We start from the raw sequence: 61414 nt of genomic DNA on the forward strand, positions 1-61414 counted from the left end.
GTACACGTTGTTTTCGTACTCATACTACACTTCTGTGCATTTTTGTTGCACATGTATATGTAACTCTAGTGGCCTACTGCGCGCAGCAGCACGAATGATTTGGGGACTAGGTGAGTTGCATTATTCGAGGCAACCCGCAGCTAGTATAGTCCCTTCTAGTATATTGTGTTTACTTTCTGTCCACTGTATTCCGGACGGATGTTGTATTATATTATTTCTTAGAAATTGCTCATGTACTTGTGACACCGGGTTCTGGGATGTATTTGGGTTTATTCATAAATTTTAAAGGTTGTTAAATGTTTCATTATTTATTCGGAGGAACTTACTATGTATTGTTTTACATGTATAAAAGAAGTGTTTTCGGAAATATTTAAATGAGAATTTGATTAAGTAGTTTGATTGGCTTGCCTAACAGCGATGTCCGGCACCACCACGACCCTTAGTGGATTTGGGGTCGTGACAACATGGTATCAGAGCACTAGGTTCCTAGGGTCTCACGAGTCATGAGCAAGTCTAGTAGAGTCTCGCGGATCGGTACGGAGACGTCTGTACTTATCCTCGGGAGGCTGCAGGACTGTTAGGAGTATTTCCCTTCTTGATTCCTTATCGTGCAATTTGATCCTTGGAGGCATATGCCTTTAATTCATTCTTACTCAATCTTACGCGACGCGAACCGCTTGTTATAAATCGAAAATTGAAGAACCGTAATGGTACTACAGATGTGATACGGGATGTTTCTCCCGGTATAGCTGATCGGATTATTATCATCGCTTTATGGAAGAATATTTTATTGTTTCAGCCCAGTAGCGGTACTTCTGAGGGCTTTGAGGCTAGGCACAAGTTGCCATGATGCTTATGAATGATTGTTCCGCAGTAGTGATATGATGGTAGGATGTTTGCCCACGTGTCGGGGCAGTGAATGACTTGAAGGGAGGTTTACTCAGTGTTTAATCAAGAGATTTAGTATTTTATTCCCGGCAGGGGAAAGGCAAGCGGACTAAGGATGGTGAGATGTGGGCTGGTGGAAGTAATGAGACTTGGTATTTGCAAGCGTAGTGGAGCTTTCTTCTATGATGGGGTGTCGTTGTCCTAATTGAACGTACTAAGTTTATCGGTGTTATGATCTGCTACAATTCGCCTTTGGGGCAAGATATTGTGAAATAGTATTGGAGATACAACTGTCAGATATCGTAGGGTGCGGTGGTTCAGGATTGAATTAGTATTTCTAACGTTGACGGTTCGATAAAGATGACCTTCGGAAAGGTTTAAAGTTAGCAGCAATTGTGTGTTCAAGTGCCACGAAGATAGATTTTATTAAGACAACAACTGAGCATCAAAGGATGAGAAAGACATGTGGGAAGTGTCAGGCGATGGCTAAAATTTCTAGAAGGCCGAGTATAAGAGGCCAAGGTCGAGTAGTCGACTAAAGGGGTGAGTTTCGCCAATGTGGAAGAGTTTGGAGTGATTTGGGAATTTTAGTGATTGGTGGTTTGGGCCTACGGATTAATTTGAAGTATGGGCTATTATGCGGCAGGAGATTTGATATAACGGGAAGGAGCTACTTGAGTAAAGAAAGATACAACATAGCTATGAATTGGGAGGATGTTGCCGCACACTTAAGCGATGTCCACGAGGGATAAAAGGACTTGTGTAACTAGAGAGTGAGCTCGGACTCAGGATGGGTTATTGATGTCGTAGTGATTGTACCCGGTGCAGCAGCATTGGAAGATGCCGAGGAGCGAGTTCCACAGGTGGGTTATTCCCTGTGAGCAGGTTAGCGGTCGCGTGGTTGGCGTAGCTTCTGCGAAGAATTCTATTGGTTATACAGCGAAGGAATTGGTCGTGCGAATGTTGTTAATGATTTCTATAGTAAGATATCGAGAATTTTGGTGGTTGATTGCGCAAGGTTATGTCAATAGGAGATTAAGAATCCTAGGAAATTCCAAAGTTGTATAATAGTGGCTTCGAGCTAAGTGGGAGAGTCCCACCGCCTATGATGGGGTTGCATGGTTAACTACTTGCGAGGTTTCTAGTTATTAGCATATCGATGGGCTATTTCAGCTACGGGAAAAGAATATAAGTGGTAATTTGAGCAAGGGAACTATTAGGTGTGTTATCGTTGGTCTTATTGTCCCATGTTCAGACTTGGGGAAGGATTCAGGATTGTGCTTTTTAAAGATGCGGGCTCCAAGGGAAGTGATTCTGCCAGGTGCTTCACCAAGAGGGTATTCATGTGATAGAAGACTCATGGAGTTTATTATATTCGGGGCCAAGTCAGGGCGGGTGGCTCTCAACAACGGTCCTAGTGAATTCAAAGGATAAGGTGTGATGCCTAACGATTTCGAGCCTATAGGTACGATTAAGAATCAAGCTTGATAGCAGCCTATGAGAAGAGACACAAAATGTCTATGATGTTTTGACTTGCGATGTAGCAATTGGCAGGTACGAAATGGTTCGTGGGATTTGAGACAGCATGGTCTCGTGATTTAGGGTCACTCGGGATGAGTGCGGATGGAGCGTGTTAAGTGTTGAATAGAGTTATCATTGTTTCTATGACAATTAAGGATAAATTGGAAGAATAGGGATTGGTTAGACATAGTCGGAATGGCGTGTTGCTGGTAGTGAGCAGTTCTTTCAGCGTGATCAAGTTATGCAAGTGAATTATGACGGTGCGTGCGAGGCTTGTCGGTCGCCGTAGTTAGTGTTATTCAGAAAGTATTCTACCGTTGTGGCATGTTACGTGTAGGCGGATCCCGGAAGGGTTATGGTGGGTTAGACCACTACTTAGAGATTTGCATATTCTACGACCATGAGAATTCACCTGTGTGCTGTTATGGTTCTCCTGAAGTGAGTTAAGCGGAAAGTTTTATATGATGAGGTGTTAACCTAATAGTGGTTCCGAAGCTATGATGGAAAGCGTGTTCTATCGTATGTTGGCATGTTGGGTGAAGTGAGTGGTATGGAATTTTAAGTGGAGATCAAGGTAACAGTTCGGTATGGACAGGGATGTCACGAGCTCAGATGAGCAGGAAAGGAGTTTCGATATTTAAGGTAAGTTGGTATTGTCTTCAGCGTCACCTGAGATCGGTGTTTTGTGAGGCTTTGCATCCTGGTTAATGATTTTTTATTGCTTTTCAGCGTTAGTGCGGCCAATGGTTTGGAGGTACGACCCAGTTATTTGTTATGGTAGGTTGTAGGAGTGTGTCCCACAGGAAGATTGTATAAGTGTGGTAGGTAGTCACTTGATTGATTAAAGATTTAAACCAAGTATGAGGATTGTGGTAATATCATTAATTTGAGAATTTATGCCCATAGGGCACTCTATTTATTGGGTTATGGACTGTGGAGGTTAGTTTCGGTTATGAGGGTTGTTCTTATGTGTTATGAGAAAAGGGGAGTTATTATGGACCTTTAAAAGGTTATTAGCCTAGTTGGTGCAATCAGAAATCGGCTTGAGATCAGTGAATTGATTTAAATGTGAACAGGGGCTTTATATCAAGCCAGATGTGTTCATCTCATCAATACGCTCCTTATGGAAGGGTGTCGGGGTGTCATTTCGTTGTCAGCTATTTCATGTAATGATGTATTGCGTCGTGCGAGTTATGAGACGGCTTGGTGAATTTCTTATGTTTTGAGGTTCCGCATAGAGATGAGGTTATATGAGCAGGATGGCTCTTGAGATTCAGATCATATATCGCACTTCAGTTGTGCTCGAGTTGTGGATTATAGTGTTATATGTCTCCCCAGGGATGGAATTATGCACTTAGTGTGCTTGTGACCGATATTCGATATATTATTGAAGTGATCAATCTAGCTCGGTGCGTATCTCCTTATGCGAGTTTTATGGATGGATCGGGTGGCACGCCGCCATGGTTATGTTGTTCGGATCGGGTTGCGCACCGCAATAGTGTGAAGCTGAGTACAGTTCCCCGTATTTGTTTTCATGTGTTTTGTTTCCTATTTTATGAGGAAAGCTTATATTAGCTAGGTGCCCGCGTCGCATGTATGATTCGCGAGCGGGGTGTTTGTTTAATTAAGTTGACCGCGTCGCATGTATGATTCGCGAGCGGTGTAGTTGAATTTCCTTCTCAAAGTTTGCTTTCCTTTATATCGCGTTCGATATGGTAGCCTATTGGTACATTGTAGCATCATAGGGAACTTTTGATTATGTCGAGGTGGCTTATTGCCTGAGCAGTTCGTACTGGGTGAGACGAGATTGTTGGATTTAGGATCAGTGCAATCTGATTACGTGAAATATATTAAGGAGCAAAGATCATTATTTAGTTCAGAATGAGGTAATGTTTCTTGTCAGAAGTATAGACTCAATGATTAGGTGACTCGGCAGTTGATTATGAATTTCTGCACATCTCTTCCGTTGTGGCGGCATTGTAAGAGTTAGAGTAAGACCTGTGTATGTCATGGGGTGCAATGGGAGCATCAGATTCGTGGAATTTCGACTAAGTTGATCAGAAAGTGTTATTGTGGTCTGGTGAGTAAAGTGATGCTAGGTGTGAATTCAGCAAAGTTATGCAGCCATGTTTGGGTACAGCGTGTAGTGATTGATATGGTGATCTTATGTTGGAAACAGGTCGGGCATAGAATTTCGGATGTTGGAATTGGGCTCTAAGGCTTATTTGCTTGAATAAAAGGGAATATCTTCATAAATTGATCGAGCTGATGTGCTCAACTGAGTTGTGGTAGCACGGGAAGGTGCATGAGAAGTTAAACAGTGATTTCAGACTACTTCAGTGTAGTTCTCAGCACGTTCGAGGACGAACGTATGTTTAAGTGGGAGAGAATGTAACGACCCGACTGGTCGTTTTGAGCTCTATCACGTCGTTCAGCAGTCTGAGGCCATGAACAGCTTCATTTCAGGTATTATGACTTGTACGCGTTGTCGAAATTAAATTTCGGGAAGTTCAGAGTTGAATTGGAGAGAGAATTCTCATTTCGGAAGCTTAAAGTTGAAAGAATTAACTAGGATTGGATTTTTGAGTAAACGACCTCGGAATCGGGATCCGAAGGTTCCAGTAGGTTCGTATGATGATTTCGGACTTGGGCGTATGCCCGGATCGGGTTTTGAATGACCCGGGAGCGTTTTGGCGCCTATTGTGGAAAGTAGTATTTTGAAAGAAATTTCATAAGTTTGGGTTGATGTGCATTTCAGTGATATCGATGTCCGTTTGGGGATTCCGAGTCTAGGAGCAGCTCCGTATGGTGATTCTAGAGTTGGGAGCGCGATCGGAAGTGAATTCGGAGGTCCGTAGGTCATTTTGGAGCCATTTGGCTAAAGATAGAAATTTGGAGGTTTTTGAGAAGTTTGACCGGAAGTGGACTTTTTGATATCAGGGTCGGAATCCAATTCCAAAAGTTGGAGTAGGTCCGTAATATCGAATATGACTTGTGTACAAAATTTGAGGTCAATCGGACGTGATTTAATAGGTTTAAGCAACGAAAGTAGAAGCCGGAAGTTCTAAAGTTCATAAAGCTTGGATTGGGGGTTGATTCATGATTTTAGCGTTGTTTGATGTGATTTGAGGCCTCAAGCAAGTCCGTAACGTGTTTTGGGACTGGTTGGTACGATTGGTTGGGGTTCCGGGGGCCTCGGGTGGATTCCGGGTGATTAACGGATCGAAATTTGGAATTTTTGGACAGCTGAAGGGTCTGGTTGTTGGTATAACCGCTTCTGCGGTGGGTGAGCCGCAGAAGCGGGAAAGGGAGCCGCAGAAGCGGATTTTGGTCAGGGGTTCGAGGACCGTAGATGTGGTCAAGGTTTCGCAGAAGCGGGACCGCACCTGCGGAAGGCCGGTCGTAGAAGCGGAAGAGGAGCAACTTGGAGTGGACCGCAGATGCGGTCAGGGTTCCGCAGAAGCGGGACCGCATCTGCGGGAGGTATGTCGCGGAAGCAAAAAAAAGGCGGCCTAGGGAGGACCGTAGAAGCAGTATTTTAACCGCACCTACGAAACCGCAGAAGCGGTCAAGTGACCGCAGGTGCGGAAATAGCTGGAGGCAGAATTGTTTTAAATGCGCGATTTGGCCATTCTTCTCCCATTTTTCGCTTGGCATGGGCGATTTTGGGGAGCTTCAAGAGGAGATTTTCGTCATCAACGTCAAGGTAAGATATCCCCCCTATTTTGAGTTAAATACATCAATTATGTATGGATTTGAGCATGAAATTTGTAGAAAAATTGGGGGTTTGAGGGAAAACCTAAACACTTATTATTCTTGGAATTTAACCACGATNATTTTGATTATGGAATTTAGAGAAAATTATATATTTGAGTTCGTGAGGTTATGGGTAAACTTTACCTTCGAGAAATTTCGGATTCCGGGCACGTGGGCCCGAGGGCGTTCTCGTCAACTTTTCGATCGGGGTTAGGAATTGTTATAAATCGGATTATAATGAGTACCTTAGGATATATTAATGGATTTACGTAATTATTGGCTAGTTTTGGAGCGTTGTGCATCGATTCGAGTCTTCGAAAGGGCGTGGAATGCCGGTTATGGATCTTCGTAGCGAGGTGAGTCTCCTTTCTAACCTTGTAAGAGGGAATTATCCCCATAGGTGAGTTAATTGGTTATGTGTTCCTATTTGTGGGGGGCTACGTACGCACGAGGTGACGAGAGTCCGTGCGTAGCTACTATTATGCTATTGTCCGGGTAGTTTAGGACCCAAAGCATGCTATATTTGGAATATTTGTAACCTTATTGACAGCTTGAATTGCTTAAATCACATTGAATTAGTAGATGAACTTCTAAAAGGATTAAACTTCATTTTCTTAAATTGTTAAAAGAGAAAGTGGCTTTTTATTTGAATAAATATTCCCCGATAAATTCTTAATTGGCTATCTGAGCTTGTATTTCTATGTGTACATGCGTCGCATGTATGGTTCGCGAGCAGGGTGATTGTTTATCTTATGCTGACCGCGTCGCATGGATAGTTCGCGAGCAGGGTAATAGATGCATCTATGGTTCGTGTCTTTCGACCCTCGGCAGTGCACAGTTTATTTTCTGTTGGAGCGGGCCGTACGTACCACGGTGTTATTTGCGCATGCTTGTATTGCTGCCTTGAACTTATTGAAGTTGTTATTGCCCCTTCATGGCTTGAGAAAATTTGGATAATAAACAAAAGAATTTTGGAGATTTCATATAAAAGAAATAATTGTTTACTTGTTTCCTTCTATTGGATAAAAATCATGTCTATAGAAATTCACGATTTAATGTATTATTGACATCATTATTGGACCATTAGTAAGTGTCGAAGTCGACCATCTCGTCTCTATTTCTTTGAGATTAGGCGGGATACTCATTGAGTACACGTTGTTTTCGTACTCATACTACACTTCTGTGCATTTTTGTTGCACATGTATATGTAACTCTAGTGGCCTACTGGGCGCAGCAGCACGGATGATTCGGGGACTAGGTGAGTTGCATTATTCGAGGCGGCCCGCAGCTAGTATAGTCCCTTCTAGTATATTGTGTTTACTTTCTGTCCACTGTATTCCGGACGGATGTTGTATTATATTATTTCTTAGAAATTGCTCATGTACTTGTGACACCGGGTTCTGGGATGTATTTGGGTTTATTCATAAATTTTAAAGGTTGTTAAATGTTTCATTATTTATTCGGAGGAACTTCCTATGTATTGTTTTAAATGTATAAAAGAAGTGTTTGCGGAAATATTTAAATGAGTTTGACTAAGTGGTTTGATTGGCTTGCCTCACAGCGATGTCCGGCGCCACCAGGACCCTTAGTGGATTTGGGGTCGTGACAACATTAATAAGTAAGAAGACAAAATATTATTGAACTTTGAACAGTGTACATCATAAGTTTGTCAGAAAATTTGTCTCATTTACAATAGCTGTTGAGCTCACTATTTTTAGTTTGCACCTAGAGAACAAAGTCCTAGGATCAAGACCCTCTTAAATGACAATTATTAGGGTTATTGAAGAATGTGTAATGGTAGGCAGTGAATATCATATTCTCTGTAACGGATTACGTACTTAATTCTACAGAATATTCTCCATTAAATGTTACCGGGTGGCAGGCATTTATTTCGCTTTTATGATCATCATTCCTCTCAGGACAAATGTGATTGTTGCCTTCGGACCTGATTGCCTTCTTCCTTCGCATCTAGGTGTCGTTTTATCATGCGAGGATTTAATATGAACATATTTTACCCTATATAAATACTATGAACAACTAGTGAAGTTGGACGCGCTTCGCGTAGGCATACAAGACATCATCATTAAATTTATAAAATGATAATTTTTGACTTCTTATAGAAGTGAAAAAATTTCATGTAACCTTGACCGATCTATAACTAATTTGAATTATTTATTTCTTTTTCACTTTGAGTTATAAGTTTTACTTTAATATACATTCCATCCAATATAATTTGAACTATTTAGCTATTTTTGTTGTTTTTGTTTTGAAGGCTACTTTGCTACTTGAAACAAATCTACTCGTATTTGTTTCACAACTACCTTAAAGATGAATCTTCTTGCCAAGATATAATATATTTTATATTGATAAAATGCCTAGTTTTATTTCTTCAAATAATAGGAAGCTGGTTTTTTCTCTTTGATTGATTGCTATTCAATTGGAATATAATTTCATTTTTAAGGAGAAAAAATTCTCTAAAACTTTGAAAATTAATTAATAATATAGATGATGGTCTTAGGTCTCTATAGAATTAAACTTAAAAAGATCAAATTAAATAAGATAGTGACAACAACTAAACTAATGATAATATATGATATGTAAAATATTCTTAGTAACATAAAATAACAGAAGAAACTTATGATAATTAAAGTGATTTTATGAGATAAAATCCAGATATGACCTGCTGCCTTAGGGATTTTTATAAGAAAATTAACATAAATAGACATTCATCAATCGCTTAAACTTAAAATAGCCCGTATATGTATAATATAGAAATAATCAACGTATAATCATCATCCGCAAAAAAAAAAAAAAAAAAAAAAAAAAAAAAGAGGAAAGAGAACAAAAGAAAAAGATGCAAAAGAGAAAGAAAAAAGCAAATAAATCCCACAAATTAGACATAGCAATAAAGATGAAAAGTGGGAAATTGAGAATACATGAGATAAAAGAATGGTCAGGCATCACCTCTTTGGGGAATGCAGTTTTTCAAGAGGATTGTGGAGCAGACTACTAGAGTGGCTGCAAATGCAAACTCAAATAGGACATATATGGACTGGACTCTTCACATGGATAATGCACAAAGCTAAAGGGAGAACAACTGCAGCAAAGATTATCAAAATGACATATGCAGAGTTCATACATGCAATATGGAAGGAAAGAAATAGCATAATTTTTAAAGGAGAAGCGATCAAGAGAGCATAGCTAGAGAAATATCATGTGTATGTAAGATTAGAGGCACGAGCAACATGAGGAACCAGCTACAGAAGTTGATCTTTTAAATATGCAATCCATAGCCCAGCTTTACATGTATAGACTTAGACTGCTGATAGAAGAACCAATAGGAGATAGCTTATTTTGTTTTACTCAAAGTAGCTAGATGTGTGTAGCTATGCTTGTTTTGTAATATTTTCTGGTGATTAATATAAAATTATAATTACCAAAAAAAAAAAAAGAATGTTCAGATATGCAATAATCTATATAGTAGTAGAAAAAGCATCAAATATCAAATACTGCTCAAATTATAAAACAAAACGTATTCAACATCTAGTAACAATGCAATATTATTAAAAAAAGGGAGTAAAAGATCCCTATATCAGTGGTGAAAAATGACAAAAATAAGTTAGCCACAATAACAAAAAAAATCAATAACAGAGATTGAAAGATAAAAAAGTGAGAATGCAAGATATTCTAGGAAGAAGAAATTTTGAAAGCTACAAGTTTAAAGTGAAAAATCAAAAGGCAGAAGAGGTAATAACGACTGTCTGGTTTCTTTTCGTTTTGCTGCTTCTGGACTTTGGTCCCTTCATAGCTATTGTTGTCTTCCTACAGCTTGTCTTCAAATCATCATACCGAATAGGTTCATCTCGAAAGGGTTCTAATGGATTCAAGACTTATATGTGGCAATTTGGAATTTTCAGGATTTATATATGGCTAGAATCTGAGATTTACATTGGATGGTGCCCGGAGTCGCGGTATTTTTATATCATTATGGATTATACATTTTAGTATCAGGAAGGTAAAGGAAATAACTTTAGACTCACAGAAGGTCTCTTCAGAGTAGGTGTCTCAGTTGTGGTACTTTTGGGGTGCTTAAGAAGGAATACAATGGCTTATGGGCCCTAGGGCAGTGTGGTTTTATGCTAGGGTTTCATGTGGTGAGTTTTGGTTGAGGATCATGGTATTATGGCAAGGAGAAGTATCAATTTGAAGGCAATTCGGAAGGAACTCGGAGAAATAGAATAGTTTAGTAATAGGTTGGATCAGCACAATAATAGATATAATCGGTTCTTTGGGTACTTATTATATAATGAGTTTCTACAGGCGTTTTGTGGCGATACTCTTGGATTTGGAGAAAATCGTGGCTTGGTTGAGTGAGGAAGATTCAGTTCTGATAGCTTGGTTATGTGCAAATGGGTTTCGAAGAGTCCTCGATGGTTTCTACCACGTTTTGAGATGGATATTTCCTACCGGCATGGGGAGCATGTTGTGTATTATGATTTTTCTCCTGGATAGGATCAAATGGAAGGTTTCTGATTGATCGAGTATGTATTCTGCTGGTGACTCAGAGTTGATCATGAGTTTCTCGTACTTTTCATATGATAGCATGATGGATGCGGTGTGTGTGTAGGATTGAGATTTACGTGTGCAAGGTCACGGTTCAGTTTTGAAGGGAAAGTCGTGAATCTTGAACAATATGGACGGTTTCAGATATTTAGATGAATGCTATAACTACTTGGTAATTCCTGAGAAGGGTGTGCATTTCAGAAGGCGCAGTATTTTGACTTACGGATGCTTCATTGATATTCATGTGCTCGTTTTGTTGATCAACTGCTAATATACAGATTTTGCTATGTGGCACGGAAGAATTATAGAAGTATTCCTCGTGGGACGATCGTGTATGAGAGATGTGTTAGACATTCAGGCGGTGGAGTTAGGATCAGATATGGTGATTCGTGTGTTCTATGGATTTGGAGACTGGGAGTTCTCATAAGCAGACTGTTTCGTGATGGTGGACTGTGAAATGTGGCCAAAGCTAGCCAGATGATAGTATGTGTTAAGGTTAGGTTGCTGTAGCTTTGGAGGGCTATTTGTCCATTCGGGGATGATCGGAGTTGATTTGGGGGCCCATTGGTAGGCCCAATAAGGATGTGTATTCTACACCGGGTCGGATTTGTTGACTCCGAGCTGCTATTGTTGAGGGATGTGCCATTCGGTTAGAATTGATTTTATTCGTATCTAATATGTTCTATGTCTTACTCTTCCATGCTACGAGGGATGATTTGTCGGTTATATGCACACATGGTGCGGTTTTGTTTGGGCCTTATAGCGGAATTCAAGCGAGATGGTGATTGGGGTGTGGAATAGTTGATTGCGCCTTAGTTATGGTCTTTCTGGGTTATGGTATATTGTGTTATTTGCTTCTCCATGGTTATGGTCATGCATTTCGTGTACTTGATGTCAAATTGCATGTGGTTGTTGATTTTGCGCATTGGCTTGAGGTATTTCATATGGACCAGTGTTTGGATGGGGTCACGCATTGCAGCTGAGTTATGTTGGGATATGATCCTTTTGTGATAGATTCGTGTGTCTTGGTTCTACTATGTGTGATGGGTTCATAACATTGCGTTTGTAGTGGCACTTGTTGACCTTGTGGGATGGCTCTCTCATTTGAGTCATTTTCCATGTTTGAGTACATTTGAATTGTTGCTTGTTGGTGCACAGATTGCATGGTTGTGACTTTAGTTTGTATTGGTGTGTCATGTCAATAGAATAGTTGTGTTTGATGAGATAAGGTCATTGGACCTATAATAGATACTATCGAATTTGAGTACGGTATGTTTGGAAGAATAATATCGGAAGTCGGCTAAGAATTTGGCTTTGGTTCTAGTCGCACAAATGAGAGAGCTCCATGACTTGTCGATCTGATGAGTGGTTATGAGTTTCTGTGTGTTTCTTTCATCATTAGTAGTGTATGAAGGTTTTGAACGAGTTTTTAATTGATATGAGGTTTACTACCGGTATCAGGTTTATTTGAGCAGCTATTGTGATTGGGAATTATTGATACGAGTATGCGAGTTGTGTGGTATGTCATATGATTACATCTTGGGTTATGGTTATGGATTGATACAGCATGTTTAGACTCATACAGCGTGTAGATGCGAGATTCGAGTCTTGTAAGGAATTCCGAATGTTGAAAATTGGGTTCTAAGGCTTACTGACTTAGGTTAAAGTAATGATCTTCAATTATGATGTGTTGTCAGGCTTACATGGATTGGGGTGACGTGGGATTACCCCCCGATATGTGCATGGTAAGGTTACACGGTGATTTGATGGCTTTGGAACAACTCTTGGCACGTTCGAGGACAAACGTATGTTTAAGTTGGGGAGAATGTAACGACCCAGTCGGTCATTTTAAGCATTTGCATTCTTTTCAGCTATTTGAAGTCTTGAGTAGCATCGTATGATGTATTATGACTTGTGTGAATCGTCGGTTTTGGTTTTCAGGTTATTCGGAATTGATTTGGAAAAATGATTCTCAACTATGAAGCTTTAAGTTGGAAGAGTTGACCAAGTTTGACTTTTTAGTACTTGGCCTCAGATCGGAGTTTTTATGGTTCTGTTAGGTCCGGATGGTGATTTTTGACTTGGACGTATGCCTGGATTCGCATTTGGATATTTTTAGAAGGTTTCGGCACTAATTGGCGAAAGTTGGAAATTTGAAGGTTTGGAATGTTCATGAGTTTGACCGGGAGTTGACTTTGATGATATCTAGTTCGGATTGTGGTTCCGAAAATTGGAATAGCTTAGTTATGTAATTTGGGACTTGTGTGAAAAATTTGAGCTTATTCCGAGTTGATTTGATAAGGTTCGGCACGAGCTTTGGAAGTTGAAAGATTCAAAGTTCATTAAGTTTGATTTGAGGTGCGATTCATGGTTTTGATGTTGTTATGCGTGATTTAAGGCCTCGAGTACGCCCGTATTATGTTAAAGGACTTATTGGTATATTCAAACGGGGTCCCGAGGGATTCGGCTGAGTTTTGGATAGGTTTGGGTTGTGTTGCGCTCATTTTTTATGTTTCAGCGTCGTTTCTCAAGCATAAATGGTACCACATTAAGTAAAATAGCTCCAATTTATGTGTTGATTGAAGCATTAGATTTGTATCATAATTTTAGAACCATAGCAACTGGAATCATCAAATTTCGACATCGTATGCGGAATTTATGATCATTTTACTAAGGATTGAGTTGCTAGATTTTTTCCAGATTAATTACTAAATTGCCACTGAATTCGTATTTTATATTCTGCACTATTTTCAAATATTAAAACCAACATATCTCTTTCATTATAAGGTCAAATGGAATGATTCAAAAGCCTAACTTGTCTGAAATTTCACAAAAAATCCATTGGAGGTATCAAAAGTGAGTTTCAAGATCGTTTGGCACACGAAACGAGGCAGAACAACTGGGCAAAAATATTTAATATCGAGGGTTTGTTCATTTGGCCATATTTTGAGTTGAGGAGCTGAAATTTGGGCAATTTTTGAGGCAATTTTTACCATATGGATTGGAGTAAGTGGTCTCTACTTATTTTTGGTTATATTTCATGAATCTATTTTCGTTTTTTGTAATTAGATTGTGAATTTTAAAGAGAAAATTGAGAGTTTTTGTCCAAAGTTTTATAGAGTGAATTTTTGAGTTTCGAACATCGGTTCGGAGTCGGATTTGAGTGAAACTAGTATGAATGGACTCATAATTGAATGGACTATCGAAATTTGTAAGTTTTGTCGGATTCGGAGGTGCGGGCCCGAGTTTGACTTTTTAGCTGATTTTGGGGTTTTGATTAAAGATTCGACCTTTATCATTTGGAATTTTTTCTTTAGGCATGATTTGATGTTCTTGAGTTGCTTTTGGCTAGTTTTGAGCCGTGCAGAGGTCGGTACGCGCGGGATGGCATTTTTGGAACATCGCTTGGCTTGCTCGGTATTGGATTTGGCTTGTTCGAGGTAAGTAACACTTCTACACTTGGTGCTGAGCGTATGAACCCCTGAATATTCGTGTTATGTTTTGGTGATGAAGTTCCACACACGCTAGGTGATGGGCGTGTGGGCGTGCACCGTGTGAATTGTGACTCAGCTATTTCTGTGGTATTGTGTAGTTACCTAATCTTATTTGTATCCATGAAATCTCTACGTGCTAGAGTAATTAAGCTGTGATCCATGTTAGAAACCATGTCTTGGTTATATGCTTATCTTGTTGGGACCCACTGAGGTTATTTCTCCTGTTGAGTTATCTGACTACATTGAAATTACTTACTCAGTCATACGCATTCATTTGCATATCATATCTTAGTCTCTGTTACCATTTATTGATACATTACATCATTATTTTTGGGCTGATTTTTCATGCCAATGTGAGTCCGAGAGATTGATGACTAAGTGAGGCCAAGGGCATGATTGTTAGGATATTGATGGGATCGGCCTGCACATCGCAGCAGGTATTGTTGATTCATGATGGGATCGGGTTACACGCGCAACATATATCAATTATTTATGATGGGATCGGGATGCATACCGCAACAGGTATTATTGATTCATGCCATGATTGGCGTATTATAGCGCTTGGGCTGGAATTGCCTTTCCGGAGTCTGCACATTTACAGTGAGTGCAGGTACCTACTGAGTGCGAGCGCGAGTGCCGAGTCATTATGAGGACTGAGTGATTGTGAGGACTGAGTGATTAGGAGGAGTGAGTGCATTGATACTCCGAGAGTATTGCACATGGCTTTGTCACCGCATTGCATTACATTTGGCATGCAAATTTGACATACATGCATAGAGATGCATTTCCTCATGTTGTACGATATAGTGACACTCATGACATTCATATGCTCGTTGATATATTGCCATAGAGATGCACTTTTCTCATGCCATCCGATAATTAGACTTCTTGACTATTGTTGAAAGTTTTTGGGAAAAATCACAGTTTTCAAACTTACTCATATTCTTGGTATTTTAGGTGAAAGATTTGGGATTTACTATTATACTTGAAAAGCATTCCTATTTTTCCATAACTGTGAATAGTTGAGCACCATATGTCTGAGTTATTTCTTGTACCATTTTGTTATATGGTTAAGAACGGTTGTTGGTTATTGGAGTTGGACTCTGACCTTTGCCCTAGCTCGTCACTACTTTCAACCTAAGGTTAGGTTTGTTACTAATTAAGTACATGGGGTCAGTTGTACTCATACTACACTTCTGCACCTTGCGTGCAAATGTTGGATGTTGTTGCTGTGTATGGTGGGAGTTGGATTGGAAGATGTACCTGTGTTCCGGTCATAGCTGCCTCTTGTTCTTGGTAGCTTTAGAATTTTTAATTTGTTCTTGTATATTTCAAGCAGATGATGTATTTATTTTATACCAGCTTTGTAAACTCTAAATCTTAGAAGCTCATGATTTGTACTACTAGTCCTTGTGAAATGTATAAGTTTAAGATATTTTATCATTTATTTATCTCAATAAATTGGATAGTTGTTAATTGACTTACCTAGAAGGTTGGGTTAGGTGCCATCACGACTAGTTGAATTTTGGGCCATGACATTAACCCATTTATAAAATACTATCAATATTAGCCAATTTCTTGAACAAGAAATTAAAACTCCATAAAACCCATTTTCAAAACTTGAAGTGGATTTAATGAGTTCTGGTTTTAATATGGGATAGAATTATTAATTAAGGAGATATGGTTCTTGGAAAGTGAAGAAGATGGGCCAGAACTCTATTGGAAGCCATTGAAGGTTGGTTAAGCTTAAGTTCAAAACTTTGAGTTTCCGAAATTAGAATTTGTTTCAAGTGGCTGTGTTGGAATAGAATGGAACATATTAAGGAGTTTGATTCTCAGTTTTTGGATGATTTGGCGGAGTTTTGAGGTGGTTTGAACTAAAAAATCAAAGCAGGAGATGAACGGGAAGAAGATGATATGTGTATCACATTGTGTATCATTATATATTACATATGTATCGTATGTTATATCACATATGTATATATCCTTTGTATATTCATGCATACTTGTGTGTGAGATACATATGAGATATATAGGAAAACTTTTAAACTCGAATTAAACTAAAATTTTTGACTTCAATCCAATCCAAATCACTTCCAATATTCCTCAAATTTTGTATACTGCCTAATATATAGATTTTTAACATATTCCAACCATAACCATTGAGAAACCTCTTTTTTATTTTGCCTAGTTTTTTTTGAATGCTGTATATTTATATGAGTTTATCATATACACCTCAATGCCTGGCTAGAAGAAAATAAGAGAAATAATGCGATAGCTACCACGGAATAAGAGTAGTGCCTCGCGATAAACATCTGAAAGAGAGCCATCCTAGTCATGTATGCGTGTCACATGTCATACCTCATTCTTAAATATGTAAAGTAAGCCTACTCATGGAGAAGGGCCCAAGAGGGCTAAGTACATCATCACATACTCAGTAAGTGTCATAGACTCTCTCTAACTTAAGTGCATTGGATAAATTTTTACAAAAACTACGCAATCAACGTATGGTATAAAGTGATAGACAGTTATATTAATTATGCTCTTTATTATTTTTAAATAAAAAGACAAGTAAAATGTAAACCATGATATAAACTTTCAAAATATTTATATCAATTTCAAGATTTTAAGAAAATAATACATAATCATTTCAATTTCATTAAGTCATTGTAATCACTTTCATCTCCTTAGGACTAAACATAAGAATGTCCTATTTTACCTTTCACAAGGAATATTATACTAATACTGACATAATAAATAATTACTAAGTGATCAACAAGTATTTGACCCTACTTGTTCCGGCGACTTTCATGGTGCCGTTCGAGTCAACTTAATCTCATTCTTTAAGTAATGATTATTTGCCCTTACAGTTAGGGACTTTTATCTTTCAAAGATCAGGTTAACCTAGGAATGTATTCCTATACAAGTACATGTGGTTCCATGATTATGAACTCAATACGAACTAATCTCTGTGGTCTTCACTAGTAACTTCCAAAATATTTGTATTCCAAAAATAGATTCATGGCCTAATAGTCTCAAACGATCCGTTTTTATCAAATCATGGCATTCATGGCCAAGCCAAACCAAATGAACAAATATCAATGCATAATCTTTTAATGTTAAAGCCTTTAGCAATTTAATATCAATTTTTAAAAGATACAACATATGTTATTTCATTTATTAAGCTTTTAAAAAGAACTACTTTTCATGAAAACGCATCTATAGTGATCAAACATTTATGCTTTTATCAACAACATAAGTTTTTAATAAAACTTATACGTTAACCTCAAGTGTCATTTTACCAATAAATTTTTAAAATAAGATTCTTAGAAAACAACATTACACTTCCAATACAACACATTATTTTAGTATATGGAGATATCTGCACCCGTTTGTCCCCACAAGCACGAACACACATTTATAAAATAAATTCTCAACCCAAATCATGGTTTTAGAGAAAATCCGTCAAGAAGAGTAAGTCTTAATCAACATACTTCGTTTTCGCTTTAATATCATTCATAAGCTCTCAATCCTCTTCTGATATTCCAGCATTGAGTAAAAACGCGATCTATAAGTCAATATCTATAATTAGATATCCAGTTACATTAAAATTTACTATTTTTATAAATATCAATTAGGATTCACATCCTTTTCAATTATCCCAAATTATCCAATATATTCACTCATTAGCCTATAAAATTTCAACTATCCCAAATTATCCAATAGATTCACCCAACATTATCAGGTCACTATTCATTGTCTTCTCGAACAAAACTCAAGTTCAAGAACACATTTTAAGAACTAATGTTATTTCTTATCCAAATGGTGATTATCACTTTAATTCGTCCATTTAAGTCATTAAAATCTATTGGAATCATTAGAAACTAAAAATAATTTCATTTATATCAACCCACTATTATTCACTCTCTTCTTCACTCACAATATCATTTTAAGACTCATTTATAGAGTTCATACAATATACCAATACAATTTCGAATAAATTTTTTAAACATGTTGATCCATACTTTATATCATATATATGAAGTTCAAATAAAGAGATTACCTCTTGGCGAAAGAATCTCACTTTTTCTTTTTTTGGTGTTTTGAAGATTCAAACCATTTTTATGGATTTTGATCCATGAATGATGTTAGATCAAGTATCAGATGATGTTTTACAACAATAGATGTATCATAAATTCATACCTTGAAGTGTATTTATTATGGAAGAGCTCCTTCTTTTGTTTGGAATTTAATTTTAAGTTCAAGACCCAAGTCTTTTTCTCTCTTTAAACCCATGCTTCAGCCCTTTCTAAAAGCCAAAACTGAAGGCTGAGTAGCTTGTTGACCCCCTGTGTAGGCTTGGTGCGTAGGCTATACATGACCAGGCCTTTCCTTTCTTCTTTTGGCAAATTTTTGAATTTGCCTACGCCTGTGCGTAGACTACGCTATGCATGTTGCGTAAGTTACGTAGAATTCGCATAACTACATGGTTGCTCTACTACCTTTTACTAAAAAAATTATAACTCCTTGTAAAAATATTCAAATAAAGAATGGTTTTATGTCTTGAAAAATAGACTCATACACCTTTCATTTGATAGGTCCTGTAGCGACCCGACTGGTCGTTTTGAGCTCTAGTGCATCGTTCGGCGGTTTGAGACTCGACGGGATGTTCGGAGTTGATTTGGAGAGAGAATTCTTATTTCGAAAGCTTTTAAATGGAAGAATTGACTAAGGTTGGATTTTTGTGAAACAGACCTCGAAATTAGGATTTGAAAGTTCCAACAGGTTCGTATGGTTATTTCGGACTTGGGCGTATGCTCGGATCGGGTTTTGGATGACCCGGGAGCATTTCGGTGCATATTGTTGAAGTTAGCATTTTGGAAGAATTTCATGAATTTGGGTTGAAGTGCATTTTAACATTATTAATGTCCGTTTGGGATTCCGAGTCCGGGAATAGCTCCGTATGGTAATTATGGTATTGGGAGCGCATCCGGAAGTGGATTTGGAGGTCCGTAGGTCATTTTGGAGTCGTTTGGCTAAAGTTAGAAATTTGAGTTTTTTGAGAAGTTTGACCGGAAGTAGACTTTTTGATATCGGGGTTGGATTTCCGATTCCGGAACTTTAATAAGGTCTGTGATATCGAATGTGACTTGTGTGCAAAATTTGAGGTCAATCGGACGTGATTTGATGGGTTTCAACATCGAAAGTAGAAATTGAAGTTTCAAGTTCTTTAAGTGTGAATTAGAGGGTGATTCATGATTTTAGCGTTGTTTGATGTGATTTGAGGCCTCGGGCAAGTTCGTGTTATGTTTTTAGACTTGTGGGGGTGTTTGGTTTGGAGCCCGGCTCAGGTGAGTTTCTGGCGTTCGGGAGGATGAGAAAAACTCCAGTTTTTCTGGTGTTTCTTGGTAGCAGTTGCAGGTCTCGCAAATGTGAGAATTTGTTCGCATTTACGAACCTCGCATTTGCGAGAAGGGCTTCGCAATTGCGATTGAGCCTGACTTGGGGCAGAGTTCGCATTTGCGATATTTTGGTCGCATTTGCGACCTCAGCAGAGTCCGCATTTGCGACTCATTGGTCATATTTGCGACCTTGGCAATGGAGACCCATGTTCGCATTTGCGATGTTTTTGTCGCATTTGTGACCTTTACATTTGCGAACCAGGTGTCGCAAATGCGACATCTGAGGCTTGTGCACAGCTTATTAATTGCGAGACTTAGACCATTTAGCTCCATGTTTATTAAATTCATTTATTTACTCTGCCTCACATTTATTTACCTCTTTAATGTACCTGATGTTATTGGACCACTAGCAAGTGTCGGAGTCGACCTCTCGTCACTACTCCTTCGAGATTAGACTGGATGCTTACTGGGTACGCGTTATTTTCGTATTCATACTACACTTGCTGTACATTTTGTTGTACAGGCACCTGTATGTTTAGTGGCCTTGTGGGCGCAGCGGCGTGGTTGATACGGGGACTTAGGTGGGCTGCATCTTATGAGACGAACTGCAGCTAGCAGAGTCTCCTTCAGAGTACTTGTACTTTCTTTCTTGTCCAAATTTGTATTCCGGACAATTATTGTATTTTTATATTATTTCCTAGTAAATGCTCATGCACTTGTGACACCGGGTTCTAGGATGATTATGGGATATTCAGTAATGAAATTAGAAAACATTGTTATTTATCCTATAAAGTTCATCTTTTACTGTTAAATTGGAGGAAATTTATGATTTCAATAATATCAAAATGAGAATTTAATTAACTATTTAGTGTTGGCTTGCCTGATAGTGGTGTCCGGCGCCATCACGACCTTTAGTGGATTTTGGGTCGTGATAATATGGTATCAGATCACTAGGTTCACTTAGGTATCACAAGTCATGAGCGGGTCTAGTAGAGTCTTGTGGATCGGTACGGAGACATCTGTACTTATTTTCGAGAGGCTACAGGGCTGTTAGGAGCACTTCTCTTCTTGATTCCTCATCGTGCGATTTGATTGCTTTGAGGCTTATGCTTATATTTCTTCTTATTCCATCTTATACGACGTGAAGCTCTTGCTATCGATTGATAATTGAGGAAATTGTAATGGTACAACAGATGCGGTGCGGGATGTTCCTCCCTGCGAGTTGATTGGGCTATTGTCGTCTTGTGGAAGGATATCCCGTCATTTCAACACAGTAGTTATACTTATGAGAGCTTCGAGGCTATGCACAGGCTGTCTGATGCTCATGAATTGTTATCTCACAGTATTGAGATGATGGTAAGATGTTTGCCAATGAGTCGGGGCAATAAATGAATTGAGAGGAGGTCTACTCAGTGCATGATTCATAGATTCGGTATTTTATTTTCGGCGGAGGAAAAGGCAATCGGACTATAAATGTTCAGGTTTGGGTTGATGGAGAACGAGACTTGGTATTTTTGAGCGTGGTGGAATTTTCATCTGTGATGTGGTGTCATTGTCCTTGATTGAATATGTTAAGTTCGCCGGCGTTATGGTTCTCTTCAATTCGTCTTTGGGTGGAATATTGTGAATGGTGCCGGGGAAGCGGCTCTCAGAGATAGCGGAGTATAGCAATTTCAGAATCAGTATTTCTAATATTGACGGCTCGAGGAAGACGACCCTCGGAGGGGTTTAAAGTTTGTAGCAATCTATTGGTTCAAATGCTACAGAGATGGATTTTTGATTTAAGGCAACTACTGGGCAGTGAAGGATGAGGAAGGACATGTGGGGAGTGTCATGCGATGATTAAATTTCTAGAAGGCCAGGTGTAAGAAGCAGAAGTCGAGTAGTTTCTTAAAGGAGAGGGTTTGACCAAAGTGGGAGAGTGGTAGAGTAGCATATGAGTTCAATGGTAAGATAACTACACGCCTTGAGGAAAATTTAGAGTGATTTGGGATTCATGGTGGACGGTGACTGGGTCTATGGACTAAATTCGAATTATTGGTTATTAAACGGCGGGAGATTGGATACGACAGAAAGAAGTTGCTTGATATGAAGAAGGATACAACGTGACTTCGGATTAGGATGTATTGTCGCACCTTTAGTTGATGTCCATGAGGAGTGAACGGACTTGTGCGGCTGGTGAATGAGCTCGGGCTCAGGATGGTCTACTGATTTCGTAATGATTGTACCCAGTGGAGCGACGTTGGAAGATGTCGGCATGCAATTTCCACAGGTGGGTTATCCCCTGTGAGCAGGTTAGCGGTCGTGTGGTGTTGACGAAGCTTTTATGAAGAATTCTACTGGCTATCCAGTAAGAGATCGAATATGTAAATATGACTAGTAATTCAGAGTGTTCATGAAGGGTTTAACAGAAAGATTTCGAGAAATTTGGCGGGTTGATTGTGCAATATTATGCCAACGATGAAGAAAGAGCCTAGGTGGGTTCCAGGTTTATGTAATGGTAGCTTCAAGCTAAGTGGGAGAGCCCCACCGCCTACGATTGGATTGTATGGTTATCTACTTATGAGGTTCTGGTTATCGGCATACTGATGAGTTATTGCGACTAAGGAAAGAAAACATCAGTGGTAATTTGAGCAAAGGATTTGAGGAATGTCATCCATAATTGGTATTATCGGCTCATGTTCAGGCTTTGGGAAGACTCAGGAATTATGCTTCGTGTAGAAGTGAGTTACAAGGAAGGTGATTCGATCTGGCGCTTCTTTGAGAGGGTGGTCATGTGCTAGTGGAGCCTTGCCGTTGATTATAATTGGGACTAAGTCAGAGTGGGTGACTCTCAACAACGGTCCTAGTAGATTCAAAAGTTAAAGTGCGGTGGCTAAGGATTTCGAGTCCATAGTATGGCTGAGTATCGAGCTTTTGCAGCGGATTATGATAAAGGAACTTGGGGTGTTCTGTGTTATCTCCGATCTGTGGTGTAGTATAAGAAGAATGGGAGGAAATAACTTTGGATTTATAAAAGAATTATCAGAATGGGTGTACCCGTTGAAGACGCGATTATGCGTACAAAGAGGGTATGAAATGGTTCGTGGGTTTTGAGACAATGTTGTCTCGTGAAATGGGGTCACTCAGGACGAGTGCTGATTGAGTTTGCTATGTTTTGAATGAAGCTATTATTATTCCTAAGGCAAGTCTAGGGTAAATTTGAAGAAGTCGAATCGGTTAGAAATGGTTGAATCGGCATGAGGATGGCAATGATCAGCTCCTTCAGCGTGTTGAGTTACTTATGTGATTTGTGACGGTACGTACGAGGTTTGACGGTCGCCGTAATTGATTTTATTTGGAGGCTTTCGAGTATTATGGTCGGTTGTGTACAGATGGATCCCGGAAGAGTTATGGTAGTTTAGACCACTACTTGAGGTTGGTATTTTCTACGGATATGAGAATTCAGTCACGTGTTGCAATGGTTCTCTTGAAATGAGTTAAGTAAAAGGTTTTTATATGATGAAGTGTGTACCCTATTATTGGTTCAGTAGTTATGATGAAATTCCTGTACTCTTGCGCATTGGCATGATTAAGTGCATCGAGTAGCAGGGGAGTTGGAAGTTGAGGTTCAAGGTTGCGGTGTAGGTGTCGACAAAAATGTCACCAGCTCGGATGAGCAGGAAAAGGGATTCAGATGGTTAGAGTAAGCTAGTATTGTCTTTAGCGTCACCTGAGATCGGTATCCTATGTAAGAGGCTTTGAGTATTGATTTGCGAATCCTTGATTCGCGTTACAACATTAGTATGGCCGGTGGTACGGGTGTGCAGATTGTTACCTGCTGTGGAAGGTCGTGGGCACGTATCCCACAGGAATATGGTATAAGTGTGACAGGTAGTCACTTAATTGATTAAAGATTGAAAACCATGTATGGATATTGTGGTACTATCGTCAATGTGAGAATTTATGCCTAAAGGGCGCTCGGTTCATTTGGTGTTGGACTATGGAAGTTTGTTCCAGATTTGACGGTTGTTCTTGTGTGTCATGGTAAAGAGGGTCATTGTGAATCCTTGAAAGGTTACTAGCCTAGTACGGTGCGATCAGAATCGGCTTGAGGTCCGTGGATGGATCTAGACATGAATGTGGGCTCTATATCAGGCCGGAGGTGTTCATTTCAGTATAGCACTCCTTGTGGAGGAGTATTTGGATGTTGGACGTTGTTTCGTCGTCGGCTATTTCATCTAATACTATATTGTACTGTGTGAGTTGTGAAACGGCTTGATAAATTTCATATGTGTTGAGGTTTCGTGTAGTGATGGTGTTATTTGAGCAGGATGGCTCTCGAGATTCAGATCATATGTCGCACCTTAGTTGTGTTTGAATTTTGTAGCATATGGCGCTATCTGTCTCCCCAGGGATGGTATTATGCACTTAGCATCGTTATGGCCGATATTCGAGTATGTTGTTTGGATCGGGTTACACGCCGCAACAATGTGATGTTGAGTACAGTCCCCTATATCTATTCTTGTGTGTTTTGTTTCCCATTTTCTGAGGAGGTTCATAACACTTTTTCGGTTGTCTAATTAGTTGCGTGGGTTGAGTAGTCCTTTCCAGAGTTCATATTCATTATGTATCACATTCGAGTTGGTAGCTTGTTGGCATATTGTGGCATCATATGAGGCTTTTGGTCGTGTCTAAGGTGGCTTATTGCCTGAGCAGCTCGTACTGGGTGAGACGAGAATTATTGGATCCGGGATCAGTGCGATCGGATTATATGAAGCATATTAAAAAGCAAATATCGTTATTTGGTTCATAATGAGGAAATGGTTCCTGTCAGGAGGAGAGACTCAGCAAATTGTTGACTCGGCAGTTGATTATTAATTTCTATACATCTCTTCCGTCGTGGAGGTATTGCAAGAGTTGGGACAAGACTTATATATGTCATGAGGTGCATTGTGAGCATCGAATTCGTGAAATTTCGGCTAATGTTATCAGAGGATGTTATTATGGTTATGTGAGTTATGCAGTGCATAGTGTGGATTCAGCAAAGGTATGCAATCATGTATCGGTGCATCGCATAGAGATTGATACGGTGTCCGTATGCTGGAAGCAGCCCTGATAGAGATATTCCGGATGTTGAAATTGGGTTCTAAGGCTTATTTGACTAAACAAAAGAGGAATCTTCAGATTTGCTCGAGCAAATGTGCTCAACTGGATCGTGGTAGCGCGGGTAGGTGCACGAGGTGTTAAATAGTGATTTCAGACAACTCCAACGCAGTTCTTAATACGTTCGAGGACGAACGTATGTTTAAGTGGGAGAGAATGTAACGATCCGACCGGTCGTTTTGAGCTCTAGCGCATTGTTCGGCGGTTAGGGCCCATGAATAGCTTCACTTCAGGTATTATGACTTGTACGCGTGGTCATAATTGAATTTCGGGAAGTCGGAGTTGATTTAGAGAAAGAATTCTCATTTCGGAAGCTTTAAAATGGAAGAATTGACTAAGGTTGGATTTTAGTGTAAAAGACCTCAGAATCAGGATTTAAAGGTTCCAACAGTTTCGTATTATGATTTGGACTTGGGCGTATGCCCGGATCAAGTTTTGGATGACCTGGGAGCATTTTAGCACCTATTGTGGAAGTTAGCATTTTGGAAGAATTTCATGAATTTGGGTTGAAGTGCATTTCAATGTTATCCATGTCCGTTTGGGATTCCGAGTTCGGGAATAGCTACGTATGGTGATTCTGGTATTGAGATCGCGTCCGAAAGTAGATTTGGAGGTTCGTAGGTCATTTTGGAGTCGTTTGGCTAAAGTTAGAAATTTGAGTTTTTTTTTGAGAAGTTTGACCGGAAGTAGACTTTCTTATATCGGGGTCGGATTCCTATTCTGAAAGTTGGAGTAGGTCCGTAATGTCGAATGTGACTTGTGTGCAAAATTTGAGGTCAATCGGACGTTATTTGATGGGTTTCAGCATCGAAAGTAGATATTGAAGTTTCAAGTTCTTTAAGTTTGAATTAGAGGTTGATTCGTGATTTAGCGTTGTTTGATGTGATTTGAGGCCTCGAGCAAGTTCGTGTTATGCTTTTAGACTTGTGGGGTGTTTGGTTTGGAGCCCCGAGGGCTCGGGTGAGTTTCGGGCGTTCAGGAGGATGAGAAAAACTCCAGTTTTTCTGGTGTTTCTTGGCAGTAGTTGTAGGTCTCGCAAATGCGAGAATCTGTTCGAATTTGCGAACCTTGCATTTGCGAGAAGGGCTTAGCAATTGCGTTTGAGCCTGACCTAGGGCAGAGTTCGCATTTGCGATATTTTAGTCGCATTTGCGACCTCAGCAGAATCCGCATTTACGACTCATTGGTCGCATTTGCGACCTTGGCAGTGGAAGCCCATGTTCGCATTTGCGATGGTTTTATCGCATTTGCGAACCAGGTGTCGCAAATGCGACATCTGAGGCCTATGCACAACTTATTAATTGCGAGACTTAGACCATTTAGCTCCATGTTATTAAATTCATTTATTTACTCTGCCTCATATTTATTTACCTCTTTAGTGTACCTGATTTTATTGGACCACTAGTAAGTGTCGGAGTCGACCTCTCGTCACTACTTCTTCGAGATTAGACTGGATACTTACTGGGTACGCATTATTTTCTTACTCATACTAAACTTGCTGTAGATGTTGTTGTACATGCACCTGTATGTCTAGTGGCCTTGTGGGCGCAACGACGTGATTGATACCGGGACTTAGGTGAGCTGCATCTTATGAGACCAACCGCACCCAGCAGAGTCTCCTTCAGAGTACTTGTACTTTCTTTTGTGTCCAAATTTGTATTCCCGGACAGTTATTGTATTTTTATATTATTTCCTAGTAAATGCTTATGCACTCGTGACACTGGGTTCTAGGATGATTATGAGATATTCAGTACTGAAATTAGAAAATGTTGTTATTTAACCTGTAAAGTTCATCTTTTACTATTAATTGGAGGAAATTTATGATTTCAATAATACCAAAATGAGAATTTAATTAACTATTTAGTGTTGGCTTTCCTGACAGTGGTGTCTGGCGCCATCACGACCTTTAGTGGATTTTGGGTCGTGACAGGTCCACTACATAACTCTTCATATCATGGGAGTTATTATCGTTTGAAGTAGGATTTTTTTTCAAATTCATTTGAAACTTTAGCTTAACATATAGTTTTCAACGTGGCTTGGTCTTAGGACTCTTCATAGACCCTAAATCATTTTAAATACACCGCGTACGCCTATTATCATATTCAAGTGATATCCTTCATATTATTAGCCTTCATCCATACACGAATTTATATAATTAGCACATGTAAATTTTCTTAAATACTCCAAAAAAATTTAGGGTGTTACATTCTCATCCACTTGAACATTCGTCCTCGAAAGTTTTATAAGTCATTATTAGGCATTGGGCTATCCTCCTTTTACCTTAACCATCATCCTTAATCATCCCTGACTTCATATGGGTCTTAGATGTTCTTTTAAATTTTAACTTCTTTAAGGTCCCAAAATTTGACGAACTCTCCAAATCCTTAAATATTTGACCGAGTATCCCTAGTAACTAGTACAATCTATGTCCTGAACAATCCCCAACACGAGCACCAACATCAATATAGTTCAACAACTAAAGATCTACAAAATAATACAATGTTTAGGCCCCACATGGCTGCACATACATTCTCAACGCGCAACAACAAATTATCTAAGCCCCTCTGTCACGCCCCAAACCTGGGGAGGCGTGGCTGGCACTCGGTGCCGTACTGGCCCGAGCGAACCATTCTGTAATTCGTTTTTTCTGTGACCATCGTGGGCTAACATGGAAACAACTCGTAGTGCATAACTGTAAGTGGGTGAACACTGTATCAATAAACTATCGTTCTTAAAACATGAATACATATCGGCCTTGAAGGTCTCTGACATACTGTACAAAATGAACCTCTGTCTACAAAGCCTCTAAGATTATTTGACATCAAATAGGACAGGGTATCGGCCTACCCATAAGTCTGTAGCAAAATTCTGGCACGATGACCCATAGACTCGGCTGCACTCCGAATGAGGTGAAGCCTTACCGATCCTTCGCTGAATGCTAATCTCGTCTACTATGAGGGCTCGTCAAACTGATTATCTATACCTGCAGGCATGAATGCAGCGTCCCCAACAAAACAACGTCGAATAATGTACTGAGTATGTAAGGCAGAACTGAAACATAACCATAATTGAACATTAATTAAAGACATATAAGAATCTACCTGAATCTCTGAAGTGCCACCGTATATGCATACTTATTATACTTACATATATATATATATATATATATATATATATATATATATATATATAATGCTTCTCTTTGAGACTATTATCCATATTTATAATGCATGACTGCCCAACTGATCAGTGGTAACTGCCCGACCGGCCGTAGCGCGGTGGTAAATGCATGACTGCTCAACAGATGGTAAATAATGATACATATTTGCCCAATCGGTGGTAACTGCCCGAATGACCGTAGCCCGATGGTAAATGCATGTCTGCCCAACCGGCCGTAGCACGGTGGTAAATAAAAATGCATGACTGCCCAACCGGCCGTAGCACGGTGGTAAATATGTAACTGGCTAACCGGCCGTAGCTCGATGGTAAATGCATATGCATGAAGATGCATGTATTACTATAATATGAACATTAACATCTTTATCAAATACCTCAATAGAGACTTAGGAACATACATAGACATGCTTGAATATCACTTTACAGGAATGAATAACATAGACATCCTTAACTGCTAAGAGTAGAACCACATATGGAATAGCATTACATTTACGTATCGTTACTTGGATCATGCCAAAAGAAAGAAGGACTAGCCTTAACATACCTGAGTCGATTCTCTTGATAATCCCTCTAACACACGTTAATTGCGATAAAACACGTGACAGCAAGATCCGAGTAGAGGAAAATCCGTATGATATTCTTGAGAAAGATTGCACTGTACTCCCTTATAATTGCAAAATCTCATGTTGCTTAAGATGCTATGAAATCTCAGGTTTTGAAGTGTTGAAGATACTATGAAATCTCACATTTTGATTTCTTGAAGAACCTTGAAATCTCACGTTTTTAAGTGTTGAAAATCCATACTTTAGCATTTTATATATGCTAGAGTAGAGAGGCCTTATATTGAATGAGTGTGAGCCCCACTTCTTAGCCACATAATCCATAATTTTGCCACCTTATCATAATGACTTTAAGAGTCATAAATGGGGGTGGGGGGTGCTTCCATGTGGAGGATTAGTCTTATCCAACTATTCCTTAATTAATTAGGTAATTTTTCGTTACCCAATAATTAATCAATTACCACTTAATTTAGAATTATCTCAAATTACTTAAAATATTACTCACTTTTAATAAACTTTATACATCTTACTATTATGGTCATGTGGTACCATATAAAATCAATACATACACTATTATTTCATTAAAACATCCATGTAAAAAAACACATATTTTCTCAACTTCTAATTTTTCAAATCTCATATAAATAGTATATATTTTCGTACGTTAATTCTTAAAATGGTAAAAAGATAACCTTTTTTTCTTGTGAGAAAATAATTTCTATCTTTACAATAAAGAAATCTCATAAACTTTTTCATATTATGTGTATAATTTAAAGCATATTCGAAAGTAGTAATATTAATAACTATATAAAATCATATTTTTTAAACTTCTTTTACAAAAATATTCCACTCCAAATACCATATCAAATGTATATAACGGTATCAAGGTTGTTAAACTTACGGTCTTATAATAACATAGTCACAAATCCTGTATAATCTCATGAATGGTCTTAATCTCTTCAAGCTCATATGGATTACTATGACTTATCCTAATATTAAAGTACGGGATGTAACACCCTCATGGCCTCAATTATACCAGAAGTGTATCGTATGTAAATTTTTTTCAATGTGAAATCTATTTTTTAAGGGTAAAACAAGCGAATAATATTTTTCTATGAGGTTTATGCTATAGATTATCTATCTATCTATATTATTATAAAAGCATGAATATAATGTCGGTTTATAAAAATAACCTTATAATATTAAGTATAATAACTCATAATAAAATGGCATAACCGGAATTCTAAATATTAGCCTTATAATCCTATTAGTTTGAGGACATAATACTACACGTTTGTAGTCCTACATGATTATCTTTAGGAATCATATTAGTATAATTACTTTCGGCTGTCTAATTCATATAAAATTGAACAAGTAAATATCTTTAGTCATGTAATCCTATTACTTTTAGGATGTACTCCTTAAAAATTCATATTCTAATTTAATTCGAAAATGTATTATAATGTCATATTACAAATTTAATTTGTATTATATTGTCCAAATTCATTTAGAAAAATGAGAGCCTATATTATTATAAAATTATAGTATAAAATTAATATACCAAAATAGCCCTAAAATATATTAAACAGAAGAACTCATAGGTAAAGGGCAATAACTTATTTTTTGGACTACAATACATTTTATGCTAATTTTTAATATTTAATATTTCAAAATTAATAAAATTGTCTATTAAATTCTTATTAAAAATATGTAAAAAAGTTTAATAAAATCAATCTTATCAGAATCCTTTGTATTGGCAATACATTACCACTCCATAATGTCCAATACCAAAAAAATTAAAAGTAATATTAAATGAACTGCATAAAGAGTTAAAATTGAGAAAAAAATATTCCCACAATAATATATTTTTATATTATATTTATACTATTTTCCTACTCAAATAATATCTTTTTATCAATTTTTTGCGTAATATTAAAAAAAAACTCAATTATTAAACAACAACTAAGAAAATATTTAAGAATATAAATGTGTGAGAAAGAGAAAAAAATGGTTGGTAAGAGTTAATACCACTAATAATTCTACAGATATAAGGATCTAAAAGTGAAATGTCATATCAATCTTTTACTGAAAATAAAATTTATGGTGGATAACATTATAATTAATATTAAATATTTAAAACAAGAGATGAACTAATATTAAGATCTGAATCAACATAAAGTAAATTATTTTTATGTTAAAATCAAATAATTAAATATTTTAATTAATTATTTAGCAAGAGAATCCAATTCAATTATTTTTTTAATTCATTATATGAGTACTTCTTATTGAAGTTTTTAAAAAAAGACTTAGGGCACATAAACTTATTCTATAAAAAAGAGCGTTAGAATAAAAGTAAAAAGATTAATATATTATTAAGAATCAAAATGCTATACAAGTGTCTGAAGAAGCACAATCAGAACTAAATCCAAAACAAGAACAAGCTTTCAAGACTATATTATAAAGAGTTGACTCTTCTATAACAGAATTATTCTTTGTAGATGCCTCCGACGGAATCGAAGTAATATTTCTATGTCATGCATTACTTGCAAATATCATATGACATGATACTGTTAGCAATAATAGCAAGTGGTGTACCCAACAATGATTTTATTGTGAGGCCACCCACTTTAAATTTCATATACCTCTTCAAACAATTTAAATAAACATCACAAATATATCAAAGCCAAGCAATGATGCTAAATTTATAAGGAAAAAATTGAATGAAGCACTTATGGCTAAGTGTCAAACGGAGTTCTAGAGATATTGGACATTAATGAACCGTTTGGTAGAATATTAATGGTTTGGGAGGTAATTTCTGTTAAGTACTACCAGTAGTAATTCCAATTAATCGACAAAAGCAAAGACTGTAAATGCTAGCTTGACAAAGTTATACTTCTAGCCTCAAATGAAAAAGATTAAACTGACAAGAAATATAAAGTAAGAACAGATCCAGTATTCAGTGTCTGCTTGCTTCGTATCAGAAACAAATAAGAGCATCCAATAAAAGATGATTTGGTTTTTCCTGAACACTTGGTTATCCATCCCAATGGTAATGGTAGTGCAATTAATAAGAGAAATATTTCTATCATTATATTAAACCGCAATTTGTGCAAATCGCATAATAGAATTAAAAAGATATCCTAACTACCAGAAATGAATATGTTGATCAACTAAATAAAAGGTTGATTGCAAAATTTTATAGTAAAAATAAAATATTTTTTAGTTTTTGACTCAGCAGAAAATGCTACCAATAATTACTACCAAGAAGAATACTTGAATGGCCTTCTACCGTACATGTTTGTTGTCAAGTTTATTATTTCTTACATATGTTAGTGTCACCTTATATAATAGACTAAGTTAAAATTGATATTCTATTGTATAGGTTAATTTTGAAAATAAATATGTCCCTCATGCTACTGAAAAACTTAGATATGCCAAATAGTTTTTGTAATAACACACATATGGTATATAGAAGTTTTGACAATAACGCTATACATGCAAAAATTATGATACTTGTCAATGTGCTTCTAAGTATATTATTATCCCTGAATTCAACTTTTGTCTTCCGAAACTAAGGAATATCCTTTTAAATTTGTGTGAAAATAATTTTTAGTATGTTTATATTTTGCAAATAAAACAAATAAAGCACAAGGACACATATCCTAAAATTGAACTATTTTTACCGCAATACATTTTCTTGCACAAACAATTGTATGTTGCACTTTCAAGAGGGATATCAAGATCGACAACAAGAGTTTTGGTTAAGACAGAGCAACCAAAGCATTAGGAAGAAACAAACACAAAAAAGTATTGTCCACAAAGAAGTGTTCGTTAAGATACCATTACATTAAATACTTTTAAACTATAATACGTAATTATCTAACTAACATGACAAGATTGATCATTTGTGTAAGTTTTGAAGATGTCCTTTTATTTTAAATTCATGTATTATGCTAATGTAGTAATATTTTTCGGAATTTGAATGATTGTTGTATTATTATACATAAAATTTCTCGCGTTAATTAAATTTTATTGTTCCTTCATATAAATAAATATTTAAATCATCACGTGCCATTATTAACGTGCAACGCACGTTCATAGATACTAGCTTTATATTAATAGTGGGAAGCCTTTAAGTTAAAAGTTAAATTACTAAAATGCCCACTAAAAATTAAAGACTTTTTAATAAATATATTGAAATAAAAAAGATTATTAATTTGAACTTTGAAGAGTCCTTTCCTGAAAATGTTGCCTTTACAGTTGAAACAAACGTTTCCTTTTAAAATTGGTGTCCATTCATCAGCAACCTAATTATAAGAAGATGCTCTAAAGGTTCTGAGCAGCCAACGCATCAGAATAGACGAAGAGAGAAATCAAAGCATTCTTCTTTCTGCCAACTTCTCAAAAGTTCACTACGAACGGATACATTTTGGGTGCTCTTTAGATTTTCTTTTTCTTTTTCAAGATTACCTTCTCCAATAAAATATGTGAATTTATATAATTCAATATTATAACTTTTGAGAGACTTCCAAGATCAATCTTGAGGTCTATTCAACTGGACAAATTGAAGATAGTATCCCTCATGATTAGAATTTAAGCAGCAGTAATTTGTTCCGATTGTCCGTGATTAGAACACTGTAACGTAATGAAACCTTACCTATAAATGTGGAATCCATCAAAATTCATAGTGCGTGCTGTAAGATTTACGTCAATGGTCATAATAATGTTAAGCACGCAGGAAACTTAGAGTCCGACTCTTAAAATGAGCCACATCCATAATCAAAGATGATTTTGTAAGATTACTTTATGCAGAACTCCATGTCCATAGACCATGATATATTCGTTTTCAATACCTCTTGAATTAAAGAGCTTAACGTTGACTTTGAATACTGCTATTTCTACTGCTTGAATTTGCTTATATACAATACCCTTTCTTTTCTATCCTCCGAAGCGTTAATTTACTTTAGATTTTATTTTCCTCATGCCATTTACTCTTGATATATTATAATCCTACAACAATACCGGATAATGCTTACACATGATGTTGATGTGTTCAAGAGTAATCAAATTTTCATTTATTTTCGTCCCGATTCTAGAAAATGAACATGTTTTATATTTATGAATTAATATATGATGTAGATTCTTATAATTTTGTTTTCAATATGATAGAATCACTTTTGTATTTTATTCGTATATTAATTATTGTACCTTTAGTCTTAGTTTTTTTCTAATTTAAAGTCCAATTGGCCTATTCCATACTTGGCTAAAATAAAAAGTTCAAGAATAAAACAATTCCTTAAGACCTTAACTATCGACTCATTTCTTCTTTGTTATTGACATTTGACTCTTTCTTTTTTATCTCTAATATATAATATGTTTAAGCTTCTTTATGTGAAACATGAATACAAGATAACTCTAATAAAGTGTCAAAAAAGCTTAATGAGAAAATATTTTGTATCATAAATAGCTCAAGCATATGCATGCATGTCAGCTGAAAGATGTTGCCATATGAATTATAACACTGCTAATATTTGCTTCTTGCTCTTGCGCCCATATATTTATATTGTTGGCAAGTGCTTGTAATTAATTTTGACAGTCGGGCCAAACGAGAATGTATGTCATTTAACATAACATAAACGTTCCGAGAGACTAGTATATATGATGAATATAGATATATAAATATTTCCTTTTCATAGAAGAAATAAAAATACAGTCTTATCTAATTGTCGCAGGTTAGGACTTTTGGACCGCGGGTTGGGCCCATTACTCGTACCGGAATCAAAGCCCCAAAGCCCATGATCATACTACTCTAGGGTTTCCTTTATATACCACCAGCCCTCCATTCCCTTCATTTAGTGCCGTATCCTCTTCATATCGACAGCTTCGCTCTGGTTAGGAAGTAAAGAGTAGTCCCTTAAGTCGTAGCTGATTCACCATGAGAGCCAAGGTGTGTGGACATATACATCTCTTCTTCTGTTTTTGTTTGTCCGTTTGTTTTCATTTCTCAGATTTATACAGATGAATCTAGAATTTTGAGTCAATCGACGCAGAATAATACTGCAACTACTTACTGATTTATGACAGTGTGTGCGTTTTTTTTTTTGTGTGTGTGCGTGCGTGCGTGTGTGTACATTTCTAGTTAGTGTTCATTAATGTTTTAATACTCACTTTATGAACGGGTGCGTTTTTTTGATTTTCAGTGGAAGAAGAAGCGTATGAGGAGGTTGAAGAGGAAGCGCCGAAAGATGAGGCAGAGATCTAAGTAAAGGCCTATTCCGCACGACTCAGCATTCTTAGCTTTTGGCGTATCTTCTTTGCCTTAGGTTATTGCGTCTTTTTGTTTCCTTTTTCAGAACATTGCAGTTAATTTCTCCTAGTGTTTTTGTGCTAATGGCACCTAATGTACTTCTGCTTTTGAGGTATATTGAAACTCTTATAGCCATTTTCGCTTATAATTTTATGATATTTACTCCTTAATTTAGTAAACTTCACCAGATTTATTTTATTTTGTTCTTCTTAATCCTTTTTATTTTCACGGCATCAAGTGGTTTCCGTTTGGCCTGCCAATTTTGTGTTATGAATATGTGGCAATTTCCACAATAGTTTGAATTACGACGGTTGGATAACTAAATTCAAGCTTTTTGCTGCATCTCTAGTTTAGGTTGTCGGCGTTCATGTAATATTTTGAAAATTGGCTCAAATTTCTATATACAAGTTGTGGATACTAAATTATAAAATTGAGGTAGATAATGATATCTATTTAGCTTTTATCTTGCGTTCATTATTTAAGTAAAGAGAACCTATATCTAATTGAATTCGAAAGTAGATGGATTCTTGGTTTTATATTGAAGCTATGCATGAGAGATTGTCAAAGCAAAAAATAGTTCAGTTCTTGTGCCATCTGGTGGACAATGAGCAGCACGTTATGGTCAACATGTTAATATGTTTGTGGATAAAAGGAGATTTGCTTTGTATTACAAAATTTGGATAAAATCCTACTTTTTCCTCCAGTCCATTTTTTCAGCAACGAAAAGTTTATTTCTTCTGGGACATGATCTGGGAGTTTTGTAGGTGTCTCGACTGGTTCTGACTTGATCTATTTTATGCATTGCTTACAACTTGTTTGGATGTTTGTTACCCCTTGTATCGTATTGTATTGTTATCGCAAAGCAATGTTTGTTTTGATTGTTTCTTTAAAATTAATTGTATTGTATTGTTAAATCTATTGTTCCGGAAAAATAAAAAGTCCTATTTTTTAACAGCGTGTTTGGATTGTTGTTCCCCATTGTATTATATTGTATTGTTATCCTAAAACAATGTTTGTTTTGATTGTTTCATTAAAATTGGTTGTATTGTATTGTATTGTTAACTTCATTGTTTCGGAACAATGAAAAATCCCCTTTTTTGAAACAATCGATTTGTTATGGTTGAATCGTTTTTTATTTTTCTTTCCAATTACGCCCTAACTTATTAATCCACAATTCTATTTTACCCTTTACTTTTTTTTTCTATTTTAACTCCACATCTCCAACCTATAACCTACTTTGATTTTTTCCAGTACTTTTGCAGCCAACGTTAAAGGTGTTTTGCTGCCTTCTGTTTTATTTTTTCTCATAATTTGTTTTTAACTCAATTTTAATTAATTGTGCTCCTCTGTGTTGTCTTCTTCTGTCTCGCTCCTTTGTTCCTTCTTCTATTTTATTTTTTAATAATTATTTTTATGCTTAATTTTTGATAAATTTAATATTTAAATAATTGAGGGTATTTTAGTAAACTTATTAGTTACAGTACGATACCAAACCAAAATAGCAAAATATTATTTAACAATAGCAAACAATATAATCTATCCAAACATTGTATTCATAAAATGATACGATACAATATAAAACGACGGGGAACAATGATCCAAACAGAGTGTTAGTCAATTCCAAGACCTAATATCATGCCTTAATTCATCTCATAGTTTAAACAGTTGAACATTTTTGTAAGCAAATGCCACACTCTTAAGCCCTTTATGTCTAGTGGTTGGTTTTGTGTCTGCATTGCGTCAAACACATAATTTAGGCTTCAAAATCTTATATGCTGAAGAGTAAATATTACATGCTTTCTAATTCACATATATACTGGTCTGTTATTTAGACTACAAGGCTAATGTGGTTGAATGCTATAACAGAGAGAAATAGAGAGATTCGACTTTCACAGATAATTTGCCGACTGTGTAGTTTCACCGCAAGCTATTTACTAACTGTTTGAAATGTCAAATCTTAAATTTAATGTAACTATGAAAAGCCTCGTTTTTTAACTTCGTCAGGTCCAATTTTCAGAGCTTCCATCCGATGTTCAGGGTCTTGTTATTGTTTGTTAGCTAGAGTACATCTTTTAGCATGACCAGGAACACTGAGTAGAATGTTTAATCAACCGAGTGAAACTATAGCAAATAGAGCCATGTAATAATTCCAAAAATCCATTTTATTAAATGGTAAACAGCTTTCTAATTGCTCGAAACTTGAAAGAAATCTAATACTCTCGAGGCATGAAGAAAGAGCTAGCTTGGGTGCGTGCAAGTTGGCCTCAACAACGCCGTTATCATTCTAGATAAGATAAAACCAGACTCTTGACTCATTGAGGGTTTGGTGGACGGCCATTGGCAGAACACACCCTGGAACCCCATTCGAGCAGCTCTTTGCTAGTATCATCCTTGTGAACAATAACTTCAATGAAGCATAAACAATCCTTCTTCTCCCCAGTTGCAGTTGCAATTGCTTCTGTGAGCTCCTCTTCAGTCCTTACCTGCAATCCAGTCAGAAACAATTTGAAAACAATGGCTTATTTATCAATGTATGGATGAGTATTTCTATACAGTAACACTCACCTTCATGGTCCAGCAATTGCCTTCACCATTGTGAATAGCATCCACTAAGCCAGTGTAGTTCCAGTTCTTGATCACATTGTATGGCCCGTCATGGATTTCAACCTCAATGGTGTAACCACCATTATTAATCAAGAAAATTATGCTCTTCTGCTCACAACGGATCATTGTTGACACGTCTTGTGCAGTAACCTGTGATCCAAATACCATTTAGTTCTACACACGAGTAATATTGTTGTACTAACATATTGGGTGTTTTTGGTGTCATTTTCCAGGAAAGTGTTTGCCGTTTAGTACCTGAAAACTTCCATCACCGATGCAAGATATGACACGTTTTTTAGGTACAGATTGCGCATAGCCCAAGGTAGCACCAACAGACCAACCAATGGAGCCATATTGCATCTGGAATTCATACCTGCAACACGAACTTTTTTCTTCTAATGTCTGTAAATAAAATGGATACCAGGCTGATAAGCTGTTATTAGTCACATACCCACATCCTTCTGGTAACTTAAGCTTCTGGCAATTGAACCAAGAATCCCCTGTCTCAGCAATCACTGCTGTTTCATCTGAAAGCATCTTCTGTATATGCTGGAACAGAACATTTACTCTTAGTGGTTCATTAGGCTCCGATTTTAGAGGTGTTCCTTCAGGCACAAATATCCGACGATAGTTTTCATAAGCAGTTTCATTTTTCTTTATTTTCTTTGATAGTTCAGACAGGAAATCTTTCATTAGGACACAACCAAAAGCTGGTCCATTGCCAATTACAACTCTATCAGGCTGCACGATGATCGATTTCTCTTTCTTGATCAGAAGTGAATATCCAACAGAGCTGTAGTCGTTAAAGATTGGACCAGCAAACAAGTAAGCATCAGCTGATTCAACAATTTCTGCGCAATAGGATGTGCCTACTGCACCCCAGTAAGTGCCAATGAAGTGAGGGTGTTGTTCCGCGACTAGCCCTTTTGCTGATGGCATCACTGCCATTGCATAACCAGAAGAATCAGCCAATTCAACAAAAGCATTACAAGCTTTGGCTACTCTTAGCTTTGGCCCTCCAATCATAACTGGTTTCACTGCCTTGCTTAGAAAGGTAACTGCTGCATCCACTGCAGCTTCCAATCCCCTCTTGTTACTTAACCTGTATCAGTAATTTAGGATTGTAAGTTACAGAACATTTTCTCATGCAACAGTAGCATATCCTTGACTTATCAGTGGGTTCTGCTCTTTATATTTTTTTTACACTCATATATACTCGCTGCGTCTAGTCTAGATCTGACACTGTTGAGTTCTGATTATGAGTTGAAGAATAGATCTCATGCAGCAGTGGCGAATCTAGGATTCAGAGTCAGCTGAGATCTGCTCGTTAATTTTTATCACACGCACATATAAAGTCCGAGCTAAACACAATGAGTTATGTCGAACCTGTTGCTTCTAGTCTAGACCCGACACTATCAAAAATAGATAATAAGGTAATGGTCATACCTAGGTGAAAGAGAAAATGGGATGGGATCCCTGCTGAAAGTTGGATGAGGAATGGCTGGCAAATTGCAACTTATACTGATGTATACTGGTTTGCTTTCTTTTAGAGCAGTGGAAATGGCTCTATCAATTTGTTCATGTGCATCATCCAAGTTGTTTACAACGGCCTAACACAAAAGCAAACAACAAAACATAAAAATATATTGTTGGATATGTAAGGTATTGTATTTCTATTGGAAAAGAATTATTCAAGTCTCATATAAAAGTCTTTAAGAAAGAACTAGATGAGTCTCACCCATGGCTAGATTTCTCCCATTATATATTTACTGGTTGTCATTAGCTTATGTATAAACATTCAATTCTACCTTTCATTACAAATTTCCAACATTGCAAGAGAATATATATTTTAACCTATTTGCCTCATTTACCAAGTTAATAGTCTCACTTATTAGGGACAATTATCTTTTAGGTGATCGTAAGAGTACTTTTACACTATCCGTATATAGAAGTTAAACTCAAACGGAAGCTAAGTATGAATTTTGTAAGATTTAGGCACGGGGTTCAAAAGCTAGATCTGATACCTGATAACATGTAACAGTCTGAAAACATCTTAATTCTTGGCTGAAATCAGGCAATCCAATAGTATGATGCAGTATTCTATTAGTTCCATAATCATTAGTATTAGGACCTCCCACAATGCAAATAACAGGTAGGTTTTCACTATAAGCACCAGCTATTGCATTAAGCACACTGAGCCCACCAACAGTAAACGTGACAACACATGCACCAACTCCGCGAGCTCGTGCATAGCCATCAGCAGCATATCCAGCATTGAGTTCATTGCAACAGCCAATATTCTTAAGCCTTGGTTCAGCAATGAGGTGATCAAGAAGTGTGAGATTGAAATCACCAGGCACTGAGAAAACATCTTGAATGCCAATTTCAACTAGCCTACGTGCCAAATGGCGCCCGAGAGTGGCATCAGCGTTCCCGATAACAGAAGAAGATTGAGAATCTTGGATACAGGATGTGCCTTTGGCTACTGAGCCGTCCATGTTATGAATTTTTTATGTAAAAGGAAAGGTTAAAATGGTAGTGAGAGAAGTAATGCAGAGGAAAATGGTGATGGCTAATGGTTAAGATGAGGAATATATATGTAAGAACAAAATTAAAGTCAGTTTGTTTAGATTCGAAAAGGTAGGAAACATTGATTGAAGAACAAGGTAGTGGTTTCTCGTATTGTTTTCTTGGAGAGGTGGTCAATTTTTTTCTTTTCTTTTACTGCTTCAAATATCAGGGAACCCAACACAGGGCGAATGTCTTGGCTCAATGATCGGAGTTACGGTCTAATTGTTGTACCATTTTAATTTATATCATTTAGGTGTAATATTTCAGCGGGTCATGTATATCTATATTATATTATAAGCACGAATGCCCTTAGCGAAATGTCGTTCATCTTTTTTATCCTTCAAAATTTATTTTCACACTAGATAAAATAATAAGTTAAGTAAGTTTTCTAGTATTTAGGAGTATACATAATACATTTAATTATTTACCTAGATTTTTAGGACTTCCTCCCTTTCCTTTTAAGTATATAGGAGTCTTTTTTCCCTTATAATAAATGAAACCTACTAAACTTAAATAATTGCATGAACTATAAAACATATCCATGAGTTTCGGATTAACGCCGCAATGGTTCCTAAGTTGCATGTTCACGTTTTGGCACAACAGGTTAGTACTATATATCTCATCAAAGAATAATTGATAGCAGATTTTTTCTGAAGGTTGATTAATTAAGAATTTTAGACAATAATTTTTCTTTAATCATGGTTAATATTTTTTAAACATTACTTTCTTCTTTTATTTTGGTGTTTAATCTGCATAAGTTTCATAGTCATACCAATCCACACGTTGACCATAATTCTCTCTATATGAAGGATCATGTTCTACTGATAATTTTATTTTCTTTATTACAAGAATTCGTTCTCGAAAATAAATTCCATGTTTCTGTTTCAATCAAGAACAAACAATGAGATTTGGTATGCCTTCTTGCTTTTGTTATATTATTTATTATTTATCCTTCTTCACACTCTAATATTATTGCATTGACTAATAATAGGCTTTCTCAATCATTGTTGCACGAGAATGTAAACAGTCTTTTTAGAAATATTTTAATTCGTTTTATCGGTTACATAAATTTTCTTTCAGAAATAATTTTGCGTATCTTAGTGGAGAACAATTAAGCCAACGTCTGCGGTTGTAACGACCCGACTGGTCGTTTTGCTTTCTAGAACCCCGTTCCCCTAAATAAGACTTTTCGTACTTGCTTTTACTGATTTATGATTTGCGGGGATGGTTGGTTCGGGATTTGGAAGAGTTTGGGTTGAAATCAGAACACTTGGTTCCTTAAGGTTGGCTTAAAAGGCCAAGTTTGACTTCGATCAACATTTTGAGTAAACGACCTCAAAATCAAGATTTGAAGGTTCCAACAGGTTCGTATGATGATTTCGGACTTGGGCGTATGTCCGGATCGGGCTTTGGATGACCCGGAGCGTTTTGGCACCTAATAGTGAAAGTTGATTCCTTAAAGATTTTTGAAGTTCTTTAAATTTGGTTTGGAGCGGGTTTTTGCGATATCGAGGTCCGAACGGGATTTCGAGACTGCAAATAGTTCCGTAATGTCATTTAAGACTTGCACGCAAAATTTGGTATCAATCCGAGTAGTATAAGTGTATTTCGTCACATTGGAAGTAAATTGAAGAACTTAAAGTTCATAAGTTTGAGTCAATTGGTTTTAGGGTGTGATTCCTGGTTTTAATGTTGTTTCCGGCGTTTCGAGGGTTCGATCCGTTTTATCATTTCAAACTTGTCGGTATGTTCGGGCAAGGCTCCGGGGGCCCCGAGCGTCAATCGGACGAGGCTCGAGCTAAGTTGAAAATGTGAGAAGGAGCTGAAGCTCCAGGTTTCTGTCATAACCGCACCTGTGGTTGGCCAGCCGCAGGTGCGAGCCCGCAGAAGCGTGTAAGCCATCGCAGATGCGGCCATGGGTGGCTATCCCAGAAACCGCAGAAGCGGCCTCCTTTCCGCAGAAGCGGAACCGCAGAAGCAGTTGGCGTTTCGTAGAAGCGGCCCAGTGGAGTTCCGCAGAAGCGGACACATTTCCGCAGATGCGGTGGGCGCAGGTGCGGCCCAAGACCGCAGATGCGGAAATTACTGAAGGCAGTGACCTTCATTTATTGCGAGAGTTAGCCATTTTTGGCTCATTTTCACTCATTGGTTTGGCGATTTTAGAGCTCTTGAGAGGGGTTTTTCACCAAGCTTTTGGAGGTAAGTAATTTCTACTATATGTGAGTTAAATACTTGGATTTTGGGTAGATTAACATATAAAGATTAGTAAAAATCATGGGATTAGAGTAAAAACCTAGGGTTTTGATAAAAATAAGATTTATCCACGAAATTTGTTATGGAATGAAGTAAAAATCATATATTCTTTATCCTTAGGTTATGGGTAACAACTTTCTTCGAAAATTTCCGAAATCCGGGTACGTGAGCCCCGGGATGAATTTTAGGAACCTTGCATTTAGGGTTGGAAAATTAGTTTAATAGTTAGAATATGAACTCTTGAGCATATATTGACTAGTTCTCACCCTATTTGAATAGTTCTGGATCATTCGGCTCCGATTTGAGGGTTTGAGCGCATTTTTGAAATTTAAAGTGAGATTTGAGACAAGGTAAGTCTCCTTTTTAACCTTGTAAGAGGGAATTAACTCCATAGGTGAATTAAATAAATGTATGTGACTATCTGTGGAGGCTACGCATGTACGTGGTGACGAGAGTCCATACGTAGCTACTATTATGCTAATTGTCCGGGTAGTTTAGAACCCGTATCATGCTATATTTGCAAATGCCTGCGTCCTTACTTGCTACTAATATCACTTAAGTCATGCTGGAAATTTGTAAACAAATATAGACGGCTAGACTCACTTACTTGAGAATTTGCATGAATTACTTGATTATAAATGGATAATGTGTGCTTCCTTGATAATGAATTGTTATTTGTGGATCGGGCCAAGCGCATCGGTAGTAAATAGATGCATCTATGATTCGCGTCATTCGACCCTCTGGCAGTGCACAATTTAATATTATCTTGGACCGGACCATACGACCTTGGCATAATGTGTGCATGTTATTTATTTGGAACTTTCTGTGATTTACACTGCTTAAATGCTTGAAATGTAAGCTGTTACATGATGTGATTGAAACTTGACATGTTGTTTGTGAAAGAATGTCTTACTTCTCCATGATCTTAATCTGTCATTTTTGTTCATGCTATTCACGCTTAGCGTAACGCTGGAATTATATTATTATTGACCCTAGTAAGTGTCAAGTCGACCGCTCGTCACTACTTCTTCGAGGTTAGACTGGATACTTACTGGGTACATATTATTTATGTACTCATACTACGCTTTTGTATTTAAATATACAGGATCTGAGGCAGGTGCATCTGGTTATCCATCCAGCGCGCATCCCTGATACTTGATCGAGATCTCACTGTGAGCTGCCCTCTTCCGAGCCGTTCAGCAGCATACTGGAGTCTCTCCTTTTGTTATTACTGTCTACTCTGTTTCAGGCAGTAGGATAGTTATACTCTTTTGTACATTCTACTAGTTGCTCTCGTACTTGTGACACTAGTTCCTGGCACACACATTTGTAGACTATCACTTTTGGGTTGTATTTCTATTATTATGACTTCCTTTAGTCTTTTCCGATTCGTTTGCCTTATAAATCTGTTAATGTTCGACTGTTTTAAATTTAAGTAAATGTGGGAATTTGTTTAGTAAAATGAATAAGAACACTAGTCGATTAGGGTTGCCTTGCTTAACAATGGTGTTGAGCGCCAGCACGACCTATAATGGAATTTGGGTCGTGCAACAGTGTTATTCATTGTTATTTGAAAGATAATTTTATAAAAGTTTATAATCTTCTACATTTTGAGTCTTAGAGTTATACACCTCAAGTGTGTGTGTAACGGATCTACTGGGAATAACCAAATAATTCTCGTCAATCATTGCCTAATTACCAATGGTTGTAGTAGACAAACTGATGTTGCTGTTCTTCTTCTTTTTAAAATTTGTTTTTATTAAATTAAAACTCACAAACTTCGCCCTCATAATTATTGTAATAACAAAGATGTTTGGCAAAAGAATATAGATAGGAGGGAGGGAGAGAGTTTTAACATTCAATCTGAGTTCACGTACGAGAGATAAAGAATCAAGACGAAGTGGTTTTCACCGTTGATGTAGCTTTGCAAGAATCTAACTTTTCATGCCTGAAGTTAGAAACTTAGAGGGTGTTTGGCTAAGCTTATAAGCTGGTCAAACTAGCTTATAAGCATTTTTCGGCTTATCTACACGTTTGGTAAAGTTAAAAGTGCTTATAAGCCAAGTGCTTATAAGTCAAAAATAAGCCAAAAGCCATAAGCTGGTCATCCCCAGCTTATGAATTTTTAGCTTATAAGCACTTTAAGTTTGACCAAAATTTTTACTATTTTATCCTTAAAGTATTCCATTTTAGAACAAAACTCCTACATCGATACTCACTGTCTCAAATAACTTGTCCTATTTAGGTTTATTTTTTACTGAAAAACTTTTGTTAATTTATTAATTATTATACCTTATGATTATATGCTTATCATAAAATAAATTATATTTATCATAAAAATTATCTTATCTAAGCACAATTATATTTAAAATAAAATGACAAATAGAATTTTTTTTGTATTTGAATCGATGAGGAATCTAAAATTTTAAAGAAATTACGCCCTTATAAGTGTAAACAATTCTAAGGTTATTTAAGTCATTTTAATTGAAAAAGAGCTTATCAGCACTTTTTATCAAATACTGTAGCAACTTATTAGTAATTTCAGCACTTGTACTGAAACACGTAACTGCTTATTTGTTAAATCAGTTTCAGCACTTAAAGTGCTTTTCAGCACCTAATGCGTATCAGCTACTTCAAATCAGCTAATTCAAACGGGCTCTTAAATACTTTAATTTGCAGCCATAAATTTTTGCTTTTGCGTTGTGCCTTGGATATGGAATCTACTATATATTATATATTATAATCTACGATGGCTCTCAACGAAATGTCATTTGTCTTTTTTACCCTTTAAAAATAAAGTTCACACTAGACACAACTATAATTAAAGTTATTTTCCTAATATTTAGGACTTTAAAGTCAACTAAAGTTTTGGCTATAAATCTTTTCTTATTTAAACTATCTACGAATTTTAAATATTTAAATAACTTAAAATCAACTAAAATCTTACTAAAATATTCTTTTCTTATTTAAATTATTTAAAATAAGTTTTGATTTATATATTAGGTACGAACTCCTTAACACTTTGTGGTAGGCATTTGAACAGCTATCCTTTCGCAAAATATTTAATACTCATGGTAAGTCAATTCATTCACAATTCCAAAAGCGGTAAATCTTTTTAAAAGATATTCTTATTGGAAATACATAAATAGCAACTACATAAAGCTCTAATTCATGGTCAAAGAAGGAAAACTGAATTTAAATTCAACCCATTATTTATCAAGATCTAATGATTTAAATTGATTTCCTTACCAAAATATGTTGGTGTAATTGTAATTTCTAACATTCGAGTGTGGTAAATTATATTTGATAGAATAGTTGGAGAAAAAAATACAATAAGTACATATTTGACTGCCCGTAGAACTACAATATGAAATCACCAGAACAAATTACCTATTGATTTCACGTTCAGAAATCTCTTTTTTTCCTCTTTTCCGGTTTAAAACTTTCAATTGTTTCTACACATGTATTGCTATGACAATATTTTGTCGGCTCGTAAGATTCTATGGTCAGTTATTAATTGTTGGATAGGCTTTTGAAAGTTACTTAGTTCTCTTTCGGATATGTTTTTACAAAAAAGTTTGATTTCTTCTCTTATATTTTTATATTTGATATTTATTTATCTGATGAATATATTTATTTATTCTTTACTTTCTTTTCATTTTTTCTTGAGCCGAGAGTCTACCGGAAACATGCTCTTTACTTTCTAGGTAGGAGTAAGGTCTGTGTACACACTACCCTCCGCAGACCCCACTTGTGGGATTATACTTAGTTGTTGTTATTTTAGATTATTTTTAATGTGCCATGTATTTTATAGTTCTTGTAAAATTTTTATTGGCATGATGATATAATCCTATTAATTTATTATTATCTAAGCTTTAGTTATTGATTTAAATTCCATGTTGCTTAGTATTTTTTATGTTTTTCTGTAACTTTATTCACGTATTTGATATTTATATATTATTTTCATGTCAGTTTTGGTTGGATAAACTTTTTTGAGATCAGAATAAACAGACAACTCAAAAGAAGGGAATAAAATGGGATTGAAATGGTGAGAATAACCCTAAATTTTTTGCCCCCTAGATTCATTTTTCTTATTCAAAAACTCAAATTATCTAGATTGTTTTTAAAAAAATTTGCCCCCTTGAAATTACAACAATTGAAAATGTAATACAAGCTAAGGTTAATATATATGGAAATTATCACAAATATATCAATGCTAAATTGATAAGAAAAAAAGAATACAAAATTGGAATGAAGCATCTCTAGTCAAACACATTGTCCTTGCATATATATTTACTTGACACGAGGCACACGTGCAACGCACGTACACTAAACTAGTTTGTATTAAAAGCAGTACTTTCCTTTTTACCTTACTCTTCCTATTTATTCACACCCCATCTATGGAGACTAGCTTAAATGGAACAATTAGAGCCTGTTTGGAAAGCCACCTTGGAAATGTATTTGGGTGTAATTGGGTGTAACTACACAGTTTGACATGTTTGTTTGGCCAAGTAATTACTTGGTCAACACGAAATTGGGTGTAATTGGAGGGGTGCAATTACACTCTCCAATTCTCAAGGGGGAGGTGAGAATTAATGGTAATTACAAGATTGCTTTTTAGTTTCTTTCCTTTTTGTTTTTATTTTAATTTATTTTCTTTATAACTTTTTATTTCTATTATTTTAATTTTTTAATTTTATTTTTACTTTTTAATTTCTTTTGAAATTTTAAAATATATTTTTCTTTGTACATTATTTATTTTTTATTTCTCTATTTTACTTCTTGCGATTCCATGTAATTGCTTATATTTTATTTTTTATTTATTTTATTATTCTATTTTTTGAAACACACCTCCTAATATTAGAAATAATGAGTCATTAACAAACTTGGCATATAATGAGTGATGCCATTAAACTGGAATTTCGTTGTTGAATGTGGTTATAAACTTATCTTGATTCCTAATATTAAGTTGTAGTAGAACTTATTATTATTATGTTAGAATTTGACATATGTTAATTTTTTTTTTGAATTTTGAAATTGGATTATATTCACGGTTCTAATTTACTTGTTTTTAGTAGTATTGGCTCACATGATGTTCTTAAAAACGTATATTTTTAGTTTTTGTAAGTATCTAAACTAAATATTATTAATTTGAAAAATATATAAAAATTATTTTTACAATGCTAGTTTTAAATATATGATTACTAATTAATGTATATTCACAAAAAAATATACATCTTAAATACCAAATATAATATCATTTATACTTGTAAAAATTTATAGGCATTATTTATTATATTAACTTTTAAGTTCTGATAGTTACTTAATTTAAAATTTAATCTAACTGTGTAATTACACTTGTGCAACCAAACAGTAAACTTGTAATTACACTGTAATTATATTATGAAAAACATACAGGTTATCGTAATTACACAACTGTGTAATTACTAGGCTGTGTAATTATTACCTTAATAATTACACCAATTTCAATTATCTGGTGACTTTCCAAACAAACCCATCTGTCTTTGCATTAGTGAAAATTATTATATTAGTGAAAATTAATATAGTTAACTCAGAACTTGCTTAGAATTGAGCGAAACTGTTGGTGTTGTTGCGGCAGCAAAGGTCTATTCCCCCTTCTTCCAAAGAGGAAAAAGGATGAAATTACCTTCCCATCTGTCTTTGCACGTTATGTAAGCTTTATATTGGTCTTATAAACATTAGTCTTAATTGATTTTTTTTTTGTGGTTCACGGTATTTGATTTTATCAGATATCAAGAAGGAGTTAACTTTTTTTTTTTTCCAAAGTTACCCCTGGAGTTAGGGGTGTTCATGGTTCGGTTTGAATCGGTTTTTCCCTAAAAAGAAACCAAACCAAATAAGTCGGTTTTTCAAATATTAGAACCAAACCAAACCAATTAAGTCGGTTTTTTCTCGATTCGGTTTATGTTGGATTTTGTCGGTTTTTTGGTTTTTTCGGTTATTTGTCGGTTTTTTCTTAAATATAGAACATACACTACCAAACACATATTTCGGCGATCACATTTTCAACGTAACACTATCAAATCAATCGCCCTTTGAGAAATCTATTGTTTACCAAGATATATTGATGATAATTGAATCAAACAGTGATAAATAATTTAAGGACTCAACTTAAAATATATTATTTTTAACACGAATTGGATTCTTACACTTAACAAAAGAAAACTACCAATCAAACTAGAATGTAAAGGTAAAGAACTATACTAAAAGTGCAAACTATTAACATTTACCATAAAAATTTTGAAACTTTGTATAAAAATATACATATATATATAGGTGTAATAATAAATTTGAAATAGCTACTCCTATAGTCGGTTTGGTTCGGTTTTTTTCGGTTTTTTTCTGATTAAAACCAAAACCAAACCAAATTTGATCGGTTTTTAAAATTCAAAACCAAAACCAAACCAAACCAAAAAGTACCGATTTTTTTGGTCGGTTCGGTTTGGTTCGGTTTTTTATGAACACCCCTACCTGGAGTAAAGAATCTGTGAATATTTATTATATTTTCATTGAACAAATTAAGGGTAATATGGTCAATTTAATTATTAATTAATGTTAAAATATGGATTCCTTAATATGTAAAAAAATAACTAAAGAATTAATTAAAGTGGGACGGAGGGGGTAAATAACTAGATAGATATCCCTCACCAATGTGTCTTTACTAGTAGAACTCGGGCCTATGGCTCATTTCATATTTGTAACTACTGATATTCATAAAACCTTCAATATTCTGATGACAAATTCACCAAAAAGCAAACCATATAGGACCATTTACTATATGCGACTCTTTAAGCATTTTATGTAACTAAAAGAATAGCAACCTACAAACCATAAGGTTATATATTCAGTAATAACTACATAAATCGAGCAACAATCTAAACGACCAAAGAGAGAAGCTCACAACTTGTTTGATCGCCGATTCTGCCCAAAATCTAAGGAACTCTATAAATCAATGTTCCAACAGACCCAAAACCAGTTGACCTCTTCAAATCATAGTTCTAACTTCAGAGAAGCATCTTGTGTACATATATTGTGACAAATCAAGTTAAGTGTCTTCCTTCACGAGACAACTGATGATGACCAAGAGAACCTGTCTTTTACCACACCAAAAAAGGCAATTTCATAAAAATAAAATAAATACATAAACATCAGATGCAGCAGCAAAACTAGCAGTAGCTTCGAATTTCCCCAATAAGGAATGAATTGGATTATATATCAAACCACAGCCTCGTAAAGAGGACTTGAATAAGCAAAGTACAGTTGGGCATATGAATAATAATGAATAACAGAGATGAGACATGAACCCCTTCCTATCAAATACCTCGGTTGTCCTATATATTCTGGTAGAAAAAAGTTGTCTACCTTTACAGGGATGGTTAGCAAGGTGATTAACAGGATCAAAGGATGGCATTTAAAGCTACTTTCTTCTGGAGGCAGGGCAATTCTTATCAGGCATGTTCTATTGGCCCTGAATGTCCATACATTGGCTGCAGTCCATCCAACCAAGGGTACTATCGCTACAATTGAGAGGTACTTGGCTAGAAGAGCCAAGGGTACTATCGCTACGATTGAGAGGTACTTAGCTAGATTCTTCTGGTCTGGGCAAGAGACTAGTGATGGATACCATTGGTCTGCATGCTCCAAACTTTGTTTTTCATATGAAGAGGGAGAGGCTAATTTTAGAAAGTTGGAGGATGTCTGCAAAGCCTTCACCAACAGAGTAATGGTGGAGGTTGAGAGCCACAAACTCCTTATGGTCCCAATTTGCCAAAGCCAAATATTGTAGAATCTATCATCCACTGATTAGTCAACGGACAACTGGCAAATCCTATAACTGGCAGGCTATGTGCAAATTGAAACATGAAGTAGAGCAGAACATCTTATGGAGAGTTGGGAGAGGTAATAGCAGCTTTTGGTATGATAATTGGACCAATTTTAGTCCTTTGTCTTCCAGCTTAGGCGAAGATGTCGGGTATGACGATACCAAGGTCAATGAAGTATATAAGAATGGAGTATGGGACTGGTCTTGCTTACATATTCAGCCTCCTGAAGCTGTTAAGACTTTGGTAGCCACCGTTCACATCACAATTGGCCAAGAAGAGGATGACACTCCAATCAGGACAATTACTACTTCAGGAAAATTCAGTTCGGCCTCTGCTTGGAATGCATTGAGACAAAGAAATCATCTTGCTTCTTTTGACTCTAAGTTATGGCATGAAGATGTCCCATTTAAGATGTCTTTCTTGGCTTGGAGAGATGTCCATGGAAAAATAGCAACAGATGAAAGGATCACGAGGTTTGAGATTTCCTTAGCCTCTAAATGTTGTTGGTGCCATTCTCCCGGAATGATCCCAGGCGAGGAAACGTGTGAACGCTTATTTTATCAAGGACATTTTGCACAACAAGTGTGGGCGTTTTTGCTGGAATGGTTGGAATAGCTCATATGAACATCCCCTTAAGAACTCTGTTTGCTAACTGTTGGAATCATAAGTCCAAAAACTCTGTCGCTGCATTTGTTTTCCAGATTATGCCTCCTATTGTTGTATGGGAGCTGTGGAGGTCAAGGTGCTGTAGCAAATATGAAATGGAGAGGCCATCAATGGCAAGATCCAAATGCCTTATCACTTTTAACATTGCCCAATTAGTTAACTCTCATTTTGGGAAGCTAGCTGTTAACAATAATTGGGAAGACATATGTAAACTCTTTGACTACTCTCTGGTTGAAAGGTGCATAACTGAGGTTAAGTGGCTTAAGCCACCTTTGCTCTTTGTTAAGTTAAACAGTGATGGTAGTTGTGTTAAGGGAATTGTAGAGGTGGCGGGGCGATTAGAGACAGTGGTGGTAAAACACTTGCAGCTAATGCTATACCAATGAGTCAAGGAACAAGTAACTTAGCAGAAGCAGAAGCCCTTCTTTTTGGCCTAAAATGGTGCGTTCAACAAGGATATGAACTGATTATTGGTAAAATTGACTCCTTGCTACTTCACAATTGCATTCAAGGCATATGGTCCACACTATGGAGAATCAACCGTGTTGTTATGGAGGTAAAAACGCTGGTTGAACAAAAAGGTCTAATCATTAGACAGTGCTTTAGAGAAGCAAATCAAGTTGCGGACAACATGGCTTCTCTAATTCACCCATTAGAGGAAGTATATATTTTCACTTATTTTGACACATTGCCTCGGCAGGTCAAAGGGCTTCTAAATGTAGATAGATGGCAAATTTCAGCATTCCGAGTCTAAGAAGAGAAGACCAAGTACCATAGTGTATGAACCACCATGAGTTCTCGACTTTATTACCGATTGGCATGTTGGTGTGGAGATAATCCCACCAATTCTGTACTTATTGTATGAATGTGTCAAATTCTCAATCCATATAGAAGGCCAGGCTATACCCTCCTCCTTCAAAATGAATCTTCTGCATTGCAAAGGTAATAAAATCGTGACTTGGAGTTAAAAATAAATAATAATAAAAAAATATCAAGACCTTTAGTACACCAACACAATACCTCTACCAGAGAACACGACCTGACCTTAACGTATCTCCAAGACATTGTAACACCTCAGAGATGGACAAACAAATACCCCCCCCCCCCTCTTCCCCCCCAAACAAACCGACCCCACCCAAAACCAACACCGAATTAACCACCCTTGCACTCGACCAGACAATATAACCAAATTTGGTTGGTAAATGTGGCGGTATTATGAACCTCACCAACTACATCTGGTGTACATGACATAACATCTCTCAGGCTGAAGCAGTCTCATCCTTTTTCTCTGCATTATCAGAAGGCTTCTCATCTTTGATGTCGTCTTCCTTCGTTTTCTCTTCAGCTTTTTCCACGCTCTTCTCTTCTGACTTCTCATCTTCAACACTCAACTTCTCAAGTAGGCCAGCAGCATTAGATGCATCCTCATTTTCCTCTTTCTTCTTTTGTGATTCAGCAACCTCTTGAAACGTCTCCATGAAGGTCTTGCAATCTATAAGAAACACATTACAGTAAGACATCATTTTTGCTGAAAATAAAAAAGAAAAAACAGAGGCAGGCAACATAAAAGAATTTGGCACATGTCATGTATACTATATTTTTGAGAAGGATGATCATGTATACTACTTATCTACAACTTCCTCAGAATCACTTCTACTAACCCCCCCCCCCCCCCCTCTCCATCCAGTGTTTGACAAACCTCCAATCATGGGCAATTTTCTAACCCTTTTAAAAGTAATTAACTCCAATATGTTGAATGGAACTGCAATGATGACCAAGTTGAGGGATCTAAAAGACCTGGTAAAATAAAAGGTTACCTCACACCCGGGTAGGTTCACTCCACACCTTATAATCCAGTATTCCTTTTTGACAATTTATAATGCACAAGTCCTCAAGTCCCTAAAGAGCAATCTCTCTCAAGTAGATAAGCATGTTGCAGTATTAACCATGATCTTTTAGCAAAACTCGATGAGGTCATTGGGATTCTAGAGAGAAGTCCCAGATCAGTTAACTCTCAACACCAACACATACCTCAAGCAAGACGATATGACGCAAAGGTTCTCAACAACCTCATTAAGCAACAAAGATCAATTGCTTTGGTCAGGTTCCAGTAGTTTAGAGAATCATAAATGATGGCTCTTTAATGAGTCCCCATACACAGACGTTTTTTCCTTCTAAGGCTGCATCCAATTTTGCAGTCTAATGTTTTAGATTCAAAATTAATGAAGGCCTTCAATGACATCGTTTCAGGAATTTGGGAATTTCGGGGCAATAGCAGAGGGCAGAAGCAAGGGGGTCTACTAATACATACAGTTATTACTTGTTCCCATCATTCCCCTCTTCCCTTATGCCAACCTAGCTTACACCTTAGGAACTTAAAATTTTAATATGTGGAGTAAAAGCAGGAGCACACAATTTGGGAAAAGAAGTCAATTCATACCATGACAAAATTCTAAGATAAAGTAATACTATAAAGAGAATAAAAACAACAGAACAATTGAGCACAAAACAAAGGCATAAGATAATATGTATAATGCCACTTCACAAAATAAGGCACAAAACCAGTTCAAGGTCTGGTTTGCTTTTTCTTCTTATATCAGCAAAGCTGTGGATCTACTGTTTAGGAGGGCATAATAAGGCATGGGAGTGACCGGACTGGTAATGTAACCCAAGTCACAAGAGAGACAAACTATCACGCACACAATGTCGAGCAGTAAAATTTGGGCATCCAAAATTTTGGGTCAGCACTTGAGTTTAGAATTGGAAAAGAATATAAGGTATTCATCAATCCCTAGTATCTGCATTCAACCTTCATACAACATTTTACTCTTCCAAGTTCTATTCAAGCTTGATCTTGGTTTTAAAAGGCAAGGACACAGGGTGATACTTTTAACCTATCATATGGTGAGGCAAAGTCCGTGACATCACACTTACAGTAAAGAAAAATATATCAGGCACAATCCATAGTAGATTGACAGACACTCTACTTCATGTGTAGATTATTTGATTCTACATCTTGACATTACAATTAACAAGGCATTATTATAGATGTATCCTTCTATACTTTTTTTGAGACGTTATCCTGACCCTGCGTGAAAGTGGAATGCTTCGCACACGAGCATGCCCCTTTTTTAAATTAAGAAGAGAATCCTCCTATACCTTTTTCACGAAGATGTGGAAACCTACTAAACTTGATTGATCTCAATACCATTAACTGCAACTATCACTTGATTTAAGTCTACAACCAGATTAGGCACACAGTACAACATTCCATATAGAAAATGAGATTTTCTCCAAACAAAATAACAATAGGGACCAGGGAAGCAGGGAAGCTAGTATAATGACTAGCAATCAAGAGATAAAGGCAATCATGAAGAAAAGAAATTTCAAATTTTGGCAAATTGAAAACTTCACCAAACAAACAAGACCCTAAAATCTAGCAGAAACTGACAGTAATTCAGAGTTCGAAATTCTTACTCTCGATGGACGCAAATCTAATACAGAAAAATTCATCCTTCAATTCACCATCAGCAAAATCTGCTGCATGCCACACACAGGATTTCTCACTTCCAGCATGTTCCTGAACCGTCATTGTCGGAATAACTGAAGCATATAATACAGCACAATTCATGAGATCAGAGTCTATGTTACAGATCTCAACCAAACGAAACACATAAATGAATAAATCGATATTAATAATGCACAAAAAAAAGTCATAAAGTGAATATTAATAGACAAACCTAGATGATTAACACAGATCTTAAGAGTCTTAGATTGGCGCATAACAAGGCGAACTTTTCCAGTCTCCTTATGTTTCAAAAACTTAACAGTACCAGCACCTCTCTCTTTCCACTGATTTCCATCTTTATCGAATCGATAAAGCTTAGCTTTCCTGTATAACGATAAATTTACATTATTATTAACCCTAGAAATTGGAGTAGATCGATGTAGGCAACAAACAATAAACACGATATGAGAGAAATTGAATAATTACAAATCGAGGATAGCATCTTCGTCCTCTTCGCCAGTTATTACGGCTACTTCCTCCAGTCTGACGATCGGCGCGACCTGAGCTCCGGTATCTTCGTCATCGGCTCCGGCAGCCGCTTCTTCCTCTTCTCTGTGCTCGTGCTGGGGCTCTATGCTTGCCATTGTTTTTGTACGGATGCTGTGTTTCTTCACAGAGAGGTTTTGTAAAGAGAGAGAGAAAGTGGGATATTAGGGAATAGGAAGAAAGGTTTATATAAGATTTGAATGCGCAGCGTGAACCCAACGCAGCAGACGCCAAAACAAAACTTGAGTCGGCAAGCCCATGATTTATTATTAGATGACTATCCAATTGGCGTAAAAAAAATCATTCACTTACACCTTTTACAAAATTGTTTATTAAAGAATTATATAATACAATTTTGTAAATTGAAGAATAGTTAGATCACATATAAACTCTTAAAAATAAGAATATTGGTCCTATTCATCAATAAAGTAGATAATGGCCTAGCAAAGCATGAAAATGACCTAGATAGTTTTGGAAGCTCAGTGGTCTATTATGCATCACTTTCTTTGGTTTTAATTTCGTATCAACATGTATTAGCAATGTATTCTACACAGGTCAGCTACAAAAAGAAAACGAATTAGCAATAAGCAAATTATGTAGTTAAACAATAAAAATTCGTCACAAATCCTATTTAGTGACAAATTAGCGACGATATTAACGATTGCTATTTTTTTCAACAATAATTACTATCTCAAAATATAATAGTAGATATTTTTTTGTAGCAACATTCATATTAAAGAATAGGAGAAAAAAACGGATTTAATAACAAAACTTTGAAAGAAATACTTATTATTTAAATTTTAAGAACAACAAATAGTTCATATCAATAAAATATAAAGAGGTAAATTGGTCTTGTGAATACAAGGACAAAAAAAAACAATACACAAGTCGCGGAGTTTCCTTGTTGGTGTAAGTATTTGATTTTTGTGAATTAAAGTACATATTAAATTTGGACATTTTTGTGAATTAAAGTACATATTAAATTTGGACATCCTCCTAGATATGATAAATTTTCATAAAACACTATCTTTTAGTGGTAATTAGCTATCTATAGATACTATTTGCTATATTACGCCCTGTAGATGCGTTTTACGTTTTTATAAGATGTATTTGATGTATTTAGACTACTGTATTCATGAATACAATAGGAAAAATATGCGTGAATCATGGAAGTCCAGCTAATCAGTTGTTGTATTTAACTGTATTCAAGAGTTGTATCATTGAATGCAGTAACATATATTCCTTAAAAAAGGGACCTTTCAACTGATTTAAAACGGAAAGGAAATCATTCTAGCAAATAGTCTCCTAATATAACTCAACTAACACAATTATATCACCCATAATCTGTATTTCTCCCTTCATTAAAGATTTTCCATCCAAAAGTATCAAAAAACAGAGCAAATCGTGGATTCTCAATTCCCCCTTCTTTCTTTTCAGTTCCTTTGTTACAGTTCGTACAAAACAAATTTCAACCAAGAAAACTCGAGATTGCTACAATTATATACAGAAATACGTTGAAATTCGATTTTGCATATGACTACATCAATGTACCCCTAAATCACATGAATTTTGTTCCATGGAGTTAATTTTTTCCGTTAAATTTAGTCATGGATTTAAATTTACTTATGTCTGTGCAGATTCCTAATGAAGTTGAATAATGAGACCGTCTCCATTGAGCTCAAGAATGGCATCGTTGTTCATGGAACTATTACAAGTATCTCTTTCTTTCCCTACCTCTCAGTCTCTCCATTGTGCGTTTTTTATTGATTATGTATTAATAATACATGTATTGTTGCGGAGCATTACGCTAGTACAGAAGAATTGAATGTAAAATTAAATTGTATGTATATGTATTTAGCTGTATTTGTGAAAGGTTACTTGACCTTCACTGTTGTTCTTTTTTTATTTTTTATGTATTAATAATACATGTATTCTTGTGGAATATAGTGGCTCTAACTGTTTTTTATTAAATGTATTTGTTGTATTAAAATGTATGCTTATAAGTATAGGTGTATTCAGACATGATTAAATGTATAACAGTGTATATATTTGTATTGTATACTACTCTCTCTATATATATAGATGCAATAAAATATTCAAATGTAGGTGGTGCCATCGACTGAATATTTGCATACAGTGAACGGTGAAGGAAGGCATTACACCGTATGCCTCTTAGAGAGAAAATGCAATTGTGGGCGGTTCCAAGTCGACGAATTACCGTGCCCACACGCTTGGGCTGTCCTGAAGAGCAAGTTTCTAATGCCAGAAGATTATTGCTCTGATTATTACAAACCAAAGTCTGTTGTAATGACATTGAGGTGCCCGTGTATCCTTTGCCGGACCGGAAAGAATGGAATATACCAGCACATATAGCAGATGAAGTTGTATTATCATCCAAATGGAAAAGACCTCCGGGAAGACCAAAGAAGAAGCATGATAAGCCGTTCATTAAATTGCTGCAGAAGAAAAATCAACATTCGTGTAGCATATGTGGGCAGGAAGGACATAATAAGCGTACTTGTAGAAATGTTCNAGAGGGCTGGGAACAACGCGTTCGCGGAAGACTTATCGCGAACGCGTAGAAGGGGGAAAGGCTGGGTCCAGGACTTGTACTATGCGAATGCGAGATGGGGTAACGCGAACGCGATGAAGAAGAGGTTGTTACTACGCGAACGCGAGGACTAGTCCGCGAACGCGATGAAGGAATTACTGGGGGGTCCTGAGTTGGCTTACACGATCACGTATGGGGTAACGCGAACGCGATGAAGGGAAGGCTAAGGCTATGCGAACGCGAGATGAAAGACGCGGTCGCGAAGAAGGAAAGCACTATGTAAAAATTGCAGGAAATCTGCTACTTTTTCTAAGTTCAAAAATACCCCGAACACCTCCGAAAACACTCCCGAGCCCTCGGGGCTCCCAACCAATCACACACACTAACTCAACAACATCCTACGAACTTACTCGAGCGATCAAATCGCCAAAACAACATCAAAATCAATGAATCAAACCTCAAAATCATCATTTTTCATTCTAACTTCACAAACTTCAAACTTTAGATATTTAGGTCCGAAACACGCCAAATGACGTCCGTTTTCGACCAAACTTTACGGAAAGCGCTTAACACATATTTAAGACTTGTACCAGGCATCGGAACCAAAATACGAGCCCGATACCATAGTCTTTTAATCAATTTTCATTTCCATTTTCCTTAATAATTTCAGAAAAACAATTAAACAGAAAAATTCTTTTCCCGGGCTCTAGACCTCGGAATTCGACTCCGGGCATATGTCCGAGTCCCATATTTTTCTACGGACCCTTCGGGACCGTCAAATCACGGGTCCGGGTCCGTTTACCAAAAATGTTGACCGAAGTCAACTTTAAATCATTTTAAAGCCACATTTTGAAATTTTCCACAAAGTTTAACATATAATCTTTTCGGCTACGCGCCCGGACTGCGCACGCAAATCGAGGCAAGTAAAAATGAGGTTTTCAAGGCCTCGGAAGCACGGAAAAAGAGAGAAATCCGGTGATGACCCTTTGGGTCGTCACAGAAGGTGCTTCGCTCTCGCTTATGGCATCAACGTCTATCTTCCGCATAGCATAGTCCCAAAGGACGGCACCATATCTTTGACGAAGTAAATTGGCATCAAATTTTGTTTGTGACACCAAACCAACGGTGCTCAGAAACTCGGCAATTGTCGCGACATGCACCCCACAATCCCTGAAAGAATACATTAAAACAGTTACAAACAAGAATTTAAAAAAGGTTTCATATTCATCATCAATACATAATTAAGTGTTATGAATACATATAAATACAACTAGATACAGTTAAATATTGAAATACATATTCATACCATTGAGTACAAAATAGTAAATATCTACATACAATATGCAAGGAAATCTGTAATAAGTACGGAAAAATAGTGAATGTAAATTTGAATACATCTAATTACATTTAAACACAACATATAATAACTAAGTAAGTACAACTCAGTGAATGACATTGTAAATATGCAAATGAGTTCTGGATGTTTAAATGCTTATGAATACAACTAAATACATACGAATACATCAACATACATATAAATCACATGAATAATTAAGACTACATTAATGTACCCCTAAATCAGTTGAACATCTTTGAAAGCATATTGATACAATAACAATTGCCTTTTCGTGCCGTGTATCCGAGCTTTTTTTTGCATCAACTTCCTTAAACTTGACACATGAAGAATCATTCATAGGTTTTTTCCTCTTTTTCGCAACTGGAACTTTTGTTTCTTTTAAGGATTTCTCAACTTGGACTTCTTTCGATTTGTCATTGTGTAATTTAGTTCTTCTCTCTGAAGCTGTAGTTGCCGATACACCTGCAAATTCCGACTCCGCTTGAGATATTTGCAACGAGAAAGAGGGCCCATCCAAATTGAGAATTTTTGTGGGTATACCTCTGGTTACCATCTTGTGTGACGACAAATCCAACATTGGAGAGAAAAATGATAGCTATCTGTTGAGTAAACAATAACAATGGTTATTGTTTAAGAAGCAAACAAAAATCTGTATCAAAATCAAAGAAGCTAAATACTTTTATCAAAATCTAAGAAGCTAAATACTTACCGTAAGAACTTGTAGCAGGAAATAAAACCACGATTTTAGAGAGAACCTAACTGGGGAGTGATAATGGGGGAGACCTAGCGAATTTGGGTGGGAGAAGAAGTCTGAAACGTAGTTTTGTGGGAGAAGAGAGTAAAGTGTATGAAGAGAGAGAGAGAGAGAGAGAGAGAGAGAGAGAGAGAGAGAGAACGTGAATTGTGAAATTTACCGTAATTATGTGAGAGAAAATCTGAAAAAGAAGAGAGAAAAATATTAATTAGCGTATATGGTGCCTTAAGTATAGGATGTAACCATAATTAAATATTTTGCTATAAAGGGTAAAAGGTAGCTATATAATATAATTTTTTAAAATGATATTTATTTAAAATAAATAGGGTATTAAGCTTTTCTATAGGGTGTAAAAATTCCATTCAAGAAATACCAGGTCCAAATTAAATTTAATTATCTAAGTCCATCATGGATTTAATTAAAATCTAATTTTATTTGGGCCAACCCATTTAGTTGGACCGTAAAAGATGAGCGCATTTTACTAACCCAAGGTCGAAAAGGCTGGTGTTAAAGCTTAGACTCATGCCACGTATCAAGTAATGTGGCAATCCAAGCCAAATAAATGAGCCAATAAAATCATGACATGTGTCAAGTGATGTGGCAATCTAAGCCAAATAAATGAGCCAATGGAATCATGCAATGTGTCAAGAAAGGGTGGCATATCAAGTCAAATCAACAACCAATAGAGTTGAGCCAAGTAGCTAGATGGTATTGGGCGGTTCGAAAGGACCAACACAGAGCCACGCCACTTCCTACAACAATAAATATAGGTCTTCATAAAGCTAAAAGACACTAGAAGTGATAACAAGAAGCAAGCAGAGAGCTCGTGGATCGAACACCACAGATTTCTCTACAAGCTACAAGTTCAAGCACTCAAGCTACAAGTTCAAGTTTAAGTTCAAAATCAAGAACGAAGGCAAATCAAATACCAAGGCGTTTGAGACAAGATTACTTGTTCGTGATCAAATTCAAATTCAAGTTCAAGAAGAATCAAGACCAAGTTTACAAGCTCTTGAATCAAAATCAAAATCAAGTTCATCAAGATAGTTTATATTCTTGAAGAATCAAAGGAATGCTATAGAGATTGTAACACTCAATATTTATTGAAATCAAAAACTACATTTGTTGCGCAATTTTCTAGTCTTGATTATTTATTTTTCTCAACGCAAAAATTTGTTGTTACAAATTCTGGCATGCCCAGTGGGACTATCTCTACCTCTCAACTCTTCAAATTACCAAATTTCAAGAACACTGAAATGGCTGTGAGCACGTGATTTTTGCCCGACTAAAATATTCCTACAAAATTCATAAAATAGGATTTTCCTAATTATTTTAATTTTTATAGAATTTTAGGAATTTCTTGTTAATTTTTGTTTGCATTTAGTTGCATGTTTAACATTTTAAAATCATAAGAAAAATATCAAAAATGTCTAAAATATTTCGTGCATAGCATTTTAGGTCTTAGTTGCATTTAGGATTTAAATACGTGAGCTAATTGCATTATTAAACAAAAATCAAAAAAAATTTGGTCATTTTACATATTTGGCTTCTAGTTTTAAAATTAGTATTTTTCTTTCTCTAGTTTTAAGTTAATTAATTATTTTAATAATAGAAATGGACAGTTAAGTTTATTCTATAAATTAGATTTGGTTTAGGACTTAATTTAGGTCTTTAATCAATTTTATTAGTTTTTAAAAATCAAGAAAAAGAGAAAAAGAAAAGAAAAGAGAAAGGATTTTTGTTTGGTTTCGGATTTGGGCCAAAATAATGTCTAAGCCCAAATTTCCCTCACTAACCCACCCCAGTCCAGCCCAAACCCAATTCGCCCCCCTCCACCAAAAGACCAAAACGATGCCGTTTTTGTCACACTCAATCCCATCCGTTGATCACCTTAGATCTAACGGTTGGGAACTAACCCCCACACCC

At 36.4% G+C, this 61414-nt stretch overlaps 3 protein-coding genes and 1 long non-coding RNA gene across 6 annotated transcripts; 2 read left to right on the forward strand and 2 right to left on the reverse strand.

Annotated features, from left to right (window-relative positions):
- The first annotated feature begins 34341 nt into the window (after positions 1–34341).
- On the forward strand, positions 34342–35009 carry LOC109214103. Its single transcript, XR_002066120.1, has 2 exons — positions 34342–34453; positions 34707–35009. It is a non-coding gene; the product is annotated as an uncharacterized LOC109214103 (long non-coding RNA).
- Positions 35010–36929: 1920 nt separating this feature from the next.
- On the reverse strand, positions 36930–39990 carry LOC109214104 (pyruvate decarboxylase 2). 2 transcript variants are annotated; one of them, XM_019377993.1, is made up of 6 exons: positions 39442–39989; positions 38864–39027; positions 37869–38519; positions 37673–37790; positions 37379–37567; positions 36930–37296 (listed from the first exon to the last, which is right to left on the reverse strand). In XM_019377993.1, the coding sequence occupies exons 1-6, from the start codon at positions 39913–39915 to the stop codon at positions 37126–37128; spliced, it is 1767 nt and encodes a 588-aa protein (XP_019233538.1). In that variant the 5' UTR covers positions 39916–39989; the 3' UTR covers positions 36930–37125. The 2 variants fall into 2 exon arrangements, with proteins under 2 accessions (XP_019233538.1, XP_019233537.1); XM_019377992.1 differs by having other exon boundaries at positions 37673–38519; positions 39442–39990.
- Positions 39991–49655: 9665 nt separating this feature from the next.
- LOC109214100 lies at positions 49656–51526 on the forward strand. The gene is made up of 4 exons (XM_019377989.1): positions 49656–50015; positions 50125–50579; positions 50690–51010; positions 51097–51526. Exons 1-4 carry the CDS (start codon positions 49656–49658, stop codon positions 51524–51526), a joined length of 1566 nt encoding a protein of 521 aa, XP_019233534.1.
- On the reverse strand, positions 51342–55016 carry LOC109214102 (ran-binding protein 1 homolog a-like). 2 transcript variants are annotated; one of them, XR_002066119.1, is made up of 5 exons: positions 54767–55016; positions 54513–54664; positions 54250–54375; positions 51793–52264; positions 51342–51701 (listed from the first exon to the last, which is right to left on the reverse strand). XR_002066119.1 is itself a non-coding variant. In XM_019377991.1 (4 exons), exons 1-4 carry the CDS (start codon positions 54922–54924, stop codon positions 52032–52034), a joined length of 669 nt encoding a protein of 222 aa, XP_019233536.1. In that variant the 5' UTR covers positions 54925–55016; the 3' UTR covers positions 51716–52031. The 2 variants fall into 2 exon arrangements, 1 of the variants encoding a protein (XP_019233536.1); XM_019377991.1 differs by lacking the exon at positions 51342–51701 and having other exon boundaries at positions 51716–52264.
- Between the last annotated feature and the right edge of the window lie 6398 nt (positions 55017–61414).

The sequence above is a fragment of the Nicotiana attenuata genome, unplaced genomic scaffold, assembly GCF_001879085.1.
Source record: "Nicotiana attenuata strain UT unplaced genomic scaffold, NIATTr2, whole genome shotgun sequence".
NCBI classification, from domain to species: Eukaryota; Viridiplantae; Streptophyta; class Magnoliopsida; order Solanales; family Solanaceae; genus Nicotiana; species Nicotiana attenuata.

Excerpts from the sequence above, each read along its gene's own strand:
- LOC109214104 (XM_019377992.1), bottom strand. The coding sequence starts at position 39,915 with ATGGACGGCTCAGTAGCCAAAGGCACATCCTGTATCCAAGATTCTCAA. Across the intron at positions 38,520-38,863 it reads CCATTTTCTCTTTCACCTAG|GTTAAGTAACAAGAGGGGAT; the intron begins GTATGACCATTA and ends TTACTGATACAG. Across the intron at positions 37,297-37,378 it reads GCAATTGCTGGACCATGAAG|GTAAGGACTGAAGAGGAGCT; the intron begins GTGAGTGTTACT and ends ACTGGATTGCAG.
- LOC109214100 (XM_019377989.1), top strand. The coding sequence starts at position 49,656 with ATGGTTAGCAAGGTGATTAACAGGATCAAAGGATGGCATTTAAAGCTA. Across the intron at positions 50,016-50,124 it reads CCAACAGAGTAATGGTGGAG|GCTATGTGCAAATTGAAACA; the intron begins GTTGAGAGCCAC and ends TATAACTGGCAG. Across the intron at positions 50,580-50,689 it reads ACAGATGAAAGGATCACGAG|TGTGGGCGTTTTTGCTGGAA; the intron begins GTTTGAGATTTC and ends TTGCACAACAAG.
- LOC109214102 (XM_019377991.1), bottom strand. The coding sequence starts at position 54,924 with ATGGCAAGCATAGAGCCCCAGCACGAGCACAGAGAAGAGGAAGAAGCG. Across the intron at positions 54,665-54,766 it reads GAAGATGCTATCCTCGATTT|GAAAGCTAAGCTTTATCGAT; the intron begins GTAATTATTCAA and ends ATCGTTATACAG. Across the intron at positions 54,376-54,512 it reads GATCTGTGTTAATCATCTAG|TTATTCCGACAATGACGGTT; the intron begins GTTTGTCTATTA and ends TATATGCTTCAG.